We start from the raw sequence: 72,089 nt of genomic DNA, 5'->3' as shown, positions 1-72,089 counted from the left end.
GTCATGGGCTCTCCTTTGTTTGACTCCCGACTTATTTTTTAAATTTAATTTTCTGATTGTTTCTTACTAATATGTGAACTCTTTTTCTTTCTTTTTTTTTTTTTTTTTTTTTTACGGAAAGTTGATATTATATTCTCCAAAGTTACAGAACTCAATTGCGTGTCCTAATAATTTTTAGGGCATTTTTTTTAGAATTTTCTATACACAAGATCATACAACATAAAAATAATTGCTGCTTTCTCCTATTGTTCACTTTAGTTTTGAGATATTATTGTTTTATGTTACATATGAGTATTTTGCACACTATATATGTGCACCATGTGTGCCCTTAGAGGCAGCAGATCCCTGTAACTGGAGTGAGATGGGTGTGAGTCACCACTTGAGTGTGGAAAATGACTCCTTTCCTGTGCAAGAGCAGAGGTGCTCTTTACCACTGAGATATCTCTCTAGCTCTGTTTCCTCTTTTAATCTGAAGACCTTTTTCATGCCTTATGTCTCTGGCTACAACCCCCAGGTCAGTACTGAATAAAGGAGGCAGCATTATCTTAAGTCACCTAGCCATGGGGTTCTGTGGTGCATGTTCTTAATGTACTAGGAACTCTTTTTTTCTTAGTTATCTGGTAACATTTTTATTTTGAAAGAATTTCCCCATTATTCGATTATTACAGTATAGTGTGCATAATTCACAGAGTAAGCTGACCTCACACTACTGGGACACGTGTAATTATTCCTCTGCATTCCTGGGTCTGGCCTGCCAATCAATGATCTGTCAGCTTTCCCCTCCGTGTCTGTGAGAGATACTGGCCCACTGTCTTCTTTTTTGCCAAATCTTCGTGTGACTTTGCTCTTAGGCTAACACTGGTGTTCAATAATGAATGTATTCTGCATTTGAGAATGGAAGTCTTTGTGGGGTGTTTGATAGCATATCCTCAAAACATGTATTTATTTACTTTCAAAATGTACTCTGATACCTATGTGACTAATCCCTATCATAACAATGAAGCACACACAGAGAGAAGACAACTTTGAAAGTGAAAATTTTAGCTAGATAAACAATATTTTATATGTCTTGATGAGGCTGGAGAGATGGCTCAGCAGTTAAGAGCACTGACTGCTCTTTCAGAGGACCCGGGTTCAATTCCAGGCACCCACGTGGCAGCTTACAACTGTCTGTAACTCCAAGATCTGACACACTCACACAGACATACATGCAGGCAAAACACCAATCAATGCACATAAAATGAATTATTAAGGGGCTAAAACACCAACCAATGAGCACACATGGAGAGACCCATGGCTCCAGTTGTATATGCAGCAGAGGATGGCATTGCCTGACATCAGTGGGAGGAGAGGCCTTTGGTCCAGCGTAGGGAATGCCAAGGTGCCGAGGTGGGAGAGGGTGGTTGGGAGAGGGAGCACCTTCATGGAGGCAATGGGAGGGGGAGGGGAGGATGGGATTGTGGAAAGTGGATAACATCTGAATTGTAAATGCAGAGAATTTCTAATGAAAAATGTAAAAAAAAAAGTTAAATGTTTTGTCATTGTCGATGTCTCAAAACAGACCTAGTCAGTAAGTACGGGGGGAGGGGGGTTGGTGTTGGGATTGTGTTTATACACACACACACAAACACACACACACTTTGCTGCTATTTTTGTTTACTTCTCTCTGTCATATAATCAGCTGGAGATATCCTCCTGAATTTAAGGCAGAGAGAAGAGCGAAGTGACAGGCTGAGTTGCTGTGTAAAAAAGCTTTTACAGCACAAACCTGGGATGCTGTCCCGAGTGCCACCCTCGGATGGCGGCTGTGGAGCCTGACTTCATGTGGCTACACTCTCTACCGGCTTATACTGGTTTATATTTCTGGTTTATACCGAACACCATTTTTCTTCCTTTAGTCTGGAATCTGGCATATTCAAGACAGAGGGTGCTATGTGACAGCCTCCAGTGAGGACCCTGGGTCTCTAATGAGTTTGGTTGGAAGCATTTTGCACACGTAGCAAATTGCTGAAGTGTGAGCCGGGGGTGTTCTGTGTCATTCCCAAAGAGAACTCGTGGGGATTCTGCTTGCTTCCCTCCAGAAGCCAGCCTGTGCTCCCGCCTCTATAACCAACACCACAGTCCCAAGAATGATTTATGCTGGACCCCATGGGCCCCCTGGAGACTCTCGGATGGCCTTAGGGACCTGTGACACCAAGTGCCAACTCTGCTTAGAAACAAATACTAATATCTTCAAACCTTCCTCCCCTGAGGTTTTTTTTTTTTTTTTTAAAGAAATTCTCTTTGTCAACTTTCATTTTATTGAAGAGAAAAAAATTAATCTCATACGCAACACATATCAAGAATTGTAGCAGGAAAATCATTCCTATACAACAAAAGACCACTAAACACATGCACCAGGGTCCATACAGATTTGCTTTCTCTGTCGATTTTGGACTTACTGTGTGTGTATGCACGGATGGTGTCATTAAATAATTTTGATGTGAAATGTATAGGTTTTTCAAATGCAAATGAGAACAATCTTTTTCTAAAATTTTTCCAATATTTGCCTAAAGCATCTCTCGGTGTTAGGAAAACAGATTTTCTTTAAGCATGCCACCTACTAGTTCTCAGTTGGACTAGCTATATACCCATGAAAACTTACTGTAATGTTGCTTAAGAATAAACCCTCCTTACTCAACCGAGTGCACTCACGGTTGTAAACAGTATTCTCTTGTTATGAAACCACCTTGACTTTAGGTGCTCAGGGTTGGGTTGAAGTAATTTTAAGTTAGTTCAATTATTCTGCCCTGTTTGCAACTACAGTACGAAACAGGTTATGAAACAAGCCACATGAGACTAAACAGACCTCCAGGGAATTAGACTGTGTTTAAAATAATAAGGAGGCTAAGCTCAGAGGCTGAAACCTATGTGATTCCTTTTATATATCACTCTGGAAAGAACAAAATTCTAGACATGGAAAACGGATTAGTCGTTTGCCAGGTTTGAAGATTTGGGGGTCAAGGGTGGAGGTAAAAGGAATAAACAAAATATTACTATTAATCGAGGCTTTACAGAGATGAAATCATATACATATATCACGCCTTACGTATTTTTCATTATACATTAGATTTTTTTCATTTCCAACCACATACGGTTTTCACCTTGGCTGTGACCTTGCTGAGTGGAAAGCATAATATCTTTAATACATGAGTTAAACCTAAGATGGTGTTCAAATGAACTACAGGTAACTGTTTATGTCAATAATAAATACAGTAGATTACTTTTTAAACCCATACTTCGGACTTTTTATTACAGATGCAATTGCTGACTTCCCATACATCAATGTGCTTAAAGTGCCATATGATGTCAAATGTTTAGCCTAACAGCATAAAATGGAGCAGAAACTGTAAAAAGTGTTTTATGGGTGCCATAAAAGGCTAGGGCTGGAGGTCCTGTCTTTTGCATTACTCTGATCCGTCAGGCCCACCGGAAATTCTAAGATAGCCAATGCACATGAGAACCAAAATTGGCCTTCAAAATTTTACTCACTTAACTGTGACCTCCAAGACAGAACCTACCAGAAGTACACAGGACAGAGGGCAGGCTCCTGCAGGACCCCACAAGGTCAAAACCTTATATAGTCTTCCTCTGCACCCATGTCTCCCCAAACCGTATAGTTCTCCTTCAGTGAGTACGCTGACTCCGGAGCTGCCCAGCAGTTCTGCAGTGGGCAAGACAAGACAGGGACGTTAGTGTCTGAGGAAGACCTGTGAGGGCCCGTCAGGAGACAGGGGCAGGCCAAAAGCAAACATGAGAGTCGAATTCCTGGCATCTGTGTGAGTGGTGGTGCTTCTTCCTAAGATGAAGAACAGAAACGAGCCAGGGACAGCAGGCAGCAAGAAAGAAAGCAACTATCTTTGTTTGGGAATCTGCATCACCCAAGTGCAGCATTCAGAAGCAAATGGTTCTATGAATCCAAGCACAAGATGAGAAGACAAAAAGGAGTTAACGCACGGACTTCTCCACAGGCCACAGTATTCCGAAGTACTATTTTCTTGCTAGCTGAAGCATCTTTCTATGAAGAATTTAAAAACAACTTAATTAAAGAAGTTTATTTTATTATATACACACACACACACACACACACACACACACACACACACACACACACACACACATGAGTACATTGTTGCTGTCTTCAGACACACCAGAAGAAGATATCAGAACCCATTACAGATGGTTGTGAGCCACCATGTGGGTGCCTGGAATTGAACTCAGGACCTCTGGAAGAGCAGTCACTGTTCTTAACCACTGAGCCATCTCTCTAGCCCCCAAAAGAAGTTTTTATAACAGTTTCTTTTTTAATTAAAGAAGCTTGTTTGAAAAGGAACTAATCTTTTTTTTTTCTATTTTTTTTTCTTTCTGGCTTTAAATACAACTGGATAACTGGTTAATGTCTGGTGAAGGATGATATAACCTGGGTCATAAACATTATTGCTGAATACTTCACTCCTTAGAGAAACTCTGGGGTGAACTCTTGTAATGTGGCATTACTTAAACCGCTGTAAGTTGGATTTCTTCTTATTTGTAGTTGAAAGTATCATAGCGAGTATGTCAGAAAGAAGTGGGCGGAGCTGAGCAAGTTCCTCACTGGTCTGGTGCTTGCCTGAGACGTATGGGGGCCTAGACTGAATCCCAAGCACTGAAGAAAAAAAGATGTGGGGAAGACATAATCATTTTGTAAGGATTCACTTCTATTTTTAAGTGTGTGTTTGTGTGTGTGTGTGCGTGCACACACACACATATGGAGGGGAGCCAGTGGAAGGGTGTTGGAGCCCTAGAACTATAGTTGTCGATGGGTATAAGCCATCTGACAAAGGTGCTAGAAGCCAGACTCCTCTGCAAGAACAGTATGCATTCTTAACCACCAAGCCACCTCTCCAGGCCAAGTATTATATTTTAATTAAGGAAAAAGTTAGTCATTCTGTGCTTTGGTTCACCAATTCTTGAAATAACCTGGTAAAATTAAGCCTATTAGGGAATTCTCCTTTCAAAGGGTTGACTGGGAATTGAAAGACGGTGCAAAGGTCTTTGACACACAAACCAAGACACAGATGTAGCTCAAAGGAGTGTGCAGAGTGAAAGTGATCATTCTGAGATGCCAAAGGACAAGAGAGACTATGTCAGAAGACCTGACCTGGTGTGCCAGAGGCTCTGGGCATGCTGGGGGCAGTGGGGTGAGAATCTAAAGCCTAGTGTTGTGCCCTTGTCATAGGCCCATGGCTTGGGAGGTCATGGGCCCAGAGTAGAAGTTGCAGCTGCTACATTTCTGAACGGCAGCGCTGTCCAGTGGCCCTGTAAATATCTGCAGCTATGTCTATGTACCCGGGCTGTTCTCACCCGTGGTTGGAGAAGTCTCTCCTTGTTACAGACAGTGGAAGTTGTGAGATACCGAACTGTCCAGGGTGCCAAGAGTAAGTGACTGGGTGTTCAGCTCTCGGTGGGACATCTCTCTCTACCCTTGTGCCTTGCCACCATCACCAGGGCTCTAGGAACATCCATGAGGAGGAAAGACTGTCAAAGCTGGACAGCAAGGAGGGCCTTGGGATGCAAACTCCTGGGCCTGGCTGGTGGCCACACTCATACCTCGGACCGTCTGTGCTGACCTGTGCAAGATCAAGCCTGCCGAAGTTCCAGCACGCATGGGGTAGTTGATCTCCAAGAGTCGTCCCTTAGTGAAGAGCTATTAGCAGCTGATAGTTGTGGGGGAAGAGCAAACCTTTTCATTTGTTTTGTGTGGCCACTAGTAGATCTCCCATGTGTCAGAGGATGGCCCTACTCCCATATGTATGTAGGCAACGATAATTGGACTTAAATAAGGGGACATGAAGCTGAGAGGCAGGCATGTAGGAAAGAATTTGGGGGAGGGGAGAAGATGGTGACGGTTGGTATTTCCTTGTATAAATGCATGAAATTCTCAAGAATAAAAAAAAGTCTTTTTTTTTTTTTTTTTTTTTTTTAAGAATAAACACTTTACTACTTATCACTCAGGAACCCTCACCAGACAGAACAGCGAAGACCCCAGAACTGAGGGAAAAGGTTCATAAATATGGATAGGGTTTTTATAAATACTGCCTTCCTTCCAGCAAGACCATCACTCAGTTCCATGGTGTCACTGGCAATTTGTGCCTTAACAGCTGCTGACTCTGGAGGCTCTTTTAGCACGCCAGTCACGTCCAGGGCGAGCCCGTGCCCGCTTCCCTAATGCTCACTACCCTCCGCGCATTACCCTGCAGCACAATCCCCTTCTCCAGGGACAGGAAATGACTGGTTACACTCACCCTTCCATGACAAGTTCTGGCCCTTCCTCTGGCACCACAGTCTGTACAGCCTAATTGGTAGCCCAAGAAGAAATCACCCCTGGGTGAGAGTTCTTCATTTGCAATTCATTTGCAATTTCACTTTCTCATTATGGCCGAGAAGGCCGAGCGAGGCTGAAGGATGCTGGCATGTAGTGGGATGTTAGCTTACGGTCAGTCACGTGCTGGTTGTGAAATGTATATCTGCCTATTTTTCTTTTCTTAAAACTATATAAAAAGGGCGCAAAGTTTGCTGGGTGAGGAAGAGTGTGGATCTGAAACAAATGCCAAAAAAAAAAAATCACAAATTTGAAATTTTTCTATTGAGTTAAAGAGTCAACAAACAACACTTTGTGCATCTACCCGTGTGTGTGTGTGTGTGTGTGTGTGTGAGTGTGTGTGTGTGTGAGTGAGTGTGTGTGAGTGTGTGTGTATGAGTGAGTGTGTGTGTATGTGTGAGTGTGTGTGAGTGTGTGTGTGAGTGTGTGTGTGAGTGTGTGTGAGTGTATGTGTGTGAGTATGTGTGTGAGTGTGTATTTGTGTGTGTGTGTGCGCATGCACGTATGTATCATGTGTGTCCACAGTCACAGGAAGACAACACTGGATGTTGTTCCTTGTATGCTGTCCCTTCTTACTTTATATATTGAAAATGGAGTTATTTTCACAAAACATACTCTGACTACAGCTCCCCTCCCACATCCCCAGGACCCTCCCGACCCTCCCAACTCAACACCTTGCTTCTTTCTCTCAGAAGAAAACAAAGAGGCAAATAAAAACAACAGACCAGAATAAAACAAAATTAACAGAGAAAGAAACAAAGGACATGAAAAACACACAGAGACATCAAAAAAAAAAATACAAATTCAGAAACCATAATATAAAAACAAAGACCAATAAGATTTTTTTAAAATGACCAATCAAAGCAATATGAGGCAGAAAAAAAATCTACAAAACACCATTGAATTCTTTGGTGCTGGCTGTTGACTGCTGGCCGTGAGTGTGGTTTGTATACCCAGTGAGACTCCATTGCAGGAGCTAACTTTCCTTTGAAGCAGCTGTTAGCTGGAGATAGCATCTTGTGTGGGGATAGGACTCTTCTTCTCAGTACTGGGATGGGACCCACCTGGCTTAGACCTGTGCAGGCCCTGAACACACTGCCACAGTCTCTGAGTTCACGTGTGTCAGACCTCTTGTGACTAGAAGGCCTTGTCCACTGCTGTCCTCCATCCCCTCTGGCTCTTACTCTTTCCACCTCTCCCGTGAGGAGGAGTTTAATGGAGACATGCCAGTTAGGACTGGAGTCTTTGCACATGGTCCAGTTGTAGCTGTGGCCATCCACTACAGGAGGAAGCTGCTCTGATGATGGCTGAGAGACGGAGATCCTTGAGTGTAGATGGATGTTGTTAAGAACCACTTAATTGTTGTGTTCCCTTGGCAGAACAACAGTATTTGGTTTTTTCCTAGGTCCGTGGCCTACCTAGTCTCACATTCTTGGTTTCTTCTACATCTGTACCTCAAAGCAGTTTATCCTGCAGGCAGGTCACCATTGTTGATTGCAGGGTTTGTAGCAGGATTAGTGTTTACTGTCCCCAGCAGTATGCAGGGTACTTTCCAGTATCGTGAACACTAATCCCTAGGGGTAAGGATCTAGTTGGGGACTAGCTTCTCTGTATTCAACGAGTTATTTATATATTGTTTTTAGCAATAAAGCCTTATCATCATTTTGTGGAAAACAACCAGAAGCCTCAGCAATCACTTGAGTTATTTGCGGGTTTCCATTGGCAACCTTTGTTTTCCAACAACTTTGACCAGCAACTTAATTAGATGTAACCCTTTCCTAACACTGGAGGTTTCATTTGGTGTCAAGAGATGTCTAGTTGGGGTCTTGCCTCCCCCATTATTTGGCAACTCCATTTGTTTGGAGCACAGATCCCAAAACCATTCCGCATAACCAAAGTTTACATCGGAAGTCTGCACTGGGCCAGCCAGTGACTGCCTGGCGAAAAACACTTCGCCCAGAGCAGCCCCCAAATGCACACTACAGGGAGTGTCCTTAAGGCAAAGAACACAGAAAAAGTACATCCTGGTTGGCATTTGCAGGGAGAAGCAAGCAAGCAGCTTAACAAGAGCCAAGAACGTGTGGTTAGCTGGGACATTTCAACCCTGAGTTTCTACAACAGGGTTGGGTGCTTTCCCATGGGACTTTTTATGGTGGAGTGAGAAAGGGAAGGGGTCAGTTTCAGATTAAACCAAAGATGGTCCCGCTGAAACAAGATGGAGAAACCTTTGCCCGGCTACAGATTTAGATTTCTTTCTTATATGTATATATTTAAAGAAACTTGTACTGCAGTAGGTTTTCATATAAGCTTCAGAAATGGCCTCTAGTGTCAACTGTTCCTCCCAAACTTCCTCCCTTACACCTTCCTTCTCCCCCATCTCCATTCACCACTCCTATCCCGTCTCCATTGGCCCCCATTTTTCTCCATGCCTTCAAAGACTAAAAGCTAACATCCACATATAAGAGAATGCACCACATTTGTCCTTTCAGTCTGGGTTGCCTCACTCAGGATGACTGTCTTCCTAGCTCCATCTATTTACCTGTAAATTTCATAATTCAACTTTTAACAGCTAAATAATATTCCATTGTGTAGATGTACCAAATGTTCCTGATTAATAATCATCTGTCTATGGACATCTAGGATGTTTGCAAGCTCTGGCTTTCATGAGTACAACAGTAATAAATATGGTTGAGCAAGTGTCTCTGTAGTAGGATGTAGTCTTTTGGATATATGTCCAAGGTTGGGTTGAATTCTGTAAACCCCACTCCACAGTTACCTGGCAACAGCCAGGTATGCTCTGCCCTAGTTACCTGGCACCATAAAAGGGACTGCTTGCCCCCTCCTCACTCTCTCTTTCTCTTGTTCTCTCTCCTCTCCCCATTCCCTTCCCCCATCTCCATGTGCTCATGGCCAGCCTCTACTCCTGTCTTCTTCTCCTCCTCCTCCATCTGTCCCCCCTCTCTCCCTCCACTTCCCTCGTAACTCCCCTCCCCACGCCCTGAAAAAACTCAATGCTATACTATACCATTGTGTGGCTGGTCCCTCAGGGGAAGGGATGCCTAACATGGGTCCCCCAGAGGCATCCCCTTGACCCCACACCTCGCCACACCTCCATAGAACATATCCCTCTACTCTCTTTATCTTTTTCCCAATGTTGGTGCCGAGACCAGGGACATCTCTTTTCTTTATCTTTTTTATAAACACATCGTTGGTGTCGTGACTCGGATTGAGAAACTCTGCAGGTTTGTAGCCCACGGTTCACTACATCCTAACATAGAGTTTGATCTTGAGATAGATCCATTCTCGGCTTCCCAAGGAACCACCACACAAATTTACAAGTCAATGGATGAGGGGTCCCCTTACCCCATATTCTCTACAGCCCGAACGAACTGCCCTTTTTTGTTTTTTGTTTTTTGTTTTTTTTTTTTTTTTTTTTTTTTTGTCTGAATCAATCATTCTGACTGTCTCCGAGAGCGAGCTAGGCTTGCCAGCCCTGGATCACAAGTGCAACCCGACGCACTTGGCTTTTGAAGTTCCTGTTTAAGGTGATGAACCACAGAAGCATGTCTAAAATACAAAGGAGCAGATCTTGTGGTCAGGGTCTTCACTAGTGTGTGGACCAACCTGAGGGGAACAGTGAGCCTAGACAGGTCATTTCTTTCTACTCTTGAATATCATAAATGAGAGACTCAGCCACTGGATGACTTCTGCAGATCATATGCTTTCGCTTTAAAGGCTCCTGACTCCCAGTCAGATCCCACATCAGCCTGTAATACAGTATTAGTCCAGGATGTCTCACCTTTATGGCCAAAGACTTTGTCTTTTATTAAGTTATTTCTCCGAACATCTTGGGAATCCCGGGTGTCTCACGGGACCCAAAACTGCCCCTCTTGCCTGAGTCCTGCAAGACGTTCTTCCTTCCCTCCCTTCTCCTGCCCTTGGCCTAGACATCCTTCAGTGCCCTAGGCCTCTCCTAGGCAAGATCAGGCAAGGCTCCACTTGTTCCCAGAGAAGATAGCAGAGCTTTCCCAGTCTCCGAGCAGCCTGGGGCAAGAATGGACAGTAGTGCCCAAGATTCCTGCCACACCCTTCCTTATCCTCGCTAGTTTCCTGTTAAAACACTACACTTCCCAACGTCCTTTGCAGTCAGAAAGGCGGGCCTATGGAAGTCAACACCTTTTTCTTAAAGAGGTGGAAAGGAGGAAAAAGAGGCACACACCTAGCGAAAGGCATAATATCGGCCCTGTGGTTGATTAAACCTTGCTTCCTACTCCATCCCAGAGTGGAAGAAAGAGAGATCTGGTATAAAGAGTGTTTAGTGGAGGAAGGGAGAGGAGTGAGGACCTGGAGATCGGGTAGAAGCAGAAGAGTGGACGTGTAGACAGGCAATGGAAGCAGAGCCCTGAGGGCAGAGAAAGGGTGCGGCACAGAGGACGGAGAGGAGAGAAGGGGGAAAGAGAGACCCGCTGAGAACACTTGGGAGCATGTGGGATCGGGAAGGAGAGGGGAAGAGAGGGAGAGAGCGCTGGAGCAACTGGCAGATCTTTTTATATGCCGCCCATATCTAGTGCACTAGGCAGATGATGGCGTAAGCTGTTGCTAGATCCCTGGGAGGAGCCTAGTGCAATCTCTTGTAAACAGCCGGTGCTAAACGTGTCCCAAATCTTCCTCCGTACCTTCACCAGCTAGGGCAGACTCTCCGTTTAGGTTCTGGGGTGTTATGGAGAGGAAAGAGGAAAGCCCAGAAACCTGACACTGAAAACTGGTAGCCATTGTTCTTAAAGAAGTCCTGGCCTTGGGGGCTTCTTGCTGGCAGTCCTGATCTCTGTCCTCCTATAGCACCTACCCCCACCACTCCATCCCTCCCCTGCTTTTCCTGTCCTATCTCCGTTCTCTCCGAATTCTCCAAATGAATCTTTTCCCATTGTGCAGTGACTGGGCAATCTGGGTCGTACTGTTGACCACTTGGCCGTACCTTTCTCATTTGAAAACGGAAAGCAAAGCTAAACAAAACGAAATACATGTTTGTTATATTCGTGTGAGGTGCATGCATTATTTGCATGTGTGAGGCACCAAGACCCCCATTTTGATGTCTTGGACTCTCATGTGCCCCACAGGTGTGTTGGAAATGTTTTCAATACTCACAGGCTAGCCCCAGAGGGCCCTGACAGGTGTGGGAAGACATTGTGTATTGGTTAAAGCCCTGTACTGAACACAGGTGGGTGCATGTGCTGGGTTCAGTCCCCAGAGTCTCCAAAGTGGGGTGTGGTGGAATATGCCTATAATCCACGCACTTGGAAAATAGAGGTAAACATATCTGAAAGCCAAAGTGATCCTTGGATTCCTAGGGATATAAGGTACTCTGGCTCTCAATCTCTGGATGGATGGATGATAGATAGATAGATGATAGATAGATAGATAGATAGATAGATAGATAGATAGATAGATAGATAGATGATAGATAGATAGATGTATATAGAGACACATATCAGAAGAAAAAAACAAACAAACAAAACCCACAGAACACAAGTGCACGTTATATTGGAGGAACTAGAAGATACACCTTACCAAGGTGAGTGGGAACAAAGCAGAGAATGCTAGCATAGGATTCAGCAAAGATAATTCTAGTAGGAGCCACAGGCCCATGGGCCTCTAAGGAAATGTAAACAGTAAGACACCAGTGGGTTTCCTGATGGGTTTGAACTATAAAGAGGGCTTCAACAATCCTGGTGAGACATGAGAGCAGAGCTAGGTTATGTGTAAATTAAATCATAGCATTAATTTTTTAACTCCAGTGAGAAAAAGGAACTGTTAGATGACAAAGAAAATATCAGCTTCCACCTCATGACTTAGCTAGGAAAATATTGACAGTAACCCTAAGCGTGTCATTTGGATGGTTTGTTTAACAAATAAACAAAGGACACACACTGGAAGAAGGGAAAGAACCAGTGTTAAATCTCACCTTTCAGAGGAGGAAGCAAGGAGTCCATAGTAAATCTGAAGAATCAACACGGAGGATGGGAGGGGTGGGGGAAGGGTGGACACATGAAGTGGACACATGAAGGGTAGACAAAAGAAGCCAGAGCTGCCTTTCTCTGAAGGCAATGTAGGACCCCCTTTCGGGGACCCCCACTTGAGTCTCAGGACATGGGGTCACCCAATGAAACACGAGAGACCTTCTTATTGCAAAAACATGAGGTAATTTAATGATGGAGCTCTGGGCCGATACGTATCTCACGCAGGAGATAGGGGTACCGGCTATGAGGCTCGAAAACTGGGGGATTTTATAGGGCGGAGGTGGGGAAAGAGGGTTGGGGGCTGGGAAGCACAAAGTTTACCCAACACCCGTAGCCTATGTGCAGTTAGGAAGTCTGGAGACTGGTGCAGCAGATGCTTATCTAAGTCAGGATACATGTGGTTAACATATAATTTCCATTGGAAAAGACTCGGGAGGGGCTCATTTGACTGAGGACTCAGTTGTAAAAGACAGCCAGGACAGGAATGTTTTAACAATGGGCTTAGCGGGGCATGCCTGGACTTGTTTTACAAAGTTCTCAGTCCTAGGCCTTTAAGCTCACAAACTAACCTTTTTTGCCCCAACTTAAATGAGTTTTTTTCTTTTTTTAGACCTTGAATTTAATTTCCTTTCAGCAAAGGCTGAGAAGTGGTCATCTTTCAGCCCGTGGGGAGTTTTCTTTTGTTGTTTTGTTTTGTTTTGATTGTTTTGCAAACCCCACACATCTGTGATTCTTGCACTTAGATTCACCTAGATCAGTCAAAGTCCTCCCTTAAGACTCGCCATGTGCAAGCTGTGAGAATTTCACAGCCAGCACAGTAAAGGGCACATGAACTCCGATGACCCTTTTTCCCTAACGCAACAGTCAAGCCAGACAAGAAGGGGACACTGCTGTGGAGTACAAAGCTCTTCCACCAGCCAGTTACCAATCTGCTGAACTGTGCATGCCTTTCTCTGCTGATGGAGAACTCCCTACAAGTTTGGAATAAGTGCAAATGGGATGGACAACCACTAGATTGTCTTTCTCACACTGCTTAGCTGGCGTGAAGCACCACACTCTGGCCCCAGCCATTCTTTCAGATTCTGCCTGAACTACTCTAACCTAGTAATGGCTCTAGTAGGCCAGAGCTGGGCAAAAGTGGTTCTGAGAGGCCTTGTTCTTCCCCGATTCCCCTTGTCTTGCTAAACTGTTGATTGCATTCCTAAAGCTAGCCACCAGGATCTATTCCCTTATTTGGCCACTTCGTCTGTCTGAGGCTGACCACCAAGGTCCAGCTCTCAAAGTATTGAAGCCCAGCCATCAAAAGCCTCCTTTTGGCTCACCTAATTAACATGTCCAATCAAAACAAACCAACCTGTCTTTACACAGAGATTTCCTTTCTTCCTTTATAAACCACAACTGTCTTCTCTCTATCCAGAGGTAGTACTTATCCCTCCCCTCCCTTCCTCTGTCCCCTCTTTCCCTCCCTTGTCTTGTAACTCCTGCCTTTGTCTTTTGTTCTCGGCCCTTTGTTCCACTAAGGAAAATAAATCTTCTTGGTGCTGAGAGCTTGGTCTTGGTGTGTCTTGTGCCAGTTCAGGTCCTTTACCTGTTATAAACATGTTATATGAAGGAGGCATCTCTAACGCTCACTCCTGCTTTCAAAGGCATGACAACCCAGTGGCACTGTGTAAGACATGAAGGAAGTACAACGTAAACTTATGACCAAGCAGTCATGGAACAACTGTGAGCCATGACCTTACCCCTCATTTGGGACTGGAAAAGTATGGATTTCCCACAACTGACTTCAGAAATCTGGCATCTTTCTTATGGATTATGTTTATGCTGAGGGTGGGAACACGCTGTTCCTCTGACGGACACTATTGCTGACAAGTCAACAAAGCACACATTTAGTCGGCGTCCTGGAAGTTCCCTTGTGTTTACTTTTGTGCTTTAACTGAAGCAGAGAAACGGCTGGCTGTTCTTTCCTTCCCAGCATAGGGACAAGGGGGGGGGGTGCTTGGTGTCTGTCTTGTCCTATTCACTCCTTATTGGCCGCCGATATCAACTGAGTATTTTTTCCCACTAAGATAATTTCTATGCTCAACTTTCATTTGTATAATTCCATTTGGTGATTTCTAGCTTTGGAATGCTATATATCCATTCCCCCAACCCCTCCCAGGTACCCCCCCACCAAGCCAACAACAACAACCCCTTCCCCATCTCCAGGGATCTCCAAGACTCAGTACTGGGCCCATCAGTTCATGTCTGTCTGGCTCTTCGGGGACTCTTGGTCTTGATGGGCACTTGTTTGGACTCTCACATGTGCACCGTTCACCTCACCCATTTCCCTGCTCTGATACTTTTCTTTCACTCACATTTGTGAGCTGTCGGGAGCGACAATGTCCTTACTGTCCTGTAAATATTTCTCCTTAGCATTTGAACTCTGGGAAATAACACAGCTGCAAAAACAGCACAATCTCTCCAAGGCTCCTAAACTATAGAAAATGATTCCTTTGGGAGTGTGTGTGTGTGTGTATGTGTGTGTGTGTGTGAGAGAGAGAGAGAGAGAGAGAGAGAGAGAGAGAGAGAAAGGGGTGGTGGTGGTGGCACTTGCACATGTGTGTGCTGAATTGCAACTTTTCTTCACTACGTCCATCCTAAACAGAGATCTTGGCACGCAACAGACTCACCAGTAGACTCACCAGAAGCAATTTAGGATGAAGAAAAATTTTAATTTTGCATCTGGTCATCAGTAGCTTATCCTATCCCAGTCAGAGAGAGTGAGGAAGCTTGTGATGAGTTCTCCTGTGAATGGCTTTGTCCACCCTGTAGCATACCTGCAGTCTGCTTTCTTTGTTTGTTTGCCCCGGCCCTAAGAACTGACAGTGCAGAATCTCTGAGTCTCAGGGCTGGAGGATCATAAAGCCTGCTCTATCCAATTTCTCCAGCAGGTACCCAACAAGAGGGTAAGGCTCCAGCTGCCATTTTTTTCCCCACAATTCTCTCACACTCTATAGTATTATTTGATGTGTAGGAATGTTTTTGGTGTGGTCTCAACTCGAAGCAAAATGGCCTGCATAAGCCCTGCACCAACCAGCCTCCACGAGGAAGCAACTGACATTCAGGAAACAGTCCCATGGAGAAGCTGGGAGTTGCAGGGTACTATAGAAACACAAAGAGAGGACAAAGGTCAAGACTGCCAAGAAGTAACCGGGAGTGTGGGTTGATGTTTATATGCAGGTGAGGGCGGGCACAAGATAAGGCAAGGCCTGTGATTGGGCAGTGAAAAAGAATGGCAGGCTGAGGATTTTAGAGGCGGGACAGAGTATGGAGAGAGAAGGAAAAAAGATGGAGGAAGAGGGTGACCCAGATCCATTCATCTAGCTATGAATATCTTATAAGGGATGGATTATTACAGGACCCTTTGTCCTATCTAGGTTGGCAGTTTATATCAATATCAATTGGCTCTAAATTTATTGTGTGGACGTTTTGTGGGGAGATAATTTACTGATATAAATCTGATTGATAAGTTACAAGCCTCTAGAGTTTTGATTTTACTGGGTTACTGGGAATTGTGATTATCACCACAGGGGGTGGGGTGCGGGGATGTGAGCAGAGTCAGCAGCAAGAGAGCTGTGAGGTGGGTGGTCTCTGCACGGAGACAGCCATGGAGGCGAAGAGACCCCTGGCCCAGAGAGTACCTGGCAATAGCATGGTATGGTGCCCTCATCATTTCTTAAAATTATTTTAACGCAATGCCTTCGAGCTGCAACCTTAGGGGAGGACTGCGGTGGCTTGTATATGCTTGGCCCTGGTAATGGCATTATTAGGAGGTGTTGCTTTGTTGGAGGAAGTGTGGCCTTGGAAGAAGTGTGTCACTGAGAGGATGGGCTCTGAGACCCTCCTAGCTGCCTGGAAGACAGTCTGCTCCTGGCTCCGTTTGAATGAAGATGTAGAACTCTCAGCCCCTCCTGCACCATGTCTGCCTGGATGCTGCCATGATCCTGCCTTGATGACAATAAACTGAACCTCTGAACCTGTAAGCCAGCCCCAATTAAATGTTGTCCTTCTAAGAGCTGAATTGGTCATGCTGTCTGTTCACAGCCTAATGGTTCTAAGACAAGGAGTCATCAAGTCACAGTGAGCAAGCAGAAGGCAACAGGTATCAGGGGCCCTCATGGATGTAACTGATGGAAAACCGGAAGAGAGAGCACAAGGGGAGGAAGCTGCTGATAAGGTGAGTCACAAGAAGCCCTCGGGTTCTGCAAGGAGGCTTTGCACTGTGAAAGGCAATAAAGCAATCTAAACGTAGGAAGTAAGCAAAACAGCAGAAGGAAGCATCTTTCAGGAGATGGTGGGAAAGGCCCTGGCAGGTGACAGCAGTCAGACCAGACACTTGGAGAAGGCGCAGCCCGGAGTATGCCAGTGCTGTTCCCTGAGCAAGAGTTCCCAGAAAAGCAGCTCCAGAGAAGCTGTGAAGACAGCGGGAGTCTCTAATTCTGTTGTCTTCATGTTACCTGAGGAGACCCAGTTAATGGTTATTGAAAACAAAACAAACAAGCAGCTAGTGGCTTAGCATTTTCATCTGATCAATTTCCATTCTGAGGACAGAGTCTCACCTCTCCCGGGAACATCAGCTGAAAGAGATCTGAAGAAAGACCACTTAGATCAAAGCAGCTCATGGGCGACCCACTGGGGAGACAAGCAGGTGGCCTGGGGACACACCATTCCATGACCTGAAAAACAGACCAGAAGAAGGAGCGTAGTGTCACACCCTGACCTTACAGGTCCATGTTTGTTCTTTTCAACCCAGATACGGGACACCTTCCTAGGACCACGGGGAGTTTACAGTTTGCTTATTTTTACCATGAATTTGAGACCTTGGTGCGTACAGGACACATGGGTTCTGTGCCCAGTGGCCTGGGCAGGAGGGCAGCTTAGGAATTTAGCATGAATCTGTTGGTCTTTCCATCTGTACTCAGACCTTTCTCCAGTTACTCTGGTTTTGTTTGGTTTGCCACTGAGCGTTCGTGTTTTTCTTTGTGACTGTACATTTATGTTTTGCCCAGACAGAATTTAGTTTCATCTCCATTCCAAAAAGAGACACTTGCTCATTTTTTCTTCCATTTCCTGTCCTCTCTGTTTTCAGAACTCCCACTAAAAGCAGAAATAGCCTCAGACCACAGCCTTCAGGATACATTTGCTGGGTGGGTGCTGGACAGATGGCTCAATGGTTAAGAGCTCTTCCAGAGGTCCTGAGTTCAAATTCCAGCAACCACATGGTGACTCACAACCATCTGTAATGAGATCCGATGCCCTCTTCTGGTGTGTCTGAGGATACCAACAGTGTACTTATATATAATAAATAAATACAACTTTAAAAAAAAGATACATTTGCTGTTTCCAAGTCCTACACCAGGAGGTCTCCATTAGTTCTAAGATGGTGGAAAGAATAAAGGAGACATTTTCTGATATGACAAGCATCTCCCATTAATTGGTGAGCGGTAAAGTGCTTTTTAAATATAATCTGTCTCCACGTAAGATGTTTGGTTGCTGACTCCAACACATAGTTATCATAGTTACTTTAAATTTAAAAACAAGTTCCTAGAACAAGCTTTAAGTTATGGAAGGTACCATACTAAAGGTGATTAAAAATTAACATTACAAAAACAATAACTCATCCATTCCATTAGATAAAATAACTGCATTTTCCACTATTAAAATGTAAAAGACAGATATAAGTTTTCTCAAAAGTTTCCAGAAAATTCATAATTAATCCCCAAAGATGTAAGAAGTCCTGGAGGTCAACAAGAGAGACATGGGAATAAATCTCATAATCCGTAAATCACTAAGATTTTTGGAGATATGGTCTTAGGTCATGCTACGTTGAGTTATAGGATTTTTCTTAAGCAAAGTGGAATTAGAGTTGCAGGAATCTCAAACAAGCACTTGGGGTACAGCAGGACACGGACCTATGTGGTTTTGGAAGGCTCATTTCCATAAGTCACTCCCTGGAGCTTTTGAAACCTTAGAAGACCCTCAAAACTTTTCTGCAAACCTACAACAAGTTACTGAGGAAGACAACCTCTCCAAATGTCCTGCGGCTTGATGCTATCCACACTGGTGAGCATAGGGAGAGAGGAGCCCCCTCAACTCAAGTGTCCTAAGTGTCACATTCTCCCTGACCCTCAAGTAGCCTCTGACTTTAGGTGCCTGTTCACTGCAGGACAGCTCATGTGATGCCTTCAAGACATGGGTTGATCTCAGCCCAGGTCATATCCTAACAGGATCTTCTGAGCTTCCTGTCTCTTCAGCCATTCATTCCCCTCTAACAGCATGACTTGACTTAGGTCACTTACCCATAACAGGCACTTTAACACACAGCTGTGGATGCTAGAAAACCCAGTATGGAGCACCAGCAGATCTGCTGTCTGATGAAGGCTTCCTGCTGGATGGAAGCATCTTTATTAATCTCATACAGGCAAAGAAGCTCCCTTGGGTCTCTTTTGTAAGGCCACTAATTGATTTCATGAAAGTCCAACCCTAATCACCCAACTCCATGGAACAGAAGGAAATGGGATGTGGTTGACAAACATTCAGCCTGCAGTCACATATGACCCTTTTATTAGATTTTTCTATGTCCTGTCCCTGCTACATGAGCCTTCCGTAAGCTCCTCAAGTTCTCCATATGGCCACTTCCTGACCATGAAGCCAGACTGCTCCTCTGCCTGCAACACTCTCCCTTCCCACCCCCTTGACCGAGTCTCATAAGCACACTTCACTTCTCTTCAGTAAACTCCTTGCCCGGGATTAGAACCAATGGCCTTCCCTTCAAGGAATTTATCATAACATACAATTATACATGACTGTTTGTCAACATCATCATCCCTCACTGGGCTTTGATTTCTACCATATCTGTTTTGACTACTGTCTTATTTCCTAATGCCTGGTCCAAGCATTAGGAAGCTACCAGAATCTCTCAGTAAATGCTTGATGTGTGAATAAATGCTCCTGGGACAAACCATCCTTTATAAATAGAGTATCTGAGCTCACTCTTCTTCACTCCAGCACAAGATAGAATCATAGAAATCTCTATCTAAATACAGTTGGGTTTTTTCTTGCACCGTATTCTTTATAATTTATTAATAAATTTTAATTATCTTAACCCATGCAGACTTACATATAAAAGGGTTATCTCATCTATACAGTTTGCGTGATGGCTAAATGTCGAATGATCCAGTTAGTGTGACTAAGCCTCCTCCAGTGTTTTCTCCTGTTAGAGCCTTGATCCTTGCCTTTAGTCAGAGAATGAAATGTTCACCACCATCCAGCTGAGAGTAAAAGACAAAAAGGAAGCTTATTTGAACTGTGCACTAGACAGTTTTATGTCAACATGATACAAGCTAGAGCCACCGGAGAGAATAAAGCCACAATTAAGAAAATGACTCATTAAGATCAGGTTGCAGCAAGCTTGTAGAGAATGTTTTTAATTGATGATTGATGTGGGAGGGTTCAGACCATTGTGGGTGGGGCCGCACTTGAGCATAGGTCCTGGGTTCTATAAGAAAGCAGGCTAAGCAAGCCATAGAGAGCAAGACAGTAAGCAACATTCCTCCATTGTCTCTGCATCAGCTTCTGCCTCTAGGTTTCTGCCCTGTCTGAGCTGTCCTGACTTCCTTCAGTGATGAACAGTGATGCGAAAGTGTAAGATGAATAAACCCTTTCCTCCCCAACTTGCCTTTTGGCCAAGGGATTTCATCTCAGGTTTCCTTCATGTCAGACCAGCATTGATTTAGAGTGAACAGAATTCTATTGGTCTGTCAGTGATAGAGGCTGGAAGTTCACCATGAGAGGCTCACATCTGATGAGACACTGTGGTGGGTATTCTTTGTTGTTGATTATATATGGAATTAACCAGAATCCTAGGGGTCTGCATGCCCTCACTCTTGCTGTCAAGTCCATTTCTTCACTGGCATTAGAGCCAACTTCTTCAGAATTCTGACATTACTTGCCTCATGGGCTGAATAACTACTGTATTCTTGGACTTTCCATTGATAGACAGTCATTGTTCAGACATAAGCCACTCAAGCATGTGTGTGTGTGTGTGTGTGTGTGTGTGTGTGTGTCTGTGTGTCTGTGTGTGTGTGTCTGTGTGTGTCTGTGTGTCTGTGTGTGTGTCTGTGTGTGTGTGTCTGTGTGTGTCTGTGTGTCTGTGTGTCTGTGTGTCTGTGTGTGTGTCTGTGTGTGTGTCTGTGTGTGTGTGTCTGTGTGTGTGTGTTTGTGTGTGTGTCTGTGTGTGTGTGTCTATGTGTATGTGTCTGTGTGTGTGTATCTGTGTGTGTGTGTCTGTGTGTGTGTGTCTGTGTGTGTGTCTGTGTGTGTGTCTGTGTGTGTGTGTGTCTGTGTGTGTGTGTGTCTGTGTATGTGTGTGTGTGTGTGTGTGTGTGTGTATTAGAAGAATACTGGCTTCTGGGAAGCTAAGAAGAAAGTTTTAAAGCCCACTCCCACAGTGACACACCTACTCCAACAGCGACACACCTTCTAATAGTGCCACTCCCTGGGCTGAACACATATAAACCATAACAAGAATCCTGACTAATACAGGTTTTATTTATTTATTTGGTTCTGTTGTTGTTGTTGTTGTTGTTGTTGTTGTACAATACCATCGCTGAAGGCATCATATGGATGAGAGAGAACAGGAGTGGAGAAAAGAAAAGCAAACATTCACCTATATACCAAATCCACTCCCCAGTTACTCATGATGGGAGTCTTCAGGGTGTAACATCTCCCACTAGAATCAACTCACTGTTGCATTTGAGAATTGAATCATTCTCAACTATTCTCTCAAGTTACTAAACATCTCCAGGTCAAGGTTATGGAACAGAACATGCGGAACATGTGAGGAAACCATTTGTACAGGGTGAACTAGACAAACAGCAGTTCATAAGACCTGGGCCTTGCCAAGACCTAATGCAAGCGGAATGGCCTGCCCCAGCTCACAGAGAGGCTGGAGGACCTCGCTGGTTTAAAGCTCTTAGTCTAGTGCCTGGCACCTATGCTTGGGAAATGTTCGCTCCCTCTGATGACGTTCCTCTCTCTGCTCCTGCTGTTGGGGTCCTCACCTTGTGAAGAATACGTGTCTGAAGCTACAGGTCAAGAGAAGCAAACAATCCCTCCAAACAAGCATTAAAATTCACTCATTTAAGGATTAATGTGATTGACAAGAACAGTGTTGGTGAAAGTAACAAGTTGGAAGGAGGAGGAGCTGGGAGCAGGTAGGAGTGAGGCAGATTAGAGGCGGGACACGCTTGACCTACTTTCGAGAGAGTTTCCACCCGTTCTTAGAAAAGTAAGTGAATCAATAGGCAGGTGGAGTTCAGGCTATGGTGGATTAAACTAAAGTAAGTGTGACTCCTCAGTAACAATGAAGTCACATGCCTCAAAATGATTGCCTTCCTCGAGAAGTCAAAGGGAAATCACGTGTTTCTTTTTTTTTTTTAAACCACCCTAGCTCATTCCTACTTCCCCCTTTTTGAATGAATATTTCTTCATTCAAAATGATTATAATTCTGAATTGGGACCTAGGACAGTTTCCATTCATCCATGTGGACACCTGGAAGTCAAATAAACTGCAGTCTGCTCAGAAGCTTGTAATGTGTAATGACACCGTAGAGAACATTGTACAATCCCTGTTCCGTAGCTTATACAGTTTGTGCTGTTTTGTTTTTGTTTGATTTTTAATCAGGAGGAATATCATCAGACTACCTAGGTCACAACCACTCGGTCTTAATGAAAGCTGATGTCTGTTTCTGTGACAAATCAAAGATAAGCAGTTACTTTTACTTTCACTTTCACACGTACAGAATCCGTTATCCTGGATTGCTCTGGATGAGTCATTTAATGACTGAAGCCATTAGGTGAAGTTTTCAAATATATCATTAATGATTCTGTCAAGTTCAAAGGGAGATGTTTGGAATGTCCTCGTCATGAGCTACAGACAGAACCGAAGCCTGTAGTTGGGTAGGGTGTAATTCTTAGGTCCCCATGACCCAACCAGGTATCCTTAAACATCAGGTAAATGCAAATCAAAACAACCCTGAGATTTACCTTACACCAATCTGAATGACTAAGATAAAAAACCCAAGTAACAACGTAAGCTGGCAGGGATGTGGAGAAAGGGGGACACTCCTTCATTGCTGGTGGGATTACAAACTTGTACTAACACTCTGGAAATCAATCTGGTGGTTCCCCAGAAAAATGAAAATAGTTCTACCAGAGGACCCAGCTGTACTGCTCCTGAGCCCATACCCAAAAGATGCTCCACCCATAGCAGGGACATGTGTTCCACTATGTCCACGATAGCCTTATTTGTAATAACCAGAAACTGGATGCAATCCAGATGTCTCTCAACCGAAGAATAGATTCAAAAAATGCTCTTCTTTTTTAAATGCTCTTTTACACAATGAAATACTATTCAGTTATTAAAAACAAAGATATTATGAATGGGGTGAAACTAAAAATTATAATCCTGAATAAGATAACCCAGACTCCAAAAGACATGCATGGTACATATTTGCTACTAAGTGGATATTGGCTAAAAAGTGCAGAATACCCGTGGCACACCCCACAAACCCTAAGAAGTTAAACAAGAAGTAAGTCCCAAGTGAGGACACTTCAATCCCTTTAGAAGGCAGAGCAAAATAATCATGGGAGGCAGATGGAGGGAGGGATTTTAGTGGAGAGGAGAGGGGGAGGGAGAAGGGGTGCAGGATCAGGTACAAGGAGAGAGGCCTAGAGAATGAATAGAAATATGCAGCTGCCAGAGGTGGGAGTTGGGGGTGAGGGAACCTCTAGACAGTCCCAGTACTCAGTGCAGGTGACCTTAGCCAAAATTCCCAACAGTAGGAATATAAATGACATGCTGAAGAGACCACCTCCAGCAATCAGACAGGACCCTCGGTGGAGGAATGGGGACACAAACCTAGCTACAAAAAATTTCAATTCCAAATTACTCCTGTCTAAAAGAAATGCAGGAAGAAAAAGGGAGCAGAGGCTGAAGGAATGGTGACCAGTGACTAGCCCAACTTGGAATTCATCTCATGGGTGGGCACAACCCCTGACACTATTACTGTAGATTGATGTTAAGGTGATACATGATTGGACCGTGGGGAGGGAGGCGTAGAAAAGGCAGGAAAAGAGAGGAGAGGAAAAAACTCAAGATGGAGCTTGAGAAGGATGATCCTGATTCAGGTGGCTGTAACTGTCGATAGGTAGATATAAATATTTTAAGGGATTCTATATATCTTTTATCTCATATAGAAGGGCAGTTTGTATCTTTGTCTACTGAATACAATCATATTGTGTAGAGGGTTTGTGGATTGAGAATTTAATATATAAACTTACCATGAAAAGTTATTGGGCTTTGGAGTAATGTTTGTGCTGGGCAGTAGTGGAAAGGAACGTGTATAGACGGTCGTATCCACCCGGAACAGAAGCTGCAGGGCGGGAGGAGTGAACCACCTGGGAAAGGAAGTGTGTGGAGAGTTCGGCTTGTGGACCGTGTGATAGTCCTTGCACTCGGCCCCACACTAGAGCGGCATCCGTGGAGTGAGACACCGTGGACTGATCAAACCTAAGACCATAAAATTCACTTTGCTTGTGTTGACTATTATGGGTTAGGCCATCATGGACATTACTCTGCACTACTCATCATTGACTATGATCACCTCCTCATCATTGACTATGATCACCTCCTCATCATTGACTATGATCACCTCCTCATCATTGACTATGATCACCTCATCATTGACTATGATCACCTCCTCATCATTGACCATGATCACCTCCTCATCATTGACTATGATCACCTCATCATTGACTATGATCACCTCCTCATCATTCACTATGATCACCTCCTCATCATTGACTATGATCACCTCCTCATCATTGACTATGATCACCTCCTCATCGTTGACTATGATCACCTCCTCATCATTGACTATGATCACCTCATCCTATGATCACCTCCTCATCGTTGACTATGATCACCTCCTCTGGCTCTTCATGCTTCCATGTGGCCTCTGCTACGTTGGACCCATTATATTCGCCCAACTTAGCAGTGGTGTCTCCGATCCTACAGTTTGACACAAGGAGCACCAAGCTCTTCGAATGCACTGGTGCCCATCTCACCATTTGTGTCTTGCAGCATGAGTCAAGCATGCGTTGTGTGTCCTCATTGTGGAGGATCAGGTTTCTCACGGTGCAGACACACTAGCACTGCAGTTTCCATGAACCCTAAAATCCCACCATCAAGACTAAGCCAAGGGCTATCCTGCATCTCTGACTCTTTTTCAAGAGGCCACCTCTTCACAAATGTATCAATCAATCATTTAAACAAAACTTTAAACGCTATCTTATCTGTGAGTTTTCATTTTAAATCTAGAATCTCCATTTTAAATCTACTCTCTCTATGGAGTAGACCCAGCTCCATAAACTCAGCCTGATCCTTTTCATGACTCTTACACTGTGACTTCACAACCTTGAAATCCATTCCCAGACCTCTTCTTGAATGAATTAGCAAACTCGATATGTTCCTTAATAGTGTAACACACCTCTGCATCAACTACGCTTTGTATCTCCCCTCTAGAAGCTTTCCTAGACTTAAATCTAATTATAGGTGTAGGGCAACTATTGCTGGGTGCTGAGGGACAGCCATCTTGCCTGGGCTTGCCTTCAGAAAAAGTCACTTCAGAAAACCAGACAAGGAAGGGTTATGGAAAAGACAATATTTCAGGGTTTGGTGTGTGAGCACATCCTCTGCTGAGGGTAGAGCAATGACTTCCTCAGGTGAGATAAACCCCTGAGTATCTGAGGGTTCAAAGTTCGCAGCTTCAATAGGGTCCTCCCATGATCCCATCTCAAGATACAAGATCCCATTCTTTACCAATTCATGCCCTTACGTTAAGCACCAACATCTTCAGAGGTTGGGACTTGAATTTTTGATGTCATTCTGACATATAATGAACACTTTAGTTCAAGTATCTGAAACTTGAGTTCTGTAGAGAGAGCTCCTCTTCCAGAGCACACTTAGGAACCTTTAGACTGTGCACACCTGAAACTGGTCAAGGTCATCACAGAGCCCCCTGTCCGTCACGGTACTCTGGGATGGTAGATGTTGGGTCCTGTCCATCGCTGTACTCTGGGATGGTAGATGTTGGGTCCTGTCCGTCACGGTACTCTGGGATGGTAGATGTTGGGTCCTGTCTGTCACGGTACTCTGGGATGGTAGATGTTGGGTCCTGTCCGTCACGGTACTCTGGGATGGTAGATGTTGGGTCCTGTCCGTCACGGTACTCTGGGATGGTAGATGTTGGGTCCTGTCCGTCACGGTACTCTGGGATGGTAGATGTTGGGTCCTGTCCGTCACGGTACTCTGGGATGGTAGATGTTGGGTCCTGTCCGTCACGGTACTCTGGGATGGTAGATGTTGGGTCCTGTCCGTCACGGTACTCTGGGATGGTAGATGTTGGGTCCTGTCCGTCACGGTACTCTGGGATGGTAGATGTTGGGTAATGTTATCAAGGCATTCAGTCTCTTCCTTTGTCAGCTTATACAAAGATGCTAAAGACAACCATCCGGTATCACCATTTTCCCTATTTTTCAACAATATTTTAAAAGTTTTATTATATACAGATTCACCAAATCCATTGCCCTCTTTTACAATTGGTGAAGTAGAATTTTCAGTGCATTTCTCTCAAGTTTGTAAAATAGGTATACTCCTGGTACCAAATCTGTTAGTCACATATATATGTGACAGTCAGAGATGTGCTCGAAATGTGGTCTCCACAAACAATGACCAGAACAATCAGTCCAACAGGTAGACACCGCTCTTGCATCTATGACAGCCTCTGTGGCTGGAGGCCTCATGGGACAATTCTGTGAGAGTGAGGTTGTAGCCATTGGTTCTATATACTCAGTGGCATCTGTGTCCAGGCAGGATGTTCCACTGTAGGCTTGTTTTAGTTTTAAGATTGTACATGTCCAGAGTAACTGTTTCTATTCATATGACTGAATAATTCACAGTGTTTGTCATGGAAAATGGGAAAACAGGTGGCAGTCCCAGGTTACCTGAGCCATGTACAAAGACAGGACAATTAACATTTTTAGGTTTATTTTTCTTTTATGTGTAGCAGTGTTTTGTGTGCACACGTGCTTGTGCACCATGTGCATATCTGGTTTTATAAGAGAGTATAATGGATCTTTGTAACTGAAGATACATATGAGTGTGCCAGGCCATGTGGGTGCTGGGAACTGAACTTAGGTCCTCTGCAAATGCAGTAAGTGTGTTCATAACTGCTGAACCATCTGGCCAGTCCCTCGGTGTCTTTCCTGAAACAGCACCCGAAGTCTGTGAACTGCGTACACAGCCAAAGCCAACAACACGTGAACAGATGTCACAATGTGAATAGACAAAATGCCATCCTGAGTTTTCCCTTTAGTTGTAGGCGATTCATGCTAAGAATAACTGGCAATATGGACCCTGAGAGCGGTATCCAGATGGTAGATATAGTAAACACCTTGACTATCTACAAACATTTCGGGGGCCGAATTATTTAGCATGAAAAACAAAAATCAAAAATAAAATAAAATAAAATAAAACCGTGACGGTTTGAATATGCTTGGCCCAGGGAGTAGCACTATTTGGAGGCGTGGCTTTTTTTGGAGTATGTGTGACCTTGTTGAAGTAGGCTGCCTGGAAGCCAGTATTCTGCTAGCAGCCTTCAGATTAAAATGTAAAATTCTCAGCTCCTCCAGTGCCATGCCTGCCTGGATGCTGTCATGTTCCTGCCTTGATGACAATGGACTGAATCTCTGAACCTCTATGTCAGCCTCAGTTAAACATTGTTCTTTATAAGACTTACATTGGTCACTCGCAGAGAGCTGATCTCCCAGGAGAACACTCACTCCTAAGCCCGCAGGTGGGACGCCACTTTCTCTCTACTACTGTCCAAAGAGAGACACACCAGGAGTGCACATGGCACAAAAATCACAGGACTGCCTGGAACTGGACCCTTCTGTTCTCCATCTGTGCCCAGAGCTAAGACTGTCCCACAGCACTCCAGACCCAAAACCTGCCTGGAGAGAGCTGGTCTCCCAGGAGTGGCCTCACTCCTAAGATCACAGGCTCATAGGCCCACAGGAGAGACAAGCTCCAATCAGAGACAGCAAGACCAACTAACATCACAGATAACAAGATGGCAAGAAGCAAGCACAAGAATCTAAGCAACAGAAACCAAGACAACTTGGCGCCATCAGAATGCAGCTATCCCACCACAGTAAGTACTGGATACTCAAACACACCAGAAAAGCAAACTTCTGATTTAAAATCACATCTCATGATGATGATAGAGAATTTTAAGAAGGACATGAATAAATCCCTTAAATAAATACAGGAAAACAGAAGTAAATAAATAGAAGCCTGTAAAGAGGAAACACAAAAATCCCCTAAAAATTTAAAGGAAAACACAAACAGGTGAAGGAATTGAACCAATCCATCCAGAATCTAAAAATGGAAATAGAAACAATAAAGAAATCACAAAGAGAGACAACACTGGAGATAGAAAACCTAGGAAAGAGATCAGGAGTCATAGACGCAAGCATCACCAACAGAATACAAGAGATAAAAAAGAGAATCTCAGGGGCATAAGATACCATAGAAAACACTGACACAATAGTCAAAGATAATGTAAAAATCAAAAAGCTCCTAACCCAAAACATCCAAGAAATTCAAGACACAACAGGAAGACCAAACCTAAGGATAATAAGTGTAGAAGAGAGGGAAGATTCCCAACTAAAAGAGTCAGTAAATATCTTCAACAAAAATATAGAAAAAAAAAAATCTTCCCTAATCTGAAGAAAGAGATACCCATGAACATACAAGAAGCCTACAGAACTCCAAATAAATTGGATCAAAAAAGAAATTCCTCATGTCGCATAATAGTCAAAATACAAAATGCAAAACACAAAGGAAGAATACAAAAAGCAGTAAGGGGAAAGTAAAGTAATATATAAAGGCAGACCTATCACAATTGCACCAGACTTCTCAACAGAGACTATGAAAGCTAGAAGATCCTGGACAGATGTCATACAGACCCTAAGAGAACACAAATGCCAACCCAGGCTACTATATCCAACAAAACTCTCAATTAGGAGCCTGATATGGATGTCTCCTCAGAGGCTTTGCCAGAGCCATACTGATACAGAGGATGCTTGCAGCTAACCATTGGACTGAGCATGGGGACCCCAATGGAGGAGCTAGAGAAAGGACTGAAGGAGCTGAAAGGGTCTGCAACCCTATGGGAAGGACAACATTATCAACCAACCAAACCTCCCAGAGCTCCAGGGACTAAAACACCAACCAGTGAGTTCACATGGAGAGACCCATGGCTCCAGCCGCATATGTACCAGAGGATACATTGTTGAGCATGAATATCAGGAGAAGCCTTTGGTCTTGTGAAGGCTCATTTCCCCAGTGTATGGAAGTGCCAGGGTGCTGAGGTGGGTGTGCATGGTTGGGAGAAGAAGCACCTTCATTGAAGCAAGGAGAGGGGGAAGGGGAATGGGAGAAGGGGAAAGTTGATTACATTTGAAGTGTAAAATATCCAAAAAAAATTAGAAAAGAAAAAAAAAAAAAGACTTGCATTAATCATGGTGTCTGTTCACAACAGACACCTAACTAAAATCCTAACTAAGGCACAAACCAAACCAACCAACCAACAAACAAACCAGAAAAACAGGCCTTTAATCAATATTCCTGGTTTGGACTGAGTTTCTGGACTAACTAAAAACTTTCCATTTCAAAGCTCACTTAGACTCCAGCAATCCGAGGTGCGCTGCTGTCTGAGGCCAGAATGTAAGTAGGGTACCAGCTAGCAGGGCCTGAGGTTCCAGAAGCTTCCTGATGGGACAGGCAGGGGAATGTCTGTGTGAGCAGGAGCCCCTACTCCTCCCAGGAGAAGACTTTTAAATACATCCGCCCTCTAGAAAACCCAATGTGGTCTAGAGGCCTTGATTCTGTTCATTCCCTCTGCCAACTGAACAACTGGAACGTGGGGAACATCTAGAGCTCAGCAGGCATCAGCAGAGAAATCTGAAAACACGGCTAACAGAAACACACAAAAGCAGCAGTTGAAGAAAGGCTTTTATTGGGTGTGAGGAGACACACGCATGCAGCAGACGCACAGAAAGACCCTCTATTGAGCAGAGGGAGACTTGAGAAGCCAAATATCTGGCCTCTTCTCAAGGGATGCTTGTTTGTTTAAGTCTCTGAAGGAGCTCCTTCCTCTAACCGAGGGCTGGTCAGTTTGAAGAAAGACAGGATGGTTTGTCGGCCTACGACTGTCGGGTGAGCTCACTCCACCAGGCCTTGAACTTGGACTGTCCATCAGAAGGGGACCTACTGAAGGCCTTTTCATCGCTGGCTTGGAGGATGAGAAAGTTTCCCACCTTGGTTACCTGGCTATAGCCCCTCTCCCTATCTTTTTACCTACTGAGAATGTGCCTAACTCCTCAATGGTAGTGTCTTCATACATGGGTAAATTTGGAACATACTTGAGCATGTATAAGAAGGCATGACTTAGGGGCAAGCCCCTTCCCACACAGCCCGCCTTTCATGCAGTTATCAGGGAAGATTTCTAACCAGACATTTCATCTATTGTTATTACAGAATCACCAGCCCCTAACTGTAGGACCAGAGATCTTCAACCCCCGATTCTAACCTGAGGGTGAAGATTGAGTACGCTCAAGGACTTCAATACTCCCATATAACAGGAAGTAACCTGACCATAACATTGCCCTGTTTTCTGACCAGACTAGTTATCAATAGTAAACAAAAGGGGAAGGAAACTAAGGCAACTCGCCAGTGTGAAACCCCCTGTTCCTGGCCTGCCCCCGAGCTCCTCAGTGGCCAGTGTTTGAGTTAATGACCAAACAACACTCCTGACCACACTGTACTTTTCTACTAGGTCACCGACCCTATAAAAGCCTGTCCCTCTGCCCAGCCCAACGCTGTCTCTCTTCCTGGTCCGAGGCAGCTACCTGGTGTGGCTTGGTGGTATCCCTTAGCTCCCAGCAGCCTGGAGGCTCTTGAGCTGGAAAAAAAACCTTTATTAGCACACAGGCAATTCCACTAGCCTGCCCCCAGGGACCTAGCTACTGCTTACGTCATCACTAACTACCAACTGGGTGTGTCAGGAGAAAAGGGACCCACTGAGCACTCAGACGCTCTCTTTCTGTCCTCGCCCCCTCCCTCTCCCCTCCCCCTTTTCTCCGCCGTCATGGCTCTGCTCCTGTCTGTTTGCCTCCACCCCTTCTGCAGGTCCGCCCTCCTCTCCCTTCCCCCAATAAACCTCTTCCACTCCGGGTCTGTTGCATGGCATCATTACTCAGGGGCACACCTTGGCACGGGCCCGCCAAAGGCACCCCCTCTCACCATGTTATATTTAATAACAATAATCACACTAATCTTTAGAATTTCTTTTGTATCTGCTATATTTAGAGGCAGTCTAGGGTGTGAGACAGTGAGAAATCTTCGCGCCTGCAATTCGATTTTATTTTTTCGTTTCAATCATAGTGTCTCTTCATAACCACCACGAAGGATGCTGTGGAAGATGACACAGCTCTGTCTTACTGTGCGCTGCTGCACGGATGGTACTGCACACGTGAGAGCCGGGCAGGGGCACTGGGAGACGCCGTGTGTCCACGTGCATGTGCAAGCTTTGCAAGAGGAGTCTAAGAATGTTTCATGTCATTTCTCACAGTTTCTGAAAACTCTGTAACGAAAGAAGTGCTCAGAAAGAAGAAAGACCACCACAGCTAGAGAAAGAAAAGCCTGAAGGCACTGTAAGGAGATAAAGCCAATATTTCTCCTAAAGGATTTGATGGGAGCCCGACAATCCCTGTGCACCCAGGAGGCCTCTGCTGACCCCCTTCCTGCTCTGTTCTCTTCAGGATAACTTGTGATGCTTGTGACCGTGTCTAAGTTCTCCCAGATGTCATTGTTTTCAGGAGATGAAGAACTCTCAGGTAGCACAAATGCTTACCTGTGGTGTTGGAGGTGAGGCCGGCCATCTCAAGAGCTGAGTTTTTTGTCAGGTCAGCCATAACAACACATCTCTTTGGCATCAGGCTATTGATTCAGATGTGCCTGAGAAATCATAATTCCCCTTGGAATCTTATGCTGGAGAAGGAACAGCCTAAGTCTGCTATCTGCCAGAAAAAAAGGATGTGTCTGGGAAGAGATTTCCCATAATCTAACAAGTTGTCAGACACCTCTCGGGAGAGACTGGAAATGATGGTGTTAGGTCAGTGATGGGCAGGACCTTGATCATAACTTCTTAGTTATGTATACCTCTTACCGCTATTTAAACATAAATCTCGTGTCTGGACTCCTTACCTGTCCCCCTCCCAGTGTGTCTAACTTACTGCTGTTCACTGTCACTCCTCCATTTAGTTGGCTCACTGGGGGCAGGTGACCGTTAAGGCTGTTTGAGCCCAGGATCTGACTCCCACCAACTTCAGTCGTGTGACATGCTTTAAAAAGAAATCACATTTTTATGCTCATGTTGGCAGTGTATATGCTAAGTTATGAGTGAGGCACGGTCTCGATAATTAAGATAATTGCTGCTTTTCCAGAGGACTTGGGTTCAGTTTCCAGCGCCACAATTCCAGTTCCAGGGCATCCAACGCCCTCTTCTGGCCTCCTCGGGCATTACATAGATGTCACGCACTTAACCTATGTGTAGGCAAAACACTCCTACATGTAAAATAAAAATAAAATTTAAAATCTTAAGCATATTTTGCATTATTTGCCAGTCTTTTTATAAAAATCTGGCCTTGTGTCGTATTTATATTTATTTTGACGCGTTTATGGGCACACAGTCACGTGACATGGGACAGGTGAAAGTCGGAAGACAAGGGAGTTGATTCTCTGATTCTCTGCTTCCACCTTGTGGGTCTTGTGGAGTAAACTCAGATCATCATGCTTGGCAGAAAGCACCTTTACCTACGGAGCCATATTGATGACCCTGCGTAGTGTAAGGTGAGTTAGAGCAAACTCATCACTATCACGAAGAACACTTAGTTTTAAGTACGTTTTTCTGTTTTCCTTGGCGTTTGTCAGAGATGCACCGTGCACCACTAAAGTCTGCTCCACCAGCCTGGCATAAAATTAAGGCAATGAAATCACAATGAGCCTTAGTAACTAAGCCTTCACATAAGATGCTGTGTGATTGCGGCATATCCTAGCCTGTCTGGACCACACTGTCGAGTTGTAGGACTTGTCAAATTTTCAACACTCCATAGCTTTATTTAAATGGCAGATGTTTCAAAACTATTCATCTTTTGGGGTTTGGATCTCTAAAAACTTAAAGGCACCTGCATGGTGGTCAGAGGTTTCTTGCAGAAGGTGGGAAATGTTACTTAGTCTGAAGACAAGACAATTTAAGTTCTCTTTAGAGAGTCGGTGCAGTAAAATGAAGGTTCTTCACAGTGGACGTTGCCCCCAAATATCACACAATCCACCCTGCACCTGTTCTGCACAGGGGAGGCGGAGCCAATCGGGTACATGTGTTGGAGCCAGACCCCATTGCTCTGGGCCATGCTTCCTGGTAGTTCTTCCTTTTAAAAGAACGTGTCGTTCTTGTTGTTCAAGTATGGGAGGCTAGGTGCAAGTGTGAGGGACCTCAGAGGCAAGAAGAGGACGCCAGATGCCCTAGAACTAGAGGTCAATGTACCCAGAATCAAGTTCGCCTGTGTAAGTTCTTTGCAGCCCAGAAGCTTTTGAGATGTGTGCCAGGCAGGTTCCGTTGTGGGACTGGGAGTCCTACTTTCCCTCAGAACTGCACAGGCCCTGTTCCAGCCAAGCTCACGGTTAATCCTCCCTGATGTCCCTACAACTCTTCTCCCAAGCACCACGCCCCCCCCCCCATGTCTGGAACAGCTGCCCTTAGCTCTTCTGAAAACCTACAAATCCAGCTTTTCTTGATTAGTTTCTTAACGTGAAGACCCACCCACACTATCATTGCATTCAAAAAAAAAAAAAAAAAAACTCGGCAGCTGTCTTCTTTGCACCCAAAGTCACCAAGGTGATTGTGTCATGTCTCCCCCGCCCCCCAGCCAGGTGATTTTCTTATAAGTCCTCTTGTAGGAAGGGCTAGCTTTGGTTGGCCTTGATAACATACTCTATACAAATTTAGCTTCTAAGCATTAAGATCTTGTATACAAATACTAAGCAAGGGGAACAAAGGGAAGAGTTCTTTGTATTTATATGGTTCTTTCTGTAATGATGTATATCAGCTTCTTACCAGGAAACAATAAAATGTATTGTCTCAAGCTTTATTTCAATGTTCTTTGCTTTAAAAAAAAAAAAAAGTAGTCCCAATGTATAACGTATATCTCAGCTGAAGACAGGCAGAAGGACGTTCTTTTAGTTGAACTTCTCCACAGGAACTCTTCTTTTGAAATAAAATGATCCCACCTTGCCTCGGTTCATTTTGCTTCCACAGTCCGAACGCCTTAGCTCACCCTTGGCCTCCATCCTGTTCAGACAAGAACAAGATGCTCTACAGAGACGCATTATACACTCCTCTGGTTTCTGGGAGTATTGAAACAGTGGTCCCCAGAGAATTACACACTCCCCTGGGTAATTCCACTCTGGAGGAAGGAAAGGCTGCCACCTGGTACCAACTGAAGGAGTTTACCTCCAGAGAATAGTTGTCACCCAGTTGTGACACTCGTGAGACCACCCTGCAGAAGGCTGAGCAGGTGACCTGATGGGTAACTCCTGGGCAGCGGCACTCTGAAGAAGGCTACTTGGTTGCAAACACCTCTTGCTCTCTATCAAGCCTAACTCTTGCATTAGGACCGTGATAGCTGATCTGCAGCTCACGACACCTCATTTGCCCCTCTGCCCAATGAATTAATTCTCTCTCTCTCTCTCTCTCTCTCTCTCTCTCTCTCTCTCTCTCTCTCTCTCTGTCTCTGTCTCTGTCTCTCTCTCTCTCTCTCTCTCTCTCTCTGCTTTTCACTATTATCTCTCACAGTGGCCACATCAGCTTGGAAGGACTGTCAGGGCTCAGACTTTGACCCTAACAGCCCCGGTAACATCTGAAGCTGTGGAACAGAAATACCGGAGTGAACCTGGCCGGCTTCACTCCTGTTTTTAGGATGATGTAACCTGGGCTTGATAATGAAACTTGACTTCTTCAGTTCCCAGTGTGCCCCACTGAATTGTGGGGACTGACAAGATCATCCTGTGAGAAGGAACATCTAGCACCACACCTCAAACAAAATACCACCTGCCATTTCCTTAAATGAAATGTCACAGCCAAAGCCAGCCCAACTATGCTCCCAAATTTGTCACCAGCCACAGTTAAGATTATCTAAGTAAGTTTTAATTAGGATTCAGGTCTTCCACTGCATTTGGCAAATCTGATGCATAGCTGAAGTTACATATATTTAGTGCAGACATGACATTTTCTTCAGAAAGTTCTACTAGACAGTGCCTCGTCCACTTGGGTTCTGAAGTTCAAACATCTTTGAAATATTTCCTTGGCAGAAGAAGATGAGCTACGTTTTGTACAGCATCTCCTTGGGAAGGACCTCCCTTGCCTCCAGTTCAGCCTTCAGACAGAATTTACTTCTGCGGGGATGTCTCAGCTCGTAGCCTCCCAGGTTTAGTAAACTCTAGCTAGTGGCTCGACAGCAGCCCATCTCCCTTTGCCCTGCAGCCTTTGACTCCCTTGTAGAGTGTGAGATAATGGGGCTGAGTTTGGAACCCCCAAACTCAGGGTCTTGGTCCTCAGCAAGAACCCTTAGGGTCTTACAGCAGCCACCATGAGCTTCAGGTGGCTCAGCAACACCATGAAGCCCCCCATGAACCTCATGGCAGAGACCACAGAGGCCGTATCTGCTAGGAAAGCAATTGGCAGTATCATCAGGTAGGGCTCCTGTTTTTCTGTGGACAACCAAGAGCCTCCCTCAAGGGCTTTTGAGACATATCAGGGGCTAGGAACAGTTAGGGAAATGTGTAAGTTCACAAGATCTAACCTTAATAAGAGCCAAGGCCGCTTAGAACATAAAAATGGAGGCCAAAGGAATCAGATAAGCTACATTTTTCTCCACTAGTGCTCCTGGTTCCGTGGCTCAGAAATAAAAATCTTTCCTATCCTGCCTGGGCTTCACTGGACTTCAGCAATATGCAGCCAAGGTGGAGTTACCCCTATTTGTCTGCCTAATCCATGTACCTCACCTTGTCAGGGGGAAAATACAAAAGGAATATGGCTTGGTTGCTAAGGTTAAGAAGATATCTTTATTGAATAGCTCAGTAGTTTTTTTTTAAATCATAACCCCCTTCTTCATGTATAAAAAGAAAAAGGAAATCACTGCTGAATTTATTCTTTGTCAGGATTCTATCTTCCTTTTAATTTGGTGTTAAGATGCTTTTTAACGTGTCAGCAGCGGCGACAATGCTAGCGATTTCAAACAGCCGTTACTTCGTGCTCAGTACATGCATGTGAAGATTCACACACTTGAATCTCACAATCACCCAGTAAGGCAGGAGGTGTCACCCAAGCACAAATGGGGGCTTTCAGCTTAACCCCAGCATCCTGGCTCCAAGTGGGAGCTCTGGATAACCTGGGGGAGATCGCACACTGTAAGCCCACTCACTTCCATATCCAAAAGCAACCACTGTTGCTTTTCTGGTTGGTTCCTCCAGAGGCACTCTGTATATACCCAGCAGGCACTGGGAAGTCTTGAGAGGGGACATGGATAATGACACTTTTGAATTCGAAGTGAGTGTTGAATGTTGAAAAGAATGCATATGTTAACAGGTTAGTACAGACACTGTGTATGAACTAAGCTGACTTGTTCTGAGTTAAGCCCTGGACGAAGGCAGGGTTGACCCCAGAAGACATCAACTAGATTCCATATTCCAGGAAAGTTCCTGAGCCTAGATGTCCCCACACAGCCATCTCTAATGTCACAGATGTGAGCAGAGAGGCATGGCAGCTTCTGGAGGACTGTCTGCTTTGTTTTCCCCCTCATGGCTCGGTGAGATGGAAGGCAGCTTGCCCCCAGGATGGTTATCCATGCCTTCTCTGGTTCCCCGTCTTTCTCTATAAAGTGCAGCATAAGCCTGAGTCATCTCTGCTCATTGGCACTTGTGACAGGAGGGAACAGTACCCTGGCCACTCATGTACACTAGGAGATACATGTTTTCTGACAGCTGACTTTGCTCTCCAAGTAACCATGTGGGTACTGACCATGGCTAGTCTAGGGACAGGGTAAGAGAGAGGAAAAGAAAATGGAAACTTGGAGTGTGGGGGCCTTTATGAAACACTCCATCAACCCCAATGATTCCGCTGTCCCCTATGGATATGACTATCAGCTCTGAGCTGGGATAAGTCACTCTTAGGGCTTCCTGCTCTCTCCTGTACTGTCTGCGGAGCATGCTACTACAAACAGCGTGGGACACATTCCCCGGCCTCATCCACTGTACGTGTGCTCCAGATGTTTATCTGGTTGCTATCCTCACCGCCTCATGACACAGGTGTTTCATAAATCTGCAGAAGGAACGACAGCCCGCAGCTGGGCAGAGGGAGGAGTATTGTTTGGACAGGAGCTCTGTGTCCTCGCACTCAAGCGTGGCGATCAGAATCCTTCCAGAACCCCATCTTTGAATGAAGCTGGCAGGCAGTAGGCTGCAGGTTGGAATGGCGGGGGAGATAGCCAACCAGCTTCTCCCTTTCTTCTGGCGCCTCCCGGCATCACAAGCAGTATTTAACAAACCGGGTCTCAACCATGTTTTGGTCCTTCAGTGTGGCGACCTCTGATGATGAGGTTGGCCAGACCCCCGAGTATCTCGGGTTGTTCTGGGGCTTCTCATCTTCTGACTCTCTTACATTTCATTTCGTTTGTTAGTTAATTTGTGTGTGTGTGTCGTAGGTGGGTGGGTGGTGATCAAAGAACAACTTGCTTGGGTATGTTCTCTCCTTCCAGTACGTTGGTCGTCAGGCTTGGCGGCGGCAAGCACCTTCATTCTCCGAGCCGGTCCCCAAAGGGCTTTCTCTCTTACCTGTGGTTTAAAAGGCAGCAGCCACCTCTTGCCTTCACCGACGCGTTGACCCACACCTCACTCCACTGGAATATGGCTTCAACACAAGGCCCCGCTCCGGTATTAATTAATTTACTCGATTCTCAAAACCCCTGAGCTGTCGCCCCTCAGCGCGCTTTCCCTGTTCCCAGCCGGCTCTTCTGAAATTCCCCATCAAGGCTGAGGCCCGGTCCCTTTCCCCAGGGATCTCCTCTTTCGCCAGCAGCTGACCTTTAGAGTGTGTTCGCTCTAAAGTTGCGAAATCACCCCAGCGGCAGGCGACAAGCCAAGTTCCCCGAGCGGGAGTCGGGGTGTGCCCTCAAGGAGGCGCCCCACTGTCCCGTGTGCCCTCTCACCGCGTCATCGGGGACACGCTCTCCCAGAGGCGCCTTCTGGCCCTTCCTCTTGGACAGGGGAGGCGAGGAAGAGCGGCGACCCGGGGACGGAGAGGAGTGGCCGCCGCGGCCTATTTCCCCGAGCACCGCGAACCGGGTGCGGGGAGCTCCGCGCCAGCTTTCCGCGTCCACGCAGCCCCGTGTGGCCCCGCCGCCCGCGTCCATGCAGCCCCATCGACCCCCGCCGCCGGCGCTGCTGCTGGGCCTCTGGCTGCTGCCGAGCCTCGCCCTGGCCCCTGCTGCCGCGGCGCCCGCGGACCTGGGCTACACCGTCGATCCCGGGCAGCCCCCGGCCGTGGGGTTGCCACGCGGGATCCTGCCGCAGGCGGCGCGCGCTGCGCTGTACTTCTTCAACTTCCGCGCCGGCTCGCCCAGCGCGCTCCGGGTGCTGGGCGCCGTGCAGGAGGGTCGCGCGTGGGTGAGTGAGCCGCGACGCCACGGGACACGGTCGGGGACCACAGCGCTCCCAGCCCGAGCTCGTGTTGCGCGGAGCCCTCCAATCGCCTTTCTCGTATTTCCGAGGCCAAAAATACTTAGCATGTTTGGGAACGCGAGAAAGGGGTCCCACAAACAACAGCCCCCGGTCGGGGTGCCCAGCGTGGGTCGCTGTTGGCACGAGCACTGTGTACCCAGTGGCTTAGACTCTGGCTCCTACCAAAGTGGGGAGGCGTGTCCAAAAGCTAAGCCAGCTCTGCATCCAGACAGGTTTCCAGGGTTTGTTCTGTTTCGTTGTTCGCCGCAGGCCGCCGTGGGAAAGGTTACTCGGGGGCTGCGCAGGGACCTTTTAGTTCTGGTGTCTCCTCATCTAACCAGGGAGTCACAGGGCAGCGTCTTGTGCGTGACTAAAGCGATCTATCGATCGGAAACGGTTCAGCTCCTGGGTTGTTTGCTGATTTCCAGAGTGTCACGTTGTTCATTTCTTCAGACAGATGTTTAAAGTTACACAACTGGAGAGTCCCTAGATGATGAGGCTCCCCGGGTGTTCCACAAAGCCACAGACCCGCTGCCTTGCATCTCATGCAGAGCTGAGCATAGGTTTGAAATTGGTAGGATGATAAAGATCATCCTCCGTCTAGCGTCAGATGATGAGAGTCACCTTTTAGACTCTCAGCCTTAGTTCCGTATTTCTAGAAAAAGGCAAACAAACAGCGACAACAAAACACTCTACTGTCTCAGGGACAGTCCCCGCTCCAAGCGCTAGCCTCTACTAGTTCACCAGAGAAATGAAGTCACAACTTAAGGGCTTGTCTTCTTCTTAGAGGAAAACGGAGCCCTGAAGACAGAGTCCCTCGCTATTTTAGGGGAGAATTCTCTATTCAAACGAAAACAAAGAAACAAAAACCCCAGACCGACAAAGTCCACCAGTTTTCAAATACCAGGGATTGGTTTTCCTCGACCCAACGTGATTTTTAAAAATCATAAAATAGGGCTAGTGCTATAGTGCTTGGGTAAAGGTGCCTGCTGGCAAACCTGATGTTTGACCTTCTGAGGAGGTGGAAGAAGAGAGCCCAACTTCCCCAAGTAGTCCTCTGACTTCCACGTGCCTGCTACAGCATGCGCATGTGCGCGCACCCACACCCCCCCACACACACACGTAATAAATAATTGTGACTTTAAAAAATCCTAAGATGCTTTGAATTTCTGTGCCTTTCTAGCTTCCCCTTGGAAAAGAAGTCCTTGGCATTTTTACAAAGAGGCTAGCTCCCAAAACCTGTTCATCTCTATTGGTATAGTGCTCCTGAACGTTAACTTCACTCTACCCGTCCTAAGGGGTGTGTGTGTGTGTGTGTGTATGTGTGTGCCCGCGCAAGACCCCGAGTAACAATGTTACCTTTCTTCTTACCCCCCTAATAATTTAACACTATGTGATTGCAGGAGCCAAGGAAAAGGGGCCAGTGTACCAGGAATCTATTTCTTCCACAAATCCAGTGAAATTGTTTCCTTTCAAAGGTTACTAAAGGCCCAGTGCTGAGATGACAGGCATCTGGAGAGGGTTCAAGGCTGGGAGGGGGGGCAGAGAGGAGGAGCACTAGCTCTCTTTTGGTGGCCTTAGTTCAGATGTCGCCTAGTATCCTTAGGAACTGTGTTTGGTTTTTTGGTTTTTGTTGTTGTTGTGCTTTGCTTGTTGGCTTGTTTTGCATTGTTAGGGTTTTGACATGCTCGGCCAGTCAAGTGAGAACACAAACTCAGCCTGGTGGGCACAGCTTCCAGAAAGGTGGTTGTGGGAACTTCTGCTCCGATGACAAGAGCAACCACGGCATTCATTCCAAAAGGAAGGGGTGGTGGGTGGCCACACGTCATTTTCAGTCTTTATCCCTGGGCACTTTGGCAGGACAGTGTACTATGTTGCCACACTGTATCTGTCCTTGACTGGGCCAGGGGAGCAGGTGGATGTACAGGGTCAGGAGCGTTCTTCAATGGGGGTGAGTACATCTGAACAGGAGGGGCTGGAACTATGTGAGTTTTTCAAAGTTAGGGCCCAGAAGCTACTTATTAAATCAATTTAGGTGAGTTCAGTTGTTTTAATTTGGGGTTTTAGGGATTGAGTCCATTGCCCCATACATGTCAGGCATGTGTTCTAACACTGAGCTACATCCCAAGTTCTATGTAATGAAATGACGTGGGCTACAGACCATGAGAATACATGATAAAACCACAGTGGTGTTTCAAATGCGTGTGCATAAGCTAGGTCGCCATGAGGGACGCAGTTCTTGATAGGTATCTCATCTCAACCAAACCAAAACGAAACAAACAAAGCATGAAAACGAGGCACCCAAAGGATTCCAGCTCAGATTCTTTTTTAGAGCCTCAAGAGTTCTCATTCTAGAAACACTGTTGCCCCCTGGTGGTCAGATGCAGTAATCACTGCAGATTATGGTTTCAGAAAGACCTGGTTCTCTGGTTTCCTAGTTGCAGAAGAAATTTCACGCTGCCTGTGTTCTCTGCTGTCCCTGCCTGATGTCACCTTGTTCCTGGTCTTACACTACCTTTTCATCACCAAATTTTCCAACTTTTCTGCTACTGCGTGCAATAGTCTCTGGACCACAGTGGGCATGAGAAGATGACAGATGACAGTGGGAATTCTTAGGTGCTGGTTGTCCTGGACCAGGCCCACGGGGTTTCTCCATTACTGGACACACTGCTTTCACTGAATTTTGGGAATTTGAGGACAGTTTCTTGGGCATATACTTCTTAAGAAAGCCAACCCGTTCTGGAATCAGCTGTTGTCTGGGAACTGATCAACACCCCAGACCAGCCGTGGTGCAAACAGCCGGGCAAGGGGCAGAGGGAGGGTTACCCATGCTTCATCCCCATGAAAACCAGTATAAGCGGATCCCTTTTATTTTTATGTAGGGCCTTTAGCTGGAACTCCATGGGGTTTTCTAGCAAGAGAACACACCCATAACACACCATTTCAGTTTCCGTTAGGTTCCCTGCTGGTGGGGAGTGTCCTTGGAAAGTGTGTGATGTGCAATTACTTTCCCTTCTTCCGCAATCCTGGCTCACTGAAAATGGCAAGAGTTCAAGAGACAACCACAGCCATTCTTCCGGAGCATTTAACTCGGCTTTTGTGAATGTGCTAGTTGTTGTTGTTGTTGTTTGGTTTTCTTTTTGTCATCTTGACAAGAACTAAGAAGGAACCTTAACTGAGAAATCTGTCTTCAGCAGACCAGCCTATAGCTAAGTCTGCGGGGTGTTTTCTTGGTTAATGGTTGGTGTGACGTGTCCAGCCCACTGTGAGCAGGTGGACTGGGTTATACTTTTTTAAGGTGGGTGGTGCTGAGCCGCCCACAGGGAGCCAATAAAGCCCTGCCTCAGCTTCCCTCAGTGAAAGACTTGCTGGGAAAGTGCTAACCTAAGACACCCTTTCCTCCCCAAGTTGTTTTTGGTCATGGTCTCTATCAAAGCAATAGGAAGCAAATAAGGTCAACGAATGGCCTTGACACAGTTTTACACCTGTACTAGTTTTACACTTACACTAGTTAGGTAGTAAGTGAATCTCATACATTAAAAAAAAAAAAAAAAAAAAAAAAAAAAAAAAAAAAAAAAAAACCGTAGGTAAACCATCTGGTTTTTGGTACGCATCAGGCCAGAAGGTAGAGCAATGGCTGTACTTCCAGGATTCAAAGTGCCATGGGTCTGAAGCAGGAGTAAAATTTGTCCCCTGGGCCATACAGATCCAAGTGCACATACTCCACTAAGAAAGAGCCTCATCGGTTTTCGATCTGTGGAGCACTTTAGTCCAATATTAGACACCTAATTACGGCTCCTCTCCATTAATGTCAATAATTCAGAGTCCGTCTAAAGAATTAGGAAAGCAATGCATTATGTAGAACACATCACGTGGGCACAGACAGTGGGGACCTCAAGAGGCTGAATGCACTCGAAGGAGGAAAGATAATAAAAGAGGAAAAGGGAGGCATGTTTTCTTCCACCAAAAGAAGCTCTTAACTGCTTTCAGGGCCTTCACAAGACAACAGCCAAATCAGAGGCACCCCTGTGTGGTCCATGCTATCTCCAGACCAGCATCCTCCCTGTGTAGTCCATGCTATCTCCAGACCAGCATCCTCCCTGTGTAGTCCATGCTATCTCCAGACCAGCATCCTCCCTGTGTAGTCCATGCTATCTCCAGACCAGCATCCTCCCTGTGTAGTCCATGCTATCTCCAGACCAGCATCCTCCCTGTGTAGTCCATGCTATCTCCAGACCAGCATCCTCCCTGTGTAGTCCATGCTATCTCCAGACCAGCATCCTCCCTGTGTAGTCCATGCTATCTCCAGACCAGCATCCTCCCTGTGTAGTCCATGCTATCTCCAGACCAGCATCCTCCCTGTGTAGTCCATGCTATCTCCAGACCAGCATCCTGCCTGTGTAGTCCATGCTATCTCCAGACCAGCATCCTCCCTGTGTAGTCCATGTTATCTCCAGACCAGCATCCTCCCTGTGTAGTCCATGTTATCTCCAGACCAGCATCCTCCCTGTGTAGTCCATGTTATCTCCAGATCAGCATCCTCCCTGTGTGGTCCATGCTATCTCCAGACCAGCATCCTCCCTGTGTAGTCCATGCTATCTCCAGACCAGCATCCTGCCTAGTGGGGGAGACACAGGAGCAGATCAGAGAGGTAGCATACTCCTGCCCTGGCATGAACATGCTTAGGAATGGTCTTTGCCCCACCATCCAGCTCCCAGAGGGCAGAATATGGGACTGCATTGGGTGGGGAATGCCAGCAGGGGTACAATTTTATCTGGCTTTCTTTGCAACCTGTCCCAAATCGCCTACAATAACCGTACCCCGTTGAGCTAGCAAGTAGGCACGCCCTCAACCATTCTGTAGTAAACTGGCTTTGTTCATATTCACCACCCTCTGTTCAAAACACTTTAATTTGGTTTCCTACCGGTAAGACCAGGATGTTTGTAATCAGGTGGTACTGGCGGTGGTCCAAAGAAAGACAGCTGGTGGTGTGGGGTGACGCTCTTCACAGGGTTCTGCCCTAGAGGCTTCCTCTAAGGCTCTTAATGGTGCTACTGGAAACTGAATGCAGGTGCTCAATGCCCCAAAGAGTCATTTTTAATATTAAATAATACACAGCAGTGAGTTCCTGTGTTCAGATATGCACTCATGCAGCCAGGGCAGGGGCAAGTCCTGGAGATGCTTTATTAAGTTAGGGAGCCTCGTCCACACTGGTTAGGGCAGTAGGTATATCGATGTCCAGCGTGGGTTATTTGTTATGGGTGTTCAAGGCGCCATCCGCCCCTAAAGTCCAGTTAGGAAGGAGCAGAGCCTGTGTACTTGCAAAGATGTGTGTGAGCCCACAGGCTCACTCAGGGCGTCCACAGCGAAGATCTCAGTAGGGATCACAGCTAATTCTCTCCATTCCGTCTCACCATACGACAGTTCCCGTAACGCTAGTGGGCTCGAAACATGGGGTACATTCACTTGCAGTTCCAGAGGTCAGAGGTTAAACATGGGTCACACTGAGCTGAAAGCAAAGTGTCTCAGGGCCCATTGCTTTGCCTCTTCTTGGTGCCAGCTGTGTTCATGGTTTTGTTTCTGAGCTTTGAAGCCATCTGTGTCACATCTTCTGTCCCAAAATAAACTAGGATAACCTAATCAGTCCATATGATTAATGAGTGACCTTGGGGAAACCCCATCTTGTAACATAACATTTATAGTGTCATTGTTTGCCCAACCACACCAGTCCTCCCCACATTCTCAGGCATTGCGGGTCTTCCGAAATGGCTGCCCTGGCTCCCATTGCTTCACTCTCGAAACCGTGGCTGTGTTTTATCGGAGCCATCTGTCGTCTGCCCCACTTCCTGGGATGGACCAGGTGCTGCTCTGACCTGACTTTTAAACAGTCAGCTTTGTTTGCTCTTTGTGGTCATGCCTGCCCCTTGGACGATACTGTAAGCTGCTACAGGTCAGGAGGTGCGCACGATTTCAGCTCCTGCTCATCTCTCAAACAAGGTCTGGCTGGAAACAAGGTTTAGATAGCTGTTAAATAAAATCACAGTAGCAGCGAGGGTGCTGAGATCACCGGGACATTGCGGCTCCCTCCTCACTGGAAAGAGGACGAGGCCTTGGAAGCTGTGCACCTCTTATATCTTTCCTTCCACCAGAGAGGAACCAAGCTGCGGACAGGTCCTAGCAACTTCCCTTCCAGGTCTACCCCAGGTCAAGAACTCATATCCAGATTTCGACAAATGGAAGCCAGCACACCTTCCGTCTTGGCCCAGTGAGTTGGACTGCTAATGCATGGTGCCCATGGGAAAAGATTTTCTTGGCTATGGCCTGTTCTGACAGTAACCAACTTTTGTAATATAAACTCAGTTTGTTTATCAACCCTTGCCTGGAAGGAGAAAATGCAATAATACAATTCCAGGGTATAATGTAATATGTAGTCTGTCCAGAACCTAAGAATGGTACAACAGTTTTTTTTTTTAATATAATTGAACAACTTTATTTTTAAAGAAACAGAGATAAATGTACAGATTTTAAAAGCATTATTGCTTAAAAGTATACGAATACATTTTTGTCAGTACTTGATTATTTTAAAGGTTTGATAGTGTGCGTTAAAATCTTACTAGTTACAATGAGCATGAAGTACATGTAAAACAAGATGGAACCTGGAATTAGTCAAAGTTTTCTTGGTGTGTACAGTTTTTAGTCACAAATGAGTTATTTTTCCTCCGACTGGGCCTGACTCATAAGAGCAACCTTATAAGGCGGGGAGGTGTGCCTTTCTTGGGACAGCGTGACATTTGTGTTTTTCCACCAAAGACGAAGCCAGAGGGACAGTTAGAAGCAGAACATTACAGCAGCGGGTCCCCGCAGCCTCTGAGCTCATGACTGTCCAACCTGCTTCCTCTCATCTGCCCACCTTCCCATCGTGAAAACATGGAAAGTCCCCAGATGTGGCCAAAGACAAAGAAGCAGGGCCAGGGTCTAGCAGAGAGGGAGAGGAACACAGGAATCCCTTTCACACGTGAGCTTCGGGTGTCTCACTCCTCGAGTTCTTGCGTTGCGAATGAGTTTAAAGGGTAAAATGTGTGACTGTGCTCTTCGGATGGGACACCCCCGCGTTTATCTTTCGGATCCTCAGTTTCTATGCTCCCCTACATTTTCATACTCCTCGAATACCGATGAATCATACAATAATTCGGAAACAAAGCAAACAGAGAAACCGGCAGCATTGGTTAGAGCCTAGCTCGAGTCTCTCCAGACACAGGGACAACCATCTTCGATCCATTAGTATGAAAATAACTTTGTGGTTGATGATGAGCAGCTTTTACTGAAAAGAAGACGCGAATCCATAGAGATGCCCTTGGAACCTGTGCTTTTCAGTCTTGGCGCCCACACAAATGCCACGGATAGCAGCCGCCACCGCCACGAGGGTTCTTGCTTTCTGTGGCTTGTTACTGATGGTCGATAGCAGAAATACTAAGTGGGAGTTTTCAGAAACAAATAATTGCTAAGTTTTAAATCCCCTTCATCCTGACAGTATGAGATCTCCTGCTAGCCCATTCTGTTCCTCTCCGTGTGTGAACGAGCCAGCTGTCTAGTGTGTGCACACTGTGGATGTCCTCTGCCTGCTGTAACGGGTGGTTGTCCCGTTATCAGATCACCTGGCACTCATCACGGTGTCTCTGTGCAAGCAATTTTATCTACTAAGGACCCCCGAGTTAACATTAACAAGATGTTATTATTGAATATTATAGTTGCTCGCAGTAGTCAGGGTTCTCTCCTGGAACAGAACTGATAAAATGTACATATAATTTAAGTATGGATGTATTAGCTTGGTTTACACAGCGAGAGGTAGGATAGTCCCAAGGCCGCCACCCGCAGAATGTGCAGCCTGGAAAACCAGTGGCTGCTCATCTCCAGAACCTTTAGTTCTAAGAAGAGAACAGCCAACGATTCAGTCCAAATGGGAGGCCAAAGGCCCAGAGAATAACTGTGCAAGCACATATTCAAAGGCCGACCAGTCTTGAGTCCACTGTTAGGATGCTGACTGTACCAAACACAGTGTGCACGCAGGGACTTATGAAAGAACAGAATTTACTGTTAAAAGTAGTCACTCAACAGCTTTCAAATTTTTAAATAAATGCTAAACACAGTGCTGCTGGGTCCAGAGGAAGGGAAGTCCGGCGTGGATAAGCTTCCTCCTCCTCTTCTGTTCCATCTGCGCCTCCAGCTTATTAGACCTTGTTTGGGGTGTGTCAGCACTTCCTGGCCCCTCACAGACACGCCCAGAAGTGTGGCTTACTCATTTTCTAGGCATTGCTCGGTCCAGTAAAGTTAGCAACTAAGGTTAGTCTATTAACCCCAACCGCGCCTGTTACCGATGGAAATGTCGACGTGCATTTATAGGACAAACACAACATTTGGGGCTGGTCACTGTCTGTGTCTCCATGTTTCCACCCCTACTGTGATGTCTAAAATTGGTTGTCAACTTGACCACATCTGGAATTAAACTAAAACCCAAGCAGCTGGGTACACCTGGGAGAGATTTTTCATGATTGACTCATTGAGGTGGGAAGACCACCCTAAATCTTGGGTCACGTGAAGTTAGAAGACTCACCTTAACCTGGGCCACACCTTCTGGTGGCAGCTCACTCAAAATGACTACGTGGGAGAAGGAGCTTTTCCTGTGCCTGTTTCCCTCGCTCCTGCTGACAGGCTGATCTACCCTGACGCTGAGGTTCTGCTGAGGTTCTGGTGTTAGAACAGAGTCTTTGGGAGTCTAACATAGATGACAGACTGGCTGAGACATCCAGCCCCAAGGACTAAATATCTACTAGATTTTTGGCCTTTATGTTAGGAAGCAGCCATTGCTGGACTAGCTGGACCACAGCTTGTAAGCCATTCTAATATCCCCAAGCCCCTTTTGGAGACAGTGTCTCTCTTTATCATCCTGGCTGCCCTGAAACTCACTTGTGTAGACCAGGCTGGCTTCAGACTCACAGGGATCCCCCACCTCTGTGTGGAAACCACATACCACCATGTCTGGCTCAATCTCATTCTTAAGGATCTGGTGCAGGTTGTTGACGACTCTCCTGGAAGCATGGAAAATGCTGGAAATGCCAGTGGGAATCATTTAACAAGCTTATTGAGATTAATGTATTTGATTACCCGGATCCACTTATTGTGAGAAGCAAAGAGCTAAGTGACTATAAATAAAAACTTGAAAAATAAAGAAAACGATTCTTGGTTTGTTGCTTCCAATATCTTTGGATAAACTAACAAAGGGAAAAAAAGAACTCAGTAATACAATTGCCCAGCCCCAGATGCGTATAAACAGGGGAACGTTTTTCTCAGGGTCCTGTGGAAAAGTCCCTCCAGCACCACGGAGTTCAAATTGCAGAAAACCAAACCAAAGCCCTAACTGTGAGATTGGCTGAATCACAACAAAATGTCAAATCCCAGCCTCAGAGGGTGTCCAGAGTTTAATTACTGATTAGTAACGCATAGGGTCCTGTAACTCGGGATGGAGATGTGTGGAAGGACCCTACTGAGCAGAAAACTTTGACCCCTAGATTCTCGAGGGTTTATCTCACTTGAAGAAGTCCCACTCTCTCTGCCTCGTGCTTGTAGATAAGATGAAGGTGCCTGCTGCAATACTCCCCAGTGTGATGGCCAGGAACTCTAGCCCTCTAGAACATGAAATGCTCTCCTTTACGGACTGCCTTGGTCACACTGTTTAAGACACCTGCACTTGAGAGGGAACACTATATAGCAAAGAACCTATTCCCATAACAGAAAGTGATGAGTGAATATTCTTTACAAATTGGAAGTTTGCCATACTGGATTGCGTCAGATGCTGTTGAAGCAGAGGGTGCCATCTTGAGTTGTGAAGTATCATGGCTTGACTCTCCAGGGACTCTGGACGCTCACGCTCACCACGCTTGGAAGGACCTCCCTGTTTCCCTGATTCTGAAGATGCCTTCACTTTAATACCAAATGTGAATGCTGGTTCCTAGGCTTCCTGGCACTCCCTAGAAAGAACTTCTAGTGTGGTCCTGAGGCCAGCAGCCCAGATATCTGCTGGGATTTGTTGAAATGCAAATTCTCAGACTCCACCCCAGACTGACTTAATTCATCCTCGGTGGGTGGGCCCAGCACACAGGGTTTCAGCACCCCCCCCCCCCCCCCCGTGTTCTGGAAACCACCCACAACAAGAGAATAAAGTTATTCGAAGAGACCTCCTCTAATCTGGCCCCTGCTCAGTACTGTGACTTCAACCCCAAGTCTACCCCATGCCAATGTGTTAACCCTTGGGCTGGGCTGCTCCTGAGTACTGGATCACACTCCTACCTGGAGCCGTTTTTTTTCTTTCTCTTGCTTATGTTGGCCCTAGTCTTTTCTGGAACTTTCCACACCCCTCCTGAGCCGTACTTCTATTTACCTTTGTCCAAAAGGCTCTATCCTTAGGGTTCCTTCTATATATAGTCTCAGAGCAGCTTCATGACCAAGCTGTTAAGAATTGTATTTTATCTTCCCAGAGGGATCTGTTGAAGTCCTAACCCAGCTGGCAAATGGTCCCTCACATATAAGGAGAGTCTCCAGAGATGTAATCAAGGGACAATGAGGTCATACTTTATGGGTCTTAAATCCAGTGACTTCTGTCCTTATCAAAGGGCCATGAGAAGACACAGACAGGCAGGATGAAGAACTGAATTCAAAGGCAGAGTCTGGAGTGATGTCGTTGCAAGCCAGGGATGCCAGGGACTGGGACCCACTACCTAGAGCCAGGAAGAGGAAAGATGAATTCCACCTGCCAGTCTCAAATGGAGCTGGTCCTGCCGACACCTTGACACTGGGCTCCCAGTCCTCAGAACTATGAGAGGAAAACTAGGTGTTGTTTTTAGTCACCTGGTTTGTGGTCCTTTGCTATGAAACCCTAGCAACCACGCACGCAGACCCTTCCTGGCTGTTCCCTCCCAGAGAAAGGCTCTCATCTACAGGAGCTGCTTTGCAGACACAGCACAAGGTCCACCTCCGGACAAAGGAATCACTCTACTTCCTCCTCACACATGCACACCAGCACCAGCTTGCGGTCTCACGCTTCTCAGAGGGGCTGCTGAGATCTGCTTTTGTAACCTCTGCGTGCAGTCTGGGGAGGATGGGCTCTGGAGAGAGGCCACATGCACCGACAGACAGCTCTCGAACTAGGCAATTCCTTGTTCCTTGGACAGGTTGCCTGTCTCTTCATGTATAGAATGTCAACAGTGAGAATATTCTGCCCCAGGGCTTGGTGATGCGAATCCCTGCACAAGGTCTCTATGGAGTCAGGTAGGGCAGAGAGTGAGAATGGTAGATGTACAGGGATGAATGGGGGCAAGATAGATGGATAGACAGATGGACAGACAGACAGACAACAGATGGACAGACAGACAGACAGACGGATGGATGAGCTTGACTGACTGTAATAGGTACAGACATAGAAATCAACCCATTCCCTCCCTGTTCCTTGAAGGGTGTTTTTATACACAGACCTAAATAAAGACATAGCATTGGTTTGATGAGGATCTGAGGAGCGTTTCTCTTACCAAAAGAAGAAAGATGGATGGATGGTGACTCTGGGTCCCCGAAGGCACCGCACTGTATGCTTCTCAAACAGGACTTTGAAAGTTGCCTCCCACACGGCCACATGACTGCAAGGCAAGCACAAAGCCAGAGGGACAGTGCGGCCAGGAGAGGCAGGCACAACTCTTCCCAGGGCCATTGGGGAGCAGGCACTAAGCAATCTGCAAACAAAGGGCACAAGGCCCAGATCCAAATATGATCTGCACACTGCTAACGGTCCAGGTTGTGAGGCATTGAGTTCTAGGCCAGAGCACATAAATTTTTTGTTCACCCAGAACTAGAAGAAGTCTGCAGTAAGGAACTGTTGCTTCCACTGTGGGAGTCACATGACCACTGGCCTTGTTTGCCTTTTCTTGGTGAAGAACTTTATTCTGGAAAACATGGGAATAGTGCTCTCTGCCTCTGGCTGTGTTTAAGAAAAGCGAGATGGCTGCATCTGTGTTGCAGATGGTCAGTTTGGGTGGCACGAGATGCTGGGTGTTAGGTACCCTGGTTTTCATGGCTTCCTGTGGTGGGAAAGCGAGGGCTGGGGTCCCTCTGTGCAGTGTTGGGTTCTTTTAAAATGAATTGAATGATCTCGCTTTTCACAGCACACATGTGGCAGCCTTTTGTTCCAGATGCAGAAAGAGATTGTGTGGGGGCGAGAGGAGTTGAGCGGACCTGGGAGTCAGGCTGGATTTAAAACCTTGCGCTGTGTTTCCCACACTCCTCTCTAACAGGGATTAAAGTACAAAAATATTAGCCTATGCAATGGGCACCTACACCAAGTCACTTTGGGCTGGATTAATGCTTTTAAGTGCTTTGTGGTTTCTGTTTTAAGATTTATTTATTTATCTTATGTATATGAGTACGCTGTCTTCAGACACCAAAAGAGGACATCGGATCCCCTTACAGATGGCTGTGAACCACCAGGTGGTTGCAGGGAATTGAACTCAGGACTCCGGAAGAGCTGTCAGGCTCTTCTCTGCTAAGCCAGTCTCTCCAGCCCAGCCTTTGTGTTTTTCTTTTTGAAGGTCTGTTTGTAAATTTGTTTTTGGAAAAGTACAGGGATGGGGTGGGGGGATGGGGTGGGGGGATGGAGTGGGGGGATGGGGTGGGGGGATGGGGTGGGGGGATGGGGTGGGGGAATGGGGTGGGGGGATGGGGTGGGGGGATGGGGTGGGGGTCAGGGATGCTGAGGAAGCAACTTTCTGGTTCAAGGTTCATACTTAACTTTCCTTAGTGGTGAGGGGGAAAGGGGATGGAGGGAGGGAGAGAAGGGGAGGGAGGGAGATCATTTTTATGCTTGTCCCCACACCAACCACCATCTCAGTGACAATTTCCAAATGTCAGCTGCATATCCTATTTGTAACCGTTTTATGGAAGATGTGTTGGGCTGTGTGCAAATCGAGGTTTTTAGGATTTGTCCTTGGTGCTGCACACACACCTGCTTTGTCCCCTGGGTTTGCTGAATACTCTTCCACGCAGGCACCACGGGTTAGCGTCTCAAAGTCAGCCTCTAACACCAGCACAGCACAGGACGCCTCAGTGAACACCCGCACGAATCAGCCCGTTGTCAGTCCGTTCACAGCTTCTCTGAGACACAGAGCAGGGTCTCTAGGCTGGAGAATGTCATACAGACGTGGTTTGGTCACTTATGAAGACTGCTGACCGCCAGGTGCACCAGGCTAACCTCCCAGCAGCCCGGCAAGGCCTCTGACTCCCCAAGTCCTGACCGGCTGCAGATCTCGTCTGCCTGGCCACAGCTCGTGTCTAGGAGCTGCACAGTGACAGCCCAGTTCCTTTACTTTGGATTTCCTTCTGGTGTGCTGGCGAGCTCAGACAGGCCTTCAAGGCTGATTGGAAGTGTTCGGGAAGAGCTCAGTGCTGGTCCCGTCTGATGTCTGTTGTTGTTTTGCAAACAAGAGCATTTCAAATGACCGTTGATGCTACTAGCATGCTGTCTCAATACAGACTATGTCTGGGGCATTGGATCGTGGTCACTTGTCACTAAACAGTGGGGACATGTACTGAGAATTGCGCTATTAGGCCATTTGTCCTTGTATGACCTTAGTGTGTCGTCACCCAAAGGTAGATGGAATAGGTTACTCAGAGTGACTCATTCTGGCAAACGAGAGATGTGTAAAGACAAGCTGTGCGTGACTGCTGCCACCCAACATCACCCTGTTCTGTCACAAGCTTTTCTTTCATAGGGGGAATATACCCTACATGTTAAAACTATACCACAATAAGCACGTGACCACGACAAGACCATGGTAATGTATTATCAAGTGTTGAACATCATAGAGTGTGTGTGTGTGTGTATGTATGTGTGTGTATGTGTGTGTGTATGTGTATGTATGTGTGTGTGTATGTGTGTGTATGTGTGTGTGTGTGTGTGTGTGTGTGTATGTATGTGTGTGTGTGTGTGTGTGTTTAGGAGCCCATGGAGACTAGAAAAGGGCAGCAGAGCCTTTGGAGCTAGACTTCAAATGCCGTGAGCCTCTGATGACGGCTGTTGGGAAGCAAACTAAAACCCTCTGGAAGAGCAGCCAATGCTCTTAAGCACGGAGCCATTTCTCCAGCCCATGTGCTACATTTTTATCCAACCCAAGTGGCGTATTAGTTTTATAGAACCACATATATCTGGTCCATGGTTCGCCGAATAGCACTCACTGTACATAGCACGTGACTGCTGCATAGAACTTCCTTTAGTACCTTCTTTTTAAAATTCAGATTTATTTATTTGTGTGTGTGTGTTAGGCACACACATCACAAGAGGTCATCAGACCCCCTGGAACTAGAGTTAAGGATGAGCCACATCTCCAGCCCCTCCTCTGTACCTTCTAAGGGACTTGTGTCAGCACAAAATGCACTTCTGAACACATGCACTTCACAGTCCCCACTGTACTTGTGTCCTCTTAGGAAGCTTCCTGTTCCATCCTCCCTCCGTGCTGTGGGCACCCCGTTTCTACTCCCTCACCAGAGGCCTTCTTAAAGGCCCCCCTCTGTAAGTTACGGTCACTATAACCTGCTAGGCAACCCTTGCCCATGTAGTCAGCTGCTTCCTGCACTGGTTTTAGCCTGTCTGTCCTTCAGTGCCACAGGATGCCCCTTGGGCCCTTCAACACTCCCTTCTCCCTGCTCCCCTCACCCCCCACACCCTACCCCCGCCAAGTCAGCTCCTCTTCCGTCTTCAGAGTTGAACTCAAATGTCACCTCCAGACCCCTAGATTGGATCAGTCTTCCTTTCAAAGTTCATAAGTCAACTCTAATCAGATCACCACGTCCCCAGTGTCATACAAATGAGTCCTTTCTGCTCTAGGCTGCCCGAGGGCAGACAACTGTTTTTGCCTGCTTTCCCCTCACCTAGCCTAGGGTTGGGGTGAGACAGAAATTCAGTCACCCTAGCATAAGTGCTGCTGGGTCCCAGGCTGCCAGTCAAGGAGAGTGAGAGTCAGAGCTCAGGCCCCACCCCAGATGAAGGGGGACCCCCACCTTGTGCTGACTGCAGTGCCTTATCTCACACAGGCCAGCTAAAGTAGCTTGTGACTCTGGGTAAGGAAGAGGGGAGAGGTTTTGGGGAGATGAGATAAGTGTGAGCCGTGCCCCATAAAGGACAACCGAAAGTATGAAATCCTAGGGTGGATCCCACGGAGAAGTCTTCAAGGGTGTCTAGTTAAAATAAGCAAATCGAATAGCAAATAACACTTCCAGAGCCTGACTCAGCTGCGAGCCCTGATGGACTCGGCCCTGGTTCTCCCCTTCCCCCTCCCACCAAAGAACCGTCTACTGGGCCCTCACTTAGCTTTGTGCGCTTCCAAACGCCTGACCACTCAAACACTCCTTTACGCCCCTCCCCCTGTAACCCCAGAGCTCCAAGGCAGAAACAGGTGATTCTCTGCGAGTTTGAAACGGGGCTTTTCAGACTGGCCAAGGCTACAAGTGAGACCCTATCTCAACAAAAATCAATAAATATGCAGAATGACTTAAGAATAAGGAAGCCCCCACCCCAGGAGTGGGAATCAGCGACTCTGGTCTGTTATTAACATGAAGGCTGATGTTTCTCTTGACTTTCTCTCTTATCCCTGGAGGCCCGTGTCCACTTCTCCGCTTCGGCCGTCTCTGCTAAGTCCTCATGCACACCGCAGATGCTTCCCACCTGGCTCGGCTCCTTCCTCCCTGTCTCCTCTTCCGGTGCTCCCTTCACCCCGCCCTCTCATCTGAAAATCCCTTCACCCCGTCCTGGCCCCTAGGGAACATGCCAGGCCCTCAGGGTCACCTGTGGAGGGCGGGGCCCAGAACCAGGGGAGCAAGCCTTTAAAGGCCCCAAACCCATGGACAAGGGACGTTGCCTTCCTTGGGCTCCGACCGTCCCCCTCATATGCCAACTTCTACCCTTTGTTTCTACGCTTTTGTGGAGCTAACAATGGCTCAAAAGTCAGTGCAGGCGCTGGTCGGATGGCCTAGTGGGGATAGATGCTTGCACTGTTAATCCCACCAGGCGGGCATGAGATCACTACTGCAAGTTTCTGAGCCCAATTCAAGGCAAGCTGTAGTAAATACTGGCCAGGACCATGGGAGCTCCGTACCCAGGACGTTGTTAATTAGATTTTTCGGCCCATGCCGGCACAAACCACACCAAACGAACACGGTTCCACGTGGAGAGGTTTAATAGACCGGGGACAGGGCAGGGGTCAAGGTCAAGGGAAGAGAAAAGGGAGGGGGTTCAGTCTTTTGTAGGGGTGGTGACATCACTTGCTCCCATGTGGAGGTGAGATTTTGAACCGATGTCTTCTGTGAATGCTTTGGCTGTTTCCATGGCGATGGATGTGCCAGGTTCCTGTCACCTGTGGGTGGAGCCATCGCTGGGGGAAGGGGCTACCCTAATGCCCACACAGGATCCCCAGAGTACGGCACCAATTACATTAGTCACGGGTTTATAAAGGCAGACCCCACAAGGCTACATACTTCGAGGCTTCATCCAATCAGAGGCAAGCATACACCTGACATGCATCCTGCCTACATGTGACCAAGCACACATCCTGTGCAGCTGCTGCGACCAAGCTTGTTCACAGAAGCGAAAACATGGGGCTTGTTATTTTACCTGAACAACAGGACGTTATTTATCAGAGAGATTGGGGCTTACAGCTTAGAGGCATTTTATGTCTGTATTTTATATGTATGCATATATATATAATGTTAAAGAATAACTTTAGCCATCACACCACCCAGCTTAATGGCTTGAGTTTGACCCCTGACACCAACATGGTACGAGAGAACCGTCTCTTGCTACCCCCTGACCTTCTACACACATACACATATGCGCGTGCGCCAAAGAAATGTAATTTAGAAATTAAAAAGAGTTATTTTGGGCCTTGCCTGCTGCAGAAAACCTTCCTGAACTTAGGACTGACACCAGGCTGCCTACAGCCACACTGACAGCCAATTGCTTCCATACTGGGAAAGCTGGCTAGGAAGGTCTATCTCTTAGCTCCCACTGCCTGGGGTAGGAATGGGTGGACAGACAAACGTCTGTGTGGCTTTGGTCACGTGTTGAAAGTTTACAACGAACCCGTACAAACACCATTCTTTTTCAGAATTTTCCAGAAGTGCCCGTGCGTTTTCATATTTAAATATTTTCTACATAAATAATTGCCATTCGTGCCTGTCTCCAGACGTACTCTAATATTACAGATGGATGATGGCCGATCTATTTATGACAAAATAACCACTTTGTGTCCTTGGGTCAAAATTCAAATGAAATTAATGTTTATAAAATTCCAGTTAATCAGGGTTATGCGAAATGACTTCAGCCCTATGAAACACAAAATTTCCTTTTTTTCTAGATAACACTTTGTAATGAATGATCTTTTTTTCTGTTTTTTTTAAAATGATGGCAAATAATATAAAAATTCTAGATAATTTAAATTTACTCAAAAATATGTGCTAGAAGTATTTCAGAAGCTTAAAGCATGCAAACATGCCTATGAAAAGTTTAAGGAATTTGCTGCTGCTACAAGTACCTGAGTTACACAGAGTTGTGAGACACAATTCGGGTGCTGGGAATTGAAGCTGGGCCCCTGGAAGGGGAGAAAGTGCTCTTAACCACCTCTCCAGCCCCAAGGACATGATTTGCTTTATCTGTGCCCCTGGCTGGCTTAGAACTCACTACATAGAGTGGGCTGGCCTCAAACTCACAGAAGTCAGCCTGCCTCTGCCTCTGGAGTGCTAGGATTAAAGGTGCCACCATAACCCAACAGAAATATTCTTGGTATGAAAATGCTTGCAATCCTCTCACTGTGTTAAGACAAAGTTTCTGTATTTCAGGTCGACCCTCAAGAGGGCTGTGAGGTGGACTTGGTGTTTAACACAGAGAAATTCAACCCCCAGCAGGTGAGCCTCCCCACGTGGTGAAGTGGCCTCTTAGCAGTGTCTTGTCCATAGAGGAGGAAGTGAGAACATAAACAAACAGAGCCGGGAGAGGTCACTACGGTTTCTTTTTTTATTGGAAATTCTCAGCATTTACATTTCAGATGTTATCCCTCTCCACCAATCCCCTTCCCTCCCCCTCCCATTGCCTCCATGAAGATGCTCCCTCTCCCAACCACCCTCTCCCACCTCAGCACCATGGGGTTGCAGACCCTCTCAGCTCCTCCTTTTGTGACTGGGTTGCCTCACTCAGGATGATAGCTTCTAGTTCCACCCATTTGCCTAGGAATTTCATGAAGTCATTGTTTCTAATAGCTGAGTAGTAGTCCATTGTGTAAATGTACCACACTGTCTGTATCTGTTCCTCTGTTGAAGGACATCTGAGAAAAGCACAGGAAAGCTGCAAGAGGGCAGTGGCTGGGCAGGAACAGATCGCAGCCTGCAGGCAAGGCAGGAATGCCAGGGAGACTCCATTGAGTTTACAATTGCAGTAATTCTTAAGTCAGTCTGCTTGGTTTTCATTTTAAAATATTTTAATTTATTCTTTGAAAATTTCACACACATATACAATGTATTTGAACTTCTCCATCTCCTGTTGCCCTTCTCCAATCCCCCAACATCCGCTAGCCTACCTTCCTCCTTCAAGCTCATTATTACTAGGATTATTAGGAGGAGCCCATTGAGGCTAATTAGTATTGACCACATACAGATCAGATGTATTGGGGGCCATCCACTGAGGCACGGCTAACCTACCAGTAGCCACGTCTGTCACCAAGGAAAAGTGAGTCTTCTGTCCCAGTAGCCATCAGCTGCCAATAGTTCCTCAGCAGGGGGTGTGGCCTCGGGCAGGGGGTGGGGCCTCAGCAAGGGGTGGGGCCTCAACAGGGGGTGGGGCCTCAGCAGTGCAGCACATCTGCTGAGAGCTGATGGGTGTGCATCAGCTTGCCATGACAGCAGCTTTAAAAATGGTTCCTTGTGTATGGGTGCTTTGCCTGCACGCATGCCTGTGCACCGCGTGTGTGCCTGGTGTCCTCGGAGGCTGGAAGAAGACATCGGACTCACTAAAGCTGAGTTGTGGACAGTCGGGAGCCAGCACGTGAGCACTGGGGGTCATCCCAGGATCCCTGCACTCTCTCTAGCACAAAGACAGCCTTTCCAGCATTTTTCTTCCCCACCCTCTGGCTCTTCCATTCCTCCTCACCCTGCTCTGTGATGTTCGCTGAACCCCGTTTGAGGAGGCTGATGTACACATTCCATTTCTCATCTACGCTGAGAGCCAGTCATTCATCCTCAGCATCATTTTGACCAGTCATGAGTCTAAGCATTAACCACTACTCACTGCAAAAGGAACTTCTCCGACCAAGGTTGAGAGTGACCTAAACCTATGGGAATAGACTTAAATAGTTACGGCAGTGTAAAATGGAAACAGCGCCCTGGGACATACGATTTCCCAAGATAAGGCACCAGACACGAAACCGCTCTCGTGAAGCAGAAACTGACTGGTTACCTCCATAACCACCATGCCGACGGCGCTTCCCCGGGAGGCCATATTGTAGCTTACAGGGTGCGGAGACGCTGGATCTCCTTTCTCCCCCAGCAGCCTGCTGAGTACCTTCCAGCTCTATAACGGGCCAGCAGGGAGCCCTTCCCGGGCAGTTCAAGACTGATTTCTTGATGTTTCTGCAGCCATGGTTGGTCTTCAGTAACAGGGTCTTACTGTTTAGTCATGATGTTTTCAGTACCTCCGGGGCCTCCCTGACCAAATGAGTTCCGGCGAAGTCTCTGTGCCCAGTATTTGTGTTTCTTTGTGTACCAGCCCATGATGTACAAGTCCTGTCCCAGGAAGGCAGACCACTGTGATTGGCAGGTGTGCCGTCCTGGACATTAGCATGAGCCACTTTGCACAGAACGTCCAGGTGTGCCGTCTCAGCCATCTATGTATACATACAGAGGCCGTGCAAATTAGAGGATTCCAGATGATCACATATCTATCCCGGTCAAAGGCTCAGATTCCAGATGTTGGGCTGCAGTTTGGAACTCCTAGACCATGCCATCTGCACTAAAATGTCCACGTACCTGCCATTTTCCCTTTTCTTAGGGAGAGAAGTTCACAGCTTCTTTGGGTGTCCCTCCTCGCACTTCATAGTCCTTAAAATGACTCACTGTGAAATGCCAATATGTTCTTTTTCCTGTCAGCTGGTGACATTTCTAGTTGGCAGGCTGGCATATCCCGGGGCCAATTCCATATCAGGTTAAGGACTCACAGGTAGAAGCATCGCAGAGAACACCAAGTAGGGCCCATGCGTGCTGCAGGCTTTGCCTGCCTCACCGCGATCCTCACCACACAGCCCGGGAGGCCACACAGCCCAGGCATTGTTAAGTTGCCTTCACCCTGTTTTCAGCAACCCTTTGGCTGTTGGGCTTTGCAGACCGGCAACGAATTCCTCCAGACTTGGAAAGTAGTGAGTATGGCTGAGTACACACAGCACCCCTCTTCACAGCACAGCTTCTCGGAGCTGTCTGCTGGGTCAGACAGAGGACGCATTGTACCCAGCTCTTTTCCACTTCCTTGGGGATGGCAGACTCCAAAGGAGAGGAAAGGCTGCCCAGAGGAGCCTCTCAGTTCTCGCACCAGCACATCAATGTCCCACCCAGTGCAGGCTCTGTAAGAGAGGAGCAGCCCCATGGCGAGCTTATTATTACAGTGTTTTGAACTAGTTCTAGAAGCAGGCTTATGTTGAAGACCCAACTTGATGATAATTTCTTTCACTGTGGGCCTTTCGAGTTTATTTCTGGTTCTTGCCTTAACCGGGATGCCATTTAAACCACAGAAAAGAAACGAAGGTTGCTGCTTCAGCTGTTCCACCAGCCACATTTGGATAGGACACCAGACTAGGAGCTCACGGCTGGGCTTGGGTGGGGCTGTGGCTAGTGACTGTGAACTCCTCATCCCAAGTCTAATGATGGCGTGTGTGAGCACATACATTTTTCTGGGGATAGGTCCTTGACTTTAATGGTCAAGTTAAAGAACCTTGACCAAAACGAGGAAGAATTACTACCTAAGAGCAGACAACTGAAGTCAAGGAGAATCTCCGATGTTTTTGGATTTATTAAGTGAGGGTTCTCACAGAATCCACAGGATGAGGACGACTAGGGTATCTAACCTGGACTAGATCTCGGAATAGGAAGGCAGAATTATTATAGACCGGGTTAGTAGCTGCGCTCAGACAGGAACCAATTCAAGTACCGAGAGCTTAAGATGTGGAGTAGGTTCCTTTCTGAACGTTAGCATTTGAGTCTTTAAACCTGGAATGAAAGGAGCAAATTCATGCATGGAAATGCTGGTGCTTTCGTTAATAGAAGCTGGCTTCGACTTCCAATTCAAGTTAGTACGCGTAATACCCAAGTACCTAAGGAACCAACCAAATGTGGGTTCCAGAAAGAGCGAAGCATCTCCTATCCTAGACGTTTGAGCCACGAAGGGCTCAACAGTCACTGATGCTATTTCTTTCCAAAATGCCCAGCCCCATTATATACAGAGGCAATCAGAAGGCAAACGAGGCAAAGACAGCAAAGGTCAAAGAGTAATGTTCCTCCACATTGTGTCTCGGTTTCCTTTCTGTTGCTCTGACAAAATACTAACAAAAGCAGTAAGAGAAAAAGGATTGGTCTGGCTCATAGTCCACCACAGCAGGGAAGTCAGTGTTCCTTCACCCAGAGAGCAGGGAGTCACGAGTATATGGGTGGCTCGGCTCATCTTCCCCAGATATACAATCCACAGACACCATGAGCATGAAAATAAACCTTCTATAGAGTGAAGCTCCGTCTCTTGATGGTGGCCTGCCAACCTCACCGATTCTCAGTCTGTGTGGTGTTAGCTGCAGTGAGCACGGTTGGTAAGGAACCTTCCCGGGTAACCTCCAAACCTTTCTTTCAGGAAGATGAGGCGCGTGTGGGCAAATGTTCTGCGAGGGTGTTTTTCAAGAATGAAAAACCCAGGCCAGCCATTAACATAACCTGCACACGGCTCTTTGAGAAACTGAAGAGACAAGAAAAGGACCGTCTGCTTTATAAGCAGATGAAGCAACTGAAGGCCCCTCTGGACACCGTCAGTATACCTGGTATGAATCAGAAACTGGGTTTCCTGTATCAGGAAAAAATATATAAAATCACCGAATCTTAAAAAGAATCATTGTTTACATTTGCATGTCTGGAGAGACATGCTATGGATTGCTATATGTCTCACTATCTTAACAAGGCACACATTCTATTCATCTCTACAATACACTAACGCTACCCAGAGCTGAGTCTCTTTAGCTGACCATTTTGTATCCCAGAATGAGGACTCAAGAGCTGAGTCTACAAATAAGAAACAGAGGGTTTTTTGGGGGGAAACGTGTGTAGATCAGAGTGCAGATTTCAGGGGAGTGTAGAACTTGAGGTGACATTTCTAGCATTTTGTTGTTAGCCTTGGGGAGGTTTGGCTGACAAGACACTCCTCGCCTGTGCTCAGGCCCCTTCCCCAGGGCTGGCTGAGTGGCTGTCTGGGCCATTCTGGGCCGCTGCCACGAGGGTCAGATTTATCTCACTTCAGGGCAGCGGCTAATGGGCAGTGGAGCCGTGTCCAGGAGCTGTGCCCCGCCCTCCACAGTGACTCAGCCGGAGTGCAGCGCAGGTCACTTATCCTGGCACTCAACAGAGTGTGGGCAGCAGGAGACATTCACACTTACCGGCAAATCCAATTTCCCAAACCGCAAAGTTCTCTCTGGACTTGCGCTTGGGTAGGAGCTTGACCTCTGACCACTGCAGCACTCCCCCCACCCCCCACTCTCTGCTCCTTTGCCCAGACACCCCTCAATAAACACCAAGAACCTCAGGCTTCATTCCTGATTGCATCTGCCCCACTAAATACCAGTAATGGAGACAGAACCCGCATTTCTAATATTGGAGTCTTGAGCGATTCTCCCCCAGTACTTCATTCACAACAAGCATCGGATCTTGAACCAAAGAACTACGAGGATTCAGAATATATTGTTGAAGATATTCATGCTGCTTGGAATAAGTGAGCCAGTGACTGCTATTTAGAAATCCATAGTTACATGGGGGCCTTATTTCTCTTTTTTGTTTGGGAAATTGGGTGTGTTTGTTCTTTAAAAAAGGATTTTTAATTACGTGTGTGTGTGTGTGTATGTGTGTGTGTGTGTGTGTGTGTGTGTATGTGTGTGTGTGTGTGTGTGTGTGTGTGTGTGTATGTACGCACATGTGTGAGAATGTGCACAGGTGAGTGGGCAGGCCCATGGAGTTCAGAAGTGGACAGCAGATGCCCAGAGCTGGAGTCACAGGTGTCTGTGGGGTGTCTTGTGTGGGTCTTCCTTTGGTAAGAACAGTACCGACTCTTAACTGCTGACATTGTACAGGACTTTTTAGAAGTCTGTGCCACACTCCCATTAGCTTTGGGATACTTTTCAGTAGAGCCAATGTTTTAGACCATGTTCACTTACTGAGTCCTGTGTGCTCACAGGGGCCATGCTACACTCTACCTAGACGATAAAATGTCAACAAAGAGCATTTTCTGCACAAGCATTGGATTCGGTCACCATAGAATCCAGATATCCCACAAACACCCTCTTCTGGCCTCCATGCACGGACCAGGACACACACATACACAAGCACAGACACACATGTGTCCGAACGCAAAAATACATACATAATTCAGTCATAGTAGAGAGAACTTCTCATCAACAAATGTGAGTTCTGCTCTGACTGTAAATTCAGCAGTTGCTGCAAGTGCTAAGTGTGCGTTCATGCACAATTTTCTGCTTAGGATCAAGGGTTGATTTACTAGACAGATCTACCGCAGTCTGTGTGAAGGCTGAACAGACCTTGTGTTGATGAGTCAGAGCCTTGTTCAAGGATCTCTAAGGTGAGCTGTATGTTATGAACTCACGGTTTTTCACATTTCCTTCAAGGGCATAGTCCTGTGTCGCTGAATGAGCGTAGGATAGACCTTATTGAGGGAGCCATCCTAGATTCTTAGCAGATAAAAATTATCAAAAAATTTTGATATTGTATTAGGAGGTTCAAATACAATTATTTTGTTTAAAAGACATGAACTTATTTTTATTATTTGTTGAAAAATATACTTTGTTCAACATTATTACTCCCTTAATCTACTTACCCAGTTTTGAATGGAAAATGATACTTTTATATACGCAGTAGCTGAAACCAAATAACAAGTAGATGTTTGTAATCAATTGAATTTATAATCATTTCTAGAAAAGAAAACCCAAAAGGGTTGGTTTTAGATTGATTCCAACTATGGAGACAGGCCTGGGGTGACCAGCTGAAGTCAGTAGTTAATGCGGGGCACTGAACTTCATAGTGAAATTAGTAAGCAGGACGTGGTACTGGCTCCACAGTTTTCCCTCCTGCTCTTCTTATGCTGGGTTCACTTTCACCAGTCCATTCACTAGCTTCTCACAGATGAACATAATCAGTGAGCAGAAGGAGAGACCGAGGAGCTACACCGTCCATCCTGACCTGTCTTGCCCGAGCACGCACCCCATCACATGTCCTCGCAGCCGACAGCATTTAGTCTTTTGTCTCCCAGGGTAACATATTTGGCTATCACAGATCTAAAGCCACAGAAAGATAGAGTGTTGGTGGACCACATGAAGACTGTTTTAGTTACAGGAAAAGGTTGCTAAAGCCCTGAGAGAGTGAACCACGGCAGAGGTGTTCCTGTCACTGTCCCAGAGAGTGAACCACGGCAGAGGTGTTCCTGTCACTGTCCCAGAGAGTGAACCACGGCAGAGTTGTTCCTGTCACTGCCTGAGAGTGAACCGCGGCAGAGGTGTTCCTGTCACTGTCCCAGAGAGTGAACCACGGCAGAGGTGTTCCTGTCACTGTCCCAGAGAGTGAACCACGGCAGAGGTGTTCCTGTCACTGTCCCAGAGAGTAAACCACAGCAGAGGTGTTCCTGTCACCTTTGCAGTCCTGCTGTACACATTTTGGAACCCTAATGGTTCAACGCCAAGGAGAAACTACAAGTGCATTCTTAAAATACTAGTAATTCTGCTAGACAGCGGGAGTCGGAAGCGTCTCTACAGTTACGGCCTCAAGCTCACAGCTCGCCGGTGACTAGCATGTCTTGGCAGGATGGACTGTTAGTCACCATGAGGAGTTGACAGAGTATGGCAGTGCCCAAGTCTGGATGTTCACGGAGGGGCATGGTGAGAGACCAGACCCTTGAGGCCACTGTGTAACAGTGGATGACGGCAGAGGAGGAAACCAAGGCTTTCAGCTCTGCTCTGTACAAGTTTTCTTCTGAGAGCACTTCCCAAGCGCCAGGCCCCCAGAGCACGCACTACTTCTAGTGTCTTCACACTGTCTTCCAAACAGCCATGGGTGAGCTTCTGCCTTTCAACGGGCAGAGCATGCCTGCCTCCTGCACTTGCAGTGAGACAATGTCCCATCTGCTCTACTGAGCATGAGACTTTTGCATTTGGGTTCTGGGAACCAAATGCAGGTCCTCTGGAAGAACAGTAAATGTGCTAACTGCTAAGCCACCCTCCTGCCCAGGATACCTTTCCTTACACCCTGGATTCTGATTTCTCTAGCTTCTCCCATGGTTTTGACCATCCGTATCCTTCTCATCTCTGAAATCCTGCCCACCAGCAGTTTCTGATCTTGCCTGAGACGGGTGTTCCACTGACCCTGTGCTTCACAAAGCCATCGTCCCTTTCCTTCCTCTCCACGATCACTCTCCAAAAGGAGGCAGTCTTTACATTGCTCAGCCTTGACCATACCTGACCCATTTCTACATAACTGAAACTATCCCATCATCCTTGTCTGTAGTCTTTCTTAACCTCGGACTTCATACCCTAACCTTCCCGCTCTCTTCCCCCACAAGGTCTGTATGTGCTGGGGTTGAATTGTGTTACTGTTCTAGGGTTTACTAGAAAATCTGGTCATTGCCACCCCTGTCTCTTAACATTTAATAATTTGCCACTTCCTGTGAAGCTGGCCTCCAGAAAACATCTGGGACCCATAGTGCTGTCTTCAGACTCTGCCAGCCACTCTTTCCGTGCGACTCCTCCACAGTTCCTGTCAGGTCGTAGACTTCAGTCTCCTGTCCGTCCGAGTCTGTGCTCACTGGTTCTGCACATGAGGCCATTCATAACCATACATTTACGTTCCTTCAGGACCAGGCTGAGCCTGCAGTGTTCCTAGATCACCCATCCCTCACTGCACCCCCACTTACAACAACAAACATCTCACTCCCCCAAACTCTCCAGCCCAGTCTGTCTGTCCTTCTGCTGTCTCTAAGAACGCATCGGCTGTGCCTCTGTGCCGTTCAAAGGCGCCAGAGCCTCAGGGGATTGACTGGTGTATCTTCACAGACCAGACAACTGTTTACCAACCAACAGGATTTATGCTAATTTTGCTTTACCTAGAGATCGTCCCCTAATGTGGCCCTGCACTGCTGGTAGGCCACAACAGAGGCTGCCTCCCCCAACCTGTACACAGTGGTGATCTGTGACATTATACTAGAATTAATCACTAAAAGAATCAAAAACAAACGGCACAAGGAAAATCCATCTGATTCTGTCACGTGTTCAGAGTGACTGGAAGGCTGGCAGCTCGCACCAACCTTCAGGCCAAGCCAGCATGTAACAAGATGGCCGTGGACTTTTTCACCAAGCTAATGTTGTCTCAACTAGAATATGTCTAGATTAATGTAGCACTGGCTCCTGTGCGCATGGTGCTACAAATCGCCACTCAGTAAGTTTATACGATTGGTGTAGCAAACCGGAGCAGAGGCGCCATCTTAACCATGTCCCCATCAGGATACTGCGGCGAGTGCCACAGTGCCACATCCCTGACCTCATTACTCAAGTTCCTCAGATCTCCTTAAACATGCCTAAGTACTAATGTGCTTCTTTCTTCTCTCAGACAGTCAAGGACACATCGATCCTCCACTGAGACCCCTGTGGGACTTGGCTTTCCTCGGCAGCTCGTACGTGATGTGGGAGAAGACCACGAGGTCTCTGCACTACTTCTTGACCCAGATCAGCAGTGTGAAGCAGTTGGTAAGAACCTGAGCGAGAGCCGGGCCAGCGGGGCCACAGTGCCGACCGTGCCCTGGACTGAGCCCAGGGGAATGGTCACCTTCACGGGGAGACTTTTAATTACGTTCCATTCAGCAGACGTCTGAGTGCATACAATGGCCCGGGTACCGGTTTAGGGATTGAGGAGGCAGTGAACAAAACCACATTTGCTGACGTTAATAAAGAGTTAATAAGCCGATGGACGTGCATCATCCGGCCTCGGAAAGCGCCATGGCAGGAACATAAAACGTGGGGAGAAGGAAATACAGGGACTTGAAAGGCAACTTGCATAGCAAAGTAAGGCTAATGGAACTAGAGCTGGCATTGGAGCAGAAGCCAAAAGGCAGGAAGAACAAGAGGGGAGTCCGAGACCGGAAACCTCGGCAGCAGGGCGGCTGATGGCTGCAGGAAATGAGATGAAAGGGCAGGAAGTGGAGGGTGCCTGTCCTTGGGAGGCTGGGGATGTCGTTGGTCCAGGCTTGCCTTCATCCTATTAGCAGATGTGATTTCCCCGGGATCTTTCTGGCTCCACTCTGAGAACAGACTACCATGAAACAAGGGAGAAAGCAGGAGGGCCTGGCGGTGGTCTGGACGAGGGGGCAGCAATGGAGGTCCTGGAGTATCCGGACTCTCCACTGACTGGAAAAGACAGCAAGACCTGTTTCAGAGGAAGCTGTCTGATTTGTGGCAAGTAGACAATCTGCACAGTCATCTAACCATAGAGGTTTGTGTTTGAGACAGGGATGGCTGTATCCGTGCCTGTAGAGATGGTGTTTAGAGCCACGGACGGGGAGAAAATACAGGCAGTGGTACAGTTATGAAAGATTGAGACTGGGGCTTGTTCTACCTTAGATCCTACAGCTGAGCCCACCCAGAGGGAACGCAGACAACACGGCCAGACACTAGTCACAGACGACACTGGCACAGGTGGGACCCAGTCTCAGTTCTCTGGTATCCATTGTGTCCCTCAGCAGAGTCCTGAGCCCAGGGTGAGGATGGGAAGAGTCCTGGGAATCTGAGGTGGTACCCAGCTACTGGGACCTGCGCAAGGACTTGCTCTTAGCAGGAGAAGTAGGCAAACAGCTGCCTTTAACCAGGGTTGGGAATTTTCTCAGGTAAATGTGAATCTAGGGAGAGAGAGGTTTTTTCCCCAGAGTAAAAGCCAAGCCAGTTGTAAGAAGTACTTACTAACAGGAAACATTTTCACGATTTACCCATGGTTGGAGCATCAGTATTTTCTTAGGAACTTGCCAAACATTTGGCATTTTTAATGCTATTAATAATTTTGTCTGCTTTCCAAAGACCATTGTAAAACAGGCATCAAACAGAACTTAAGTTTCTTTTTTCTTCTTTACTCTCTAATTGATTACTGCTATGTAACAAGGCAGGGCTTTTGTTCCGTCTCTCTAGCTCTCTAACAGGACGATGGAGCTGAAAAAGCCAAGACAGCTCAGGGGTAGGAAGTGCATGAGAGGTGGGGTGACTATCACTGCCCCCCAAACTTTCTGGCCGAGAATCACTACTTGAATCCCCAGGGTTAAACTTACACACTAGTGCAATGGTATACGGAAATACAAACTTCTAAATGTACAGCCCTACATACTCAAGACCCATCACACGGCTGCCATGATTTTCTTAGACCCGAAGAACAAATGCCATCCCCAATACCAGGGACTGCTGAGGATAGGGGAAAAGAAGGGCCCTCTCTGTACCTCAGCCTTCACTATGACGAAAGCAGAACTACATTACTCTGATCCAACCCACCAGTACCAAATCTTGTAGCAACTCTTGTAACTTTAATCTTTTCAAAATCGACTTTAATGATGGCAATGGGGAAGAAAGACTGTGGGGCTGGGGGAGTGAGACTGTTTAGAAAGGTTCTGTGGAGCAACTCCATCTGTGTTCATCGGCAGTGAACTGTTAGCAGCGGCGGCTCAATCCACTCAGCCTTTCACCGATACACCACCAGTCCAGTTCAGTAGTGGGGATACCAGACTCGAGCCAGCAGCAGCGGCACCGCCTGGCAGAGACAGCCGGGCTCAGCCTCGGCCAGAGTCAGCACAGAGTCAGCAGGAGGGACCCGGAGGGACGCCAGGAGAAGTTGTTGGCTGTGCCTTTTCGGTGAAGTGCAGGTCAGCGAAGATGTGAGACCCACAAGCATTGTAAAGCTGGCTCTGTGAACAAGCCTAGCGTCCTGTCACTGTCCCTCCGTGAGTCCTGCCTCAGCACGTGCATCTGTCACGGCTAACATCACTGCCAATAAGCCCATGTCCTCAGAAGCAGCAGGAAGCTACAGCATTCCACCAGAGGGTTTGATGCGTTTCTCTCTATGGAACGCAACTCCAATAACAAATGCAGCTCGGCTGTGCGATGTGAGGCGGACCAATACATGTGTCATTAGCGAAGACGCCTTCATCACGCGTCCTTTCACATGCTCGTTCTAGAAGAACATCCTCTCCTTTGTCTGCTTCAGTAAAACGTTCCTTCACAACCTGCCTTAGCCTTTCACCTGGGTCCACTTTAATGAAACATTCCTTCGAGTGTTTGCTCCAGCAAAACACCATCCAACCGACTTCCAAAGAACCCTTAAGTTTCCACTTCACACTCAAAGGTATCTCATCCAACCCCAAGTATCTACCAGGTTGTCACTCACTATTAGTCAGTTCCAGACTTTATTCCAGCTTATGAACTTCCTCCACTAGCCCGAGATAACAGAAATTACCTCACCAGCCATATCTGTTCTGCTGAGAAGTCTCTTTTCAAGCAGGTATAATAATAGCATAAGCCTACTTACTCTACTAAAACCACATTGATTCTATTAGGGCTTAGCCTCCCCCTTTTAGGAGACGAAGGAGAGATGAAGGGAGGGGTCGCAAAAATGGGGGTCAAACCAGGTTCCCTCACGGTTTCCAGGAAGATTAAAGTACTAAGTTACAGAAATTAAAAAAAAAAATCACCATCAATCTGGAATATAAGCATTTGGCATTGTGATAATTTGAATAGAAGCCAAAGAGGTTATTTCTGAATAATATTAAAAATAATGACTTCTTGGCAGGGCTTGGTGTCGTGAGAGCAGACTGTGAGGTATACTGTTTACCTCTGCAGCTCTGTAACAAGCTGTGCTTTGGGGCTGGTTTCAAAGGTCCTTCCTTCTGAAGGAAAATGCACACAAGCTATAATACAGGCATTGCTCCAGTGGCTTTAGTAAGGAGTACCACAGGCACAGCGGATTATAAGTAACTTACACATTTAACATGGGTAGTGCCTTTCTTTTTGTCTCTGCTGGGGAATGAACCTATAGCTTCACCCATGAGAGACAAGCTTCCTGAGTTACATACAGTCTAGGCACTACTCTGTGGTTGAGCAAAACTGATAAGTAAAGTTGGAGTTCTACCATTTATGTAAAGCCCAGCCTGTTTTTACCCAAAATTTGAAGACCACCATAATTTCGTTCAAAATGCTGCTTTTAAAGTCAGGCATGGTAGCCCTTACAGGCAGCGGCTGCCTGTGACGGGGGTCCACTGACTGACAACTTGAGAAGGACCAGCTTTGCCTTCCAAAGAAAAGGCAGCCATCAATCGAGGGCCAAGCAGGGCCAAGTACAGCCTCCAAGTGATACGAGCCGGTACGGCTAGCCCCTGCACTGTGGGGTCTGGCTCAAGCCCACCACAGTGTTTGTTCATGAGCCTCACACATTCTCTGACCTGCTTTATCTCTAGTTTGCCCATGTGCAGTGTAAAGGCTCTACCAACCATTGTTCTGTTCTATTTAGGGAACAGCAACAAAAGCATGCCTGCACATGTTCAGAATTTGTATTTTCTATTCTTGGTAGCACCGATACCGAAGGGTAATGTAAAAGAAGGGCTGGTAACTAATCTCTAATGAAGGATGTTTTCCCTGGTGAATTGTGATTGTGTGGCTTGTGCCTTGAACACCCCGTGTATATTATACTGTCAGGCCAGAGAGACCCACCCAATGATGCAAGTCACCGTACGCAGTCCCTGAAGCATCCACCCCCGTACGCCTTCCTCTACAGCTCTCTCCTCACTTACTGCAGGTTTGTGGAAAATCTCCACCGATAAGAAAAGCAAAGACAAATTCCAACACCGAGTCCTGTTCCATCATCATCCCTTCATATTCTTTAGCAGTTTCATTACAAGCCCTATAGAAGACTGAAGCTATATTCTAGAGACTGAAGGCTCTAAAACAATCCCGTTTTCAGTAGTAAAGAGAAAAGTACCCTTGGTCTATAAAAATATTACAAAAACATAACTAGGAAATTGACTGTTAAACTTTATATAAAAAAAAACAAGGCATGTTGGTCCAAAACATACGTAACAGCGGTTTTCACGACATTATGAGGGGCTTCTTGCAGCACCCATGAAGGACACGGAGTGAACACATCAGAGATTCATGTACGGTACCTAGATTACTACGATCGCCAGAGATTCTCCTTATCCTCACAGCCTTCGGCCCAAGCCATGAATGCCAGAGAAAAAGCTTTAAGGATTTTCACAAAGACTTGCCTGTGACTTCTGGAACCTGACTGGCGCTGAGACACCGCCCACAGGAGTCACATGACACAGCCTCACGAATCCTGAGCGCGCAGAATCCTATGGTGTGTCTTACACTGTTTTCCTTTCTCTAGAAAACAGATGAGGACAGCATTGATTTTGACTTCACTGTTCTACTTCATGAATTCTCAACACAGGTAAGATGCGTAGTTGTCTGTCGAATTGTTTTTATTTTAAGTTCTTCGAGTTTATAACATTTAGGCCTTTACTTCCTAGGAAATCATTCCTTGCCGTATCCACATGGTCTGGTACCCTGATAAACCCCTTAAAGTAAATTACCACTGTCAAGAGCTACAGAGCCCAGAAGAAGCCTCTGGGACCGCGGAAGCATCAGCTATGGCACCAACAGAGTTCAGTAATTTCTAAAGAGAAGCCGTGATCTGCTTCTATTCTGTTCTAACAGAACGACGCCACAGCCCGCATCACCATTCCTGTCCAATAGCAAAGGTCCAGACACTCTAGCAACCCAGGCAAGCCTCGCTTCTCACCTGCCTCGCTGAACTCCGCCAGCAGCTCGCGTACCTGACTGGGCTCCAGTCTCAGCACATCAGCACCCAGCAGGCGGATTAACAAGTGCTTTGGGAAAAGGTTTCATCTCCGACTTTGTATTTTTCATGACTGTGTCTATTTTATGTTGCTAAAGTGTTCTTACTTATTATGTCAGCTTTTTTTTTTTTTCGGTGAAAGTAAACAGTAGGGAGATACTAACTGCTAATCTTGGGCAAATGTTCCCTTTGAACGTGATACCCACTTTCAAATAAATGTTTATGTTTCTAAATAATAAAATGTCTTTCGAAACTTTGGTATGCATGGGAAATTTGGGCTAACCTGGAATTAAGTGAAATCCCAATGCTGATTCAAATCTTACAAATCTTAAAAATAACACACTGTCTTCTATGATAAAAGCTGCAAACACACTCTTAGGGAAACACCGATATAGCTGAGAAAGTGCCAGATAACTATTTTTATTCATCAGGACATATAATGTGTTACAACCAAATTCAGACGTACCTCCTCATGGTTGGGAGCAACTCACCCAGGGAATGTCGCCATTGCTTGCCGCTCAGAATTATTACAATGTAACAGCACACTTACATCATTGTCTTAAACCCTTGAGCCAGGTTCCTGGGCCACTGACGGGAAGACAGCAGCCTCAGAATAAAAAAGCACACAGAAGCAGCCTTTGGTGGCTGAGGTCATGCCCCAGTCAGCCCACCTGAGGCTTGGAATGCAGTTAATACACCTGAGGGAAACAGCCCAGTTTAGCAACATCATCAGCTACTGTTTACCCTAATGCTCATGTGGCTGGCGGAGTTACTGTCCCAAATCCCCAGAGTCTCATATAGTATATTCCTAGGTAAGACCCAAATTGTCCAAATGGTTCTCTTACTGCTGTCAAGGCAACTACTAAAAATGGACCTTAAAATAGTCTGAGCTATTAGATGATGCGAAAGTTTACTGCACAGATAAGATTTTAGACAAGGGTGCTTAGCGAAATAACCAGAAGCAGATCTAATTGTGTGTTTGTTTTTTTCTATACCTCCCCAATATCCACCCCTTTCAACACGTTCTAAATCCTTCACATAGTCTGCGGAGGTGCACAGCTCTCCCACCTGGGCAATATAAAGACAAAGTACTTTAAAAACATACCCAAGAAGCAATGTGTAATAGCGTCATTGAGCCCAAACCAAGCCAACAGGTTTCCTAACTGAAGTTCCCTAAACCACCCTTCATCATAGATGCTATGAGCACCATGTACCTATAGCATACTGCTGTCCTGTGACCTCTAACAGTTCCTTTAACATCCTCCTATAAGGTATTTCAGCTTTAGTATGTTAACATATGGAATCTTAAATTTGGCAGCCACCAGAAAGGAGCAAATTGTGACAAGTTGGGATGACCCCACTGCAGAAGGTTTGCATTGCTGGGATGATGCGCCAGTGCGGTGTTTCTTACTTT

General features: G+C 46.5%; 1 protein-coding gene across 1 annotated transcript; it reads left to right on the top strand.

Moving 5' to 3' along the window:
* Positions 1 to 37,956: 37,956 nt before the first annotated feature.
* On the top strand, positions 37,957 to 70,833 carry RARRES1 (retinoic acid receptor responder 1). The gene is made up of 6 exons (XM_080916591.1): positions 37,957 to 38,365; positions 56,345 to 56,410; positions 60,384 to 60,567; positions 65,402 to 65,538; positions 70,205 to 70,267; positions 70,347 to 70,833. Exons 1-6 carry the CDS (start codon positions 38,111 to 38,113, stop codon positions 70,494 to 70,496), a joined length of 855 nt encoding a protein of 284 aa, XP_080772717.1. The 5' UTR covers positions 37,957 to 38,110; the 3' UTR covers positions 70,497 to 70,833.
* Positions 70,834 to 72,089: the final 1,256 nt, after the last annotated feature.

Source organism: Micromys minutus, assembly GCF_963924665.1.
Source record: "Micromys minutus genome assembly, chromosome: 4".
Classification (NCBI taxonomy): domain Eukaryota; kingdom Metazoa; phylum Chordata; class Mammalia; order Rodentia; family Muridae; genus Micromys; species Micromys minutus.
Note: the sequence above shows the minus strand (reverse complement) of the source record. Positions and strands in the feature narration are given on the sequence as shown.

Excerpts from the sequence above, each read along its gene's own strand:
- RARRES1 (XM_080916591.1), top strand. The coding sequence starts at position 38,111 with ATGCAGCCCCATCGACCCCCGCCGCCGGCGCTGCTGCTGGGCCTCTGG. Across the intron at positions 38,366-56,344 it reads TGCAGGAGGGTCGCGCGTGG|GTCGACCCTCAAGAGGGCTG; the intron begins GTGAGTGAGCCG and ends TCTGTATTTCAG. Across the intron at positions 56,411-60,383 it reads AGAAATTCAACCCCCAGCAG|GAAGATGAGGCGCGTGTGGG; the intron begins GTGAGCCTCCCC and ends CCTTTCTTTCAG.